Source organism: Ranitomeya variabilis, chromosome 3 (assembly GCF_051348905.1).
Source record: "Ranitomeya variabilis isolate aRanVar5 chromosome 3, aRanVar5.hap1, whole genome shotgun sequence".
NCBI classification, from domain to species: Eukaryota; Metazoa; Chordata; class Amphibia; order Anura; family Dendrobatidae; genus Ranitomeya; species Ranitomeya variabilis.
Window position 1 is genome coordinate 236,443,045 of NC_135234.1, and position 72,089 is coordinate 236,515,133.

Consider the following 72,089-nt stretch of genomic DNA (forward strand, 5'->3'; position numbering starts at 1 on the left):
TTTAATATACTAAAAAAAAAATAAACTGATGTATGGGAAATGTTATTTAGTAAGTATTTTGTACAGCATGACTAACTGGTTTAAGGATACAAAAATGAAAAGTTAGAAAATTGTGAATTTTTAAAAATTTCTCAAAATTCCGATATTTTCTCAAAGAAACGCAAAACATATCAACGTTAATTTACCAGTACCAAAGTACAATGTATCACGATAAAAAAACAAGCTCAGAATCACTGGGATATGTTGAATTGTTCTAATAACCACAAAGTGACACTGGTGAGATTTGAAAAATTTGGCTTGGGCATTAACCCCTTTAACCCCAAAGGTGATTTGCACGTTAATGACCAGGCCAATTTTAACAATTCTGAACACTTAACTTAAGAGGTTATAACTCTGGAACACTTCAACAGATCCCAGTGATCCGGAGATTGTTATTTTGTGACATATTGTACTTCATGTAGTGTTAAAATTTATTCGGTATGACTTGCGTTTGAGAAAAAAACCAAAATTTTTCAATTTTCCAACTTTGAATTTTCATGCTGTTAAAGGGCCACTGTCACCCCCCCCCCCCCCAGCCGTTATAAACTAAAAGAGCCACCTTGTGCAGCAGTAATGCTGCAGTCTAACAAGGTGGCTCTTTTAGTTTTTGATTCATTTATTACCTCAATAAAGCGTTTTAAAAATTGGCCACAAATACCGGATATTGTATCTGGAGGCGGTCCGAATCATCCTCTATCAATCTTCCAACTGCCGTCACTCTTCTCTTCAGGGCCGATGGTACCCGCCCCCTTCGCGTTGTTGCTTCTTAAATCCGGCGCCTGCGCTGTGCGTGCCTGCCTGGGGCCTGCGCAGTGTTCTTTGTCAGTCACATCTCAGATGCCGGGTGCCTGACTGCGCCCTGTTACTGAATCCCCGCCCCGCACTGTGTTATTCATTATGCACAGTGCGGGGCTGGGGTTCCTGGGAAGGCGGGGGAGCGTCAGAGATGGGAGAGCGTCCGAGATGGGGGAGTGCCTGAACAGCGCAGTGCGCATGCCCAGGAATGCCAGCCCCGCACTGTGCATAATGAATAACAGTGCGGGGCGGGGATTCAGTAACAGGGCGGCCGCACTGACCGCACAGGCGCAGTCAGGCACCTGGCATCTGAGATGTGACTGACAAAGAACACTGCGCAGGCCCCAGGCAGGCACGCACAGCGCAGGCGCCGGATTTAAGAAGCAACAACGCGAAGGGGGCGGGTACCATCGGCCCTGAAGAGAAGAGTGACGGCAGTTGGGGGATTCATACAGGACGCTTCGGACTGCCTCCAGGTACAATATCTGGTATGTGTGGCCAATTTTTAAAACGCTTTATTGAGGTAATAAATGAATCAAAAACTAAAAGAGCCACCTTGTTAGAATGCAGCATTACTGCTGCACAAGGTGGCTCTTTTAGTTTATAACGGCTGGAGGGGGTGACAGTGGCCCTTTAAATCACAAAAAATAGTTAATAAGTAACATTTCCCACATGTCTACTTTACATCAGCACAATTTTGGAACCATTTTTTTTCTGTTAGGTAGTTATAAGGGTTAAAAAATGACCAGCGATTTTTCATTTTTCCAAAATTTACAAAACCATATTTTTTTCTTTTAGGGACCACATCATATTTGAAGTCACTTTGAAGGGTCTATATGATAAAATATACCCAAAAGTGACACCATTCTAAAAACTTTATGAACCCTTCAGGTGCTTCACAGGAATATTTGGAACGTGGAAAATAGATGTAACATTTAACTTTTTTCACAAAAAGTTTACATCAGATCTAAAAAACAAAAAATTATTTTGACAAGCGTAGCAAGAAAAAAATGGATGCCAAAATTTGGTGTGCAATTTCTCCTGAAAATGCAGATACCCCATATTAGGGAGAAAACTGTTCTGGGCGCACGGCAGAGCTCGAAAGGGAAAGGAGCGCCATTTGACTGCAAAATTTGCTAGAACAATTGGCGAACACCATGTCCCATTTGGAGAGCCCCTGATGATCCTAAACAGTGGAAATCCACACAAGTGACCCCATTTTGAAAACCAGACCCCTCACGGAATGTATTTAGATGTGTTGTGAGCACCTTGAACCACCACGTGCTTTACAGAAGTTTATAACGTTGAGCCGTGAAAATAAAATAAGATCACATTTTCCCCACAAAAATTTTATTTTGGCCCAAAATTTTACATTTTCATAAAGGGAATAGGAGAAATTGCACCATACAATTTGTTGTGCAATTTCTCCTGAATACACCAATACCCCATATGTAGGGGAATACTACTTTTCAGGCACAGTGCAAAGCTCAGAAGGGAAGAGGCGCCATATTAGACTTCAGGTTTTGCTGGAATGGTTTGAGGGTGCCATGTCACATTGGCAGAGCCCTTGAGGTGCCAGAACAGAAACCCCCTACATGTGAGATCATTTCACAAACTACACTCCCCAATGAATTCATCTAGGGGTGCAGTGATCATATTGACACCACATGTGTGTCACAGAATTTTATATCACTGAGTGGTGAAGAAAGAATAAATTACATTTTTACCACTAAAATGTTGTTTTAGCTCCAAGTTTTTAATTTTTCAAAGGACTAATAGGACATTTTTTTTTTTTTTACAACAAACGGAGGTCCATTTTTTCTTGAGTGTGCCAATACCTTACATGTAAATAGGGAAACATTTTTCAGGCACAGTGCAAAGCCCAGAAGGCAAGGAGCGCCAGATTTTACTGTTATGGTTTCCCGATGCCATGACCCACTGGGAGAGCCCATGAGGAGCCAGAACCCACCATAAGTGACCCCATTCTACAAACTACACCTCAATTAATTCATCTAGGGGCGGAGTGATCATATTGACACCACATGTGTGTCACACAATTTTATACCATTGGGCAGCGAAGAAAATATAATTACATTAACAGCAAAACATAGTTTTAGGCCCAGATTTTACATTTTCACACAAGAAGTGGGTAAAAATGGCATCAAAATTTGTCCCACAATTTCTACTGAATGTAGCAATACCCCATATGTGGCTGTACAGTACTACTTAGCCATACGGAGAGACTCGAGAGGAATGGAGCGCTATTTGCCTCCTGGAGCGCAGATGTTCCTAGAAGTTTGAAGAATTGGTTTTATTTATCTTTTACGCCGTTCCTCGTGCGGTATAAGTGATTAGGCGACTTTATGCTTCATGTCAGTGTGATTACAGCGATATCAGATTTATATTGGGTTTTTATGTTTGGCTGCTGTCACACACTAAAAGACGGTTTTTATTGCAAAAATAGTTTTTGCATCACCACATTTTGATGTATAATTTTTCCATATTTTGGCCAAGAGTCATGCGAGTCATGAGTTGACTTTCATTGGTACCATTTTTGGGCACATGACATTTTTTCATAGTTTTCTATTCTGATTTTTGGGAGACAAAATGAACAAATAAACAGCAATTCAGGACTTGGTTTTTTTTTTTGAGGGGGGCTATGCCATTCCTTGTGTGGTAAAATTGATTGTTTTATTCTTCGGATCAGTCCGATTACAGTGATACCACGTTTTGTTATTTTTTTATATTTTGGCATTTTTACACAATAAAAACTATTTCATAGAAAAAAATGATGTTTTCATCGCTTTATTATGAGACCTATAACTTTTTTATTTGTCCGCTGATGCGGCTGTATCGTGGCTTGTTTTTTGCAGGACAAGATGAAGTTTTAAGTTCTACCATGGTTATTTATAATCTTTTTGATTGAGTTTTATTCCACTTTTTGTTTAGCGGTATGATGATGAAGTATTGTTTTTTTGCCAAATAATTATTAATGGATATATCTTTGATTTTTTTTTTTTATTATTTTAGTTTAAATATTTTTGCAATTATGTAACCCCTTAACGACCAGAGGTCTTTTTGGTTTTGCATCTTAATCTTAATTTGCATCTTTTATTTTTTTGGCCAAAATGGCCAAGTGAGGGCTTGTTTTTTGCGGGACGAGTTGTACTCTTGAACAACACCATTGTTTTGAACATGTCGCATACTAGAAAATGGGAAAACAAATTCCAAGTGTGGTGAAATTGCAATCCTACAGTTTTTTGTTTGGCTTTTTTACTAGGTTCACTAAGTGCTAAAACTGACCTGCCATTATGATTCTCCAGGTCATTACGAGTTCATAAACATAAGGGTGAATGACCTCGGGGAGATCAAAACATCCAACACCACGGAGACACCATCACGTGTTTCTCAACGCAGTGATCCAGAACACTGCCCCATCCCTAATGGGAAATATGCAAATGCATGTAGAAAAGCCGCGGAGACACCATCACGTGTTTCTCAACGCAAGCAATGAATAGCCAGGTCTTTCACCGGGAAGGAACCACCACGGGAAGGGCAGCATCCAATAAAGGAAAACCACCTATGCCAAAACATGGTATCCATCCACAGACAGCTGTTTCGGGGTATTTGCCCCTCATCAGTGTGGTGTAGGAAACTGGCTATTAGGAGCAGTGCCTAGTGAAAAGACTATAAACATAAGGGTGAATGACCTCGGGGAGATCAAAACATCCAACACCACGGAGACACCATCACATGTTTCTCAACGCAGTGAACCAGAACACTGCCCCATCCCTAATGGGAAATATGCAAATGCATGTAGAAAAGCTGCGGAGACACCATCACGTGTTTCTCAATGCAAGCAATGAATAGCCAGGTCTTTCACCGGTAAGGAACCACCACGGGAAGGGCAGCATCCAATAAAGGAAAACCACCTATGCCAAAACATGGTATCCATCCACAGACAGCTGTTTCGGGGTATTTGCCCCTCATCAGTGTGGAGTAGGAAACTGGCTATTAGGAGCAGTGCCTAGTGAAAAGACTATAAACATAAGGGTGAATGACCTCGGGGAGATCAAAACATCCAACACCGCGGAGACACCATCACGTGTTTCTCAACGCAGTGATCCGGAACAGATGCTGCCCTTCCCATGGTTGTTCATTCCCGGTGAAAGACCTGGCTATTCATTGCTTGCGTTGAGAAACACATGATGGTGTCTCCGTGGCTTTTCTACATGCATTTGCATATTTCACATTAGGGATGGGGCAGTGTTCTGGATCACTGCGTTGAGAAACACGTGATTTTTTGGATTAGGACAAAAGGAGGGAAGAGATATCTTTTGAGATCTGTGGAATCGGGATGCCACTTTCGGGAGGTATGCTGGGTCTATTTTGAGAATAACTATCCTCTAAAAACTGTGTGTATGGAGGGTTAGCAGATAGTGCCTGTATGTCGCTAATTCTACGAGCAGATGTGAGGGCGACTAGCAGGGATGTTTTGAGGGATAGGAGTTTTAACGGGACATCCTCCAAGGGTTCGAAGGGTGGTTTAGTCAGTGCTTTACGGACCAAATTTAAATCCCATTGAGGGGCAGTTTTTATTGGAAGTGGCCTCGATCTACCTGCTGCCCTGATGAACCTTGAAACCCATCGATTACCTGCCAAATCATAATTAAACAGGGCTCCCAATGCTGCCACATGGACTTTCAGGGTACTCGTGGCTAAACCGATCTCCAACCCGTTTTGTAAAAATTCTAATATGGTTTTAAGGGGGACTTCTTCCCCTATTTTGGTGCCTGATGATGACAGGAATTTTTTCCATATCTTCCCATATTGCTTTGTTGTTACCGATTTCCTACTTTGTAAAAGAGTGGATACTAGTCCTGGCGAAAACCCTCTATCTTCTAGTAGCTTCCTCTCAAATGCCAGGCTGTCAAGTGTAAGCTCGTAACTTGTGGATGGTTGACCGGGCCTTGGGAGAGTAAGCCTGGAAGGTCTGGGAGTACCCACGGGTCGGATATTGACATTCTCTTCATCCAAGAGAACCAAGGTCTCTTCGGCCAGAACGGGGCTATTAAGATTACATGAGCCCCGTCCTCCCGAATCTTCCTCAGCACTGCCGGAATCAGAGCAAATGGGGGAAATGCGTAGGCCAGCTGATGCAGCCATGGGATCAGGAACGCATCCAGAGCTACTGGATTCCCCCGAGGAGTTATGGAGCTGGTTACTTTTTTGTTTGTGTTGTTGGCAAAGAGGTCTATGTCGGGAACCCCCCATTTTTCTGTAATCTGGGTGAATACTGTCTGATTTAGCTCCCATTCTCCTTGCTTTAGACTGGAGCGGCTCAGAAAGTCCGCTTTGTAGTTGTCCACTCCCCTTATATGCAGACTTGTCAGGGATAGAAGGTTGCCCTCGGCTATCTGAAAGATTTCCTCGGTTACTTCCATCAGATTTTTGGAGCGAGTCCCCCCTTGGTGATTCAGGTATGCTACTACCACCCTGTTGTCTGACATGACTCTGACGTGGTGAGAGTGAAGGGCCCCCAAGAATTCCTGCAGGGAGAACTTGACCGCTAGGAGCTCTTTCATATTGGAAGATTCTTTCCACAGGGATGTCGACCAGGTGCCTTGAGCTACTAGGTCGCCCAAATGAGCCCCCCACCCGCTGGGGCTTGCATCTGTTGTCAGTATTTTTGAGATTGGGATTACCCACGGGACTCCCTGGGAAAGATTCTTTTGCGATGCCCACCAGATTAGTGACTGAGTTGTGTTTGGCGATAATCTCAACTGACTTTCTAAACGCCCTCCCAGAGAGATCTCCTCTAACAAAATCTGCCATTGAAGGTGTCTCGAATGGAGCCCATTGGACTGCAGGTATGCATGAAGTCATGGACCCCAAGAGGGACTTAGCCTGACGTAGAGTTATAGAGGGGAGAGCTTGCATTTTGGACACTAGCCTTATTATTCTCTGTATTTTTTCCCCGGGAAGCCGGCATTCTTCCTTTATTGAGTCCAGAGTGAGACCTAGGTATTCCTGGACCTGGGAAGGCACCAATCTGGACTTTTTTAAGTTTATTAGCCAGCCCAGTTCCTCTAGAGACCTCGTTACTGTTTCCAGCTGATTGCTGCAGTGTTGGGGAGAGGAGCCTATCACCAAAAAGTCGTCCAGATATGGTACAATCAAGGTGTCTTGCTCTCTGAGATGAGCCATCACCTCCGCAATTAGTTTTGTGAATATTCTCGGGGCTATTGCTAGTCCGAAAGGTAGGGCTGAAAATTGAAAGTGCCATAATATCCCCCTGATATGAACTGCTATTCTGAGAAACCTCTGGTGATCTAGGTGGATAGGGACGTGATAGTAGGCATCCTTTAGGTCCAGGACTACCATGAAACACAGAGGAAACAGCATTTTTATAGATGACTTTATTGTCTCCATTTTGAACAGTTGAACCTCTAGGTATTTGTTTAAGCTTTTCAAGTTTATGATAGTCCTGTACGACCCATCCGTTTTTTTTCTCAGAAATAGAGGGGAATAGTAACCTTGCCCTCTTTCTTGTGGGGGAACTTCCAGAAGAACTCCCTTGTCCACTAGTCCCGTGACCTCGTTTTCCAAAACCAATTGCTCTTCCACTGAAGACCTTGGAGATGTTATCGAAAAAGAGGGGCGAGGTTTTTTTTAGAAATGTTAGTTTCAGCCCTGATTTTATTATGCCCAGGATCCATTGGCTGCAGGTAATCTTTTCCCAGGCCGGGAGAGTGACAATCTCCCCCCCCACCTGGGGCCAACCTTCATTGGGAAAGTTTCTTGTTGTCGCTGGGGTTTTTGTTAAACAGGTATCCTTTATTTCTGCTTTTCTTATCTTCCCATTTTCCCTGGTTTCTCCCTTGTTTTTTAAGGAAAAACCTCTTGCTCCGAAAGGGCCGTCTATAAGCGGGGAAGCCCAGGGAGGGAAAAGATTTCTTTTTTTCTCCTGCCTTCTCCAGGATGTCATCCAGGGTGGGACCAAACAAAAACTCCCCTTCACAAGGAATGGTACATAACTTAGATTTTGTCTGTTAAGTCCCCCGGCCAGCACTTAAACCAGAGGGCGCGCCTAGCCGCGTTAAAGACTGCTGATCTAGCAGCTAATCTAATAGAATCAGCAGAAGCATCTGCTAAAAATGCGGCCGCCCCTCTTAATACAGGCAAGGTGCTCAGTATGGAGTTACGGGATGTTTTCCCCTTTAGCTGGCTCTCCAGTTGGTCTAACCAAATCATTAGCGAACAGGACGTGCATGCGGCGGCGACTGCCGGTTTTAGACTTCCCCCCCAGTTGATTCCCAGGAACTTTTGAGAAAGGCATTCGCCTTTTTGTCCATAGGGTCCTTCAAGACCCCCATGTCCTCAAAAGGGAGGGCGAACTTCTTAGATGCCTTAGATATAGCTACATCTAGTTTGGGGGCTTTTTCCCAAAAGGAGCAGGATTCATCCTCAAAAGGGTACTTTCTCTTTGGTGTTAATAACGCCTTTCTTACAGGTTTTTTCCACTCTTTTTTGATTAGTGCGGAAATTGTCTCATTAAGCGGAAAAGCCCTCTTCTTCTTTTGCTCAAGACCCCGAACATAATGTCCTGGACAGACCTTTTGGGGTGAGAGTCTACTAACCCCATAGTGCTCCTGACTGCTTTTATGAGGCCATCGGTGTCTTCCAAGGGGAAACAGCTGTGACCCCCAGAGGAAGATGATGATGAAGAGGAATTAGATGAATCTGAGTCCGCATCATCACTGTCTATATTAGACACTGGAGACGGGAACCTGTGTCTAGACTTCCTCAATTTTTTCCCACTCTTAAGAGATCTAAAGGTGTCTTCTACCTGATTTTTAATCAGGGTTTTAAGATCGGCTGCAAACCCGGGAAGCCCCTCGGAAACGGTTTGCTGTATACATATAATACAAAGTCTCTTCTCCCAGGTAATTGGAAGGTCTTCTCTACAAAGCGCACAAATCCTATGTTTAGTTTTTCCTAAGCTTTTCTTCCCCTAGAGTAAAAGACAAAATAATACCCTTACGGTCTCTAACTTTCACGAAAATCACTTACCACCTCAAGGACCCATAAATACCGGTTGGGGATGCTTTGCATCTGTCTTTTTTCCCGACGCCGTACTGGACTCCTTGCTATGTTGGGACCTTTGGCGTTCTTTACCGGTGGTATCCTGGTGTCCCTTTTGTTGTCGCCGTTTTAGCTGCTGCGGCGATGCTGGTGGTGATTCTGGTAAGGGTGATGCCAGGTCGCTCATAGTTGACTGTAGGCTGTGCCTTACGTAGGCTGCTGTAAGGCTGTAGCTTGTACTGCAGCCGGCTAGTGCTGCGGCTTGTGCTGCGGCTGGCGCTGCGGCTTGTGCTGCGGTTATTGCTGTGGCTGGTGCTGCGGCTTTTTGCCCATGGATGGCTGGAGCAGCTTGCTTTTTATGCGGCACTGATTCCCGCCGCTTATTTTGAATTTGCGCCTGCGCAGAAGCACCTTGCCTGCCCGCCGGCGCCTGCGCAGAAGCGCCGACCGCCGGCGTCCGCGCAGTGACGTTATCGTCCCCTAAATCTCGCGCATGCGCAGTTGGCCCAAGATGGCGCTGCGCATGGCGCACATGAGACGCTGCCCACCGGAGCTCCCGGCCTCTTGCAGCCAGCTCTTAATGCGCGGTCCCTGCACGCCGGGCGCTATGCAGTGTGCAGGCTGACGCTTTGAAAGGGAGGGCCGCGCCGCTCCTCCCGCAACCACATTGGGACCCCCCTGGATGTTGCCGCTGCTGCACCTTACCTGGGGAGGTGACCGCGAACTCCATGTCACCTCCCCCGCACACCCTAGAGGCCCACTAGCCCCAGCGGTGGCGCCTCGGGTCACCACACCAGCCGAGGCAGGGGGACCCCCGCTGCCAGAGTCGGACTGATTGGCCCCGGAATCCCACGATGATCTTCTTCTGGTAAGTCTGTAGGTCTCCCATCAAGGACAGGAAACCAACTGATGCGGGAGAGTGGTACCGCCTTTTTATCTGTAGGTTTCCTGTCCTTGGTGGGCGGATCCCCTCTCTCCGTGGTGCCGTCATGGGCGACAGAGAAAACAACTTCCAACATATTTCATAAATATAATGTACAAACTGTATAAATACTTATTCTATTTCTATAGTTGGCTATACGTGTAATTTACAGAATCCCATGTATTTAATACACAGTATCTACTTATAAAACTAAGATCAATTGTAATCAGTGGGTTTATAAAGTTTTTATTATTAGCTGGGCAAGGTACACAGTACTTACAAATACAGCTAATTAAAAAAAGGAAACCAAAAAGAAGACCATCTGAAAAAAATATATAAAATAAAAAGATGATATGTACAAATATTTTGTTAATTAACAAATGCGTAATTTATGTCTTCCCTGATTCTCTAGACATGTCCAATGTCAGAAATATAACATCCCCACATGCAAAGTTTATAGTGACATCTTCACGCACAAAGAAAATCTGCTGGGTTTGACATAAGTCCCAGGTTTTGTTCGGAAAACAGAAAGTTCTTCGTGTCACATTTCATCAAAATTCATAACATTACTACTCTACTTGAGGGCCTTAAGATAAAACATGCAGAAATATATGATATATTATGTGATAATATATGTGTGATCAATGTCAACAGGAGCCAACACTGGCACAAGATTACCAATCAAGCTATTTGGGAAGCTATTAGAAGCACTTTTTAACAAAGCAGTAGGTGTAGATACAGCCTCTAATGGGTTAAATTCAGAAAAATTGTCAAAATTGAGACAACAGTCTTAACTATTTTTCTTCCTACTGGATAGCACAGTACAAAGATATATTTTTACAGTTACAAATTGAGAACATTTTTCAATTTCATGTTTTTACAGTGGATAAAAAAAATAAATAAACGATGTTGTGAAGAATATGATGGTAAAAATAGGTTGCCAAATGCAGAGTCAGCTTTATTAACAATAAGTGATAAAAGTGGACTGGGTAAAACCAAAGCCAGTAGACTTCCAAGCTTTGCTGTTTTTTAAATAAAGTCCTTGTAATTCCTTAGTTTTAACCCTATCCTCAATTGAAAGACCCAGCCCTTCGCTGATCAGAACAGAGGCTCATTTTCGGATTAGTACTGAAGGCTTGTTGACTGGTAACTGGGAGGAAAGACAACAAAAGCTGTTTAGCCATGAGTGGCTGTCACTTTCCCAGCTGCACATTTGCCCACTAGCGAGTGACAGACGTGGTCTTTTATCCACTGTGCTGAATTTCATCAGTGATCTTTTCGTGTTTTCTATACTTTCAGTCTGAAAAGATTTGTTTGCAATTTAAAAAGAAGAAATGTGTTTTGGAACTTAGAAAATTATATATAACTATGTTTCAGACAGCTCTCTAAACAAAATTAGGACACCCTTGCGGTGAACAATATCAATTCATTATATATATACATAAAAATAAAAACGTGGACTCATTAATTTAAAAAAAATGCTTACAACAAAAGTGATGTAGGTGACTAATATAAACTGACTTTCATAACATCAGTTAATAGCTTTACAAACATTTCCTTTTTGACAGCAAATCTGAAGCCCATTAAAGTATAAAAGTATATACAGTGCTTGCTGTAAAGCAGAAATAGAGAACAATCTAATCAAAGAAGCGATAGATTTGTAATGAATTTAGAAATTCTTAGGACTCATTCAGACATCTTTGATGCTCGGTCCAAGCACAAACTGCAATGCACTGTCAGTTCGAAGGGTCTCTGAGTTAGGGTCAGGAGACCCATGGACATGACAGTGCCATTGCAGTCCTTGCTTGGACAGAGTTTCACAGATGTCTGCATGAGTCCGTAAAGGGCAGCGATAATCAGAAAATGTCATTTTGTTTAAATCAGGGTTTTGTGTTTATGTACCGGGGCTTTTTTTTTTTTTACACCAACTTCCTGTTGGATCAGTAAATCCACAAACAAATAGCCACACTGAACAGACTCGGCAGACTCTGACCCTATTTTTGTATTGAAGCAGTTAATGAGTGTGTGAAAAGGTCAAGCCTTGAGAACGGTTCAATTTAACCCATGCACCACCATGCCATATGGGCTGATTAAAGCCCTTTCTATCTGTGTAAATACTTATGCGCTGTTTTTCTTTTATCTATACACTTATGCAAAATTGGATTCTTTGCATGGGAGGCGCTGCACCCATCACTTCTAATATACGTTAACTGCTGTTCTAATTTTCCATATACACACATATATACATATACACACGAAACACAAAAACCTGATTTAAATGGGATCGCAAAGAATGCAATCAAATGGCTCCATCACATCATTCAAATAGTAGCCGGTCCTAGTCACAGAGTCTAAAGAAACACAGCTCCCGAAACCTGTGTCTCAACTGACAGGTGTATCAATAGCACATATACCTCCATTAACCGAAGAGAAGTGTGACAGTGTGACAGGATATTTCTCTGGCCTCCGTGTGCAGTGAGTTGAAAAAAATTATTTCTTCTCCTGTCAAACACTTTTTGAGCAGTTCTGGTATCTTGCTTCTGTTAGTTGAGACACTGGACTTTGGAGCCGTTTTCATTTAGACAGCAGCCCATTCAAATGTGGCTAAGACAGACTGCCATATGAATTATGTGACAGGAGACATTTTATTACACTTTTGGAGAATTCTGATGCTAGCTTCCCTTCAAAAGGGGATTTGCATGTAGAGTTACTTACATTGCTGTGCTTCCTTCCACATGCTTCTGCCTGTATTTACAGGCTGCAGTGATCATGTTATCACTGCAGCCTGTCAACATAGACAGGAGCCATGGCAAAGGAGTGTCGCTGAAATAGAGGAAGGTGTGTTAAAGCTCCATTTATTATTTGTAACCTTGCGCATTGGCATAAGATGATTATACAACAAACCCACTCAATTAGACAGTTCTATCTTGCAAAACCTATGTTGAGGAAGGCTATAAATCTGACAGAGAGGAAGCTCTAATGTCACAACGTTCCAGCTTCATCTCTGATGCATTAAGGATGCTTCTAGAACGGTTGCATCATCTGTGTAAACTTCTCTTCCCTTCACTTCTTCCAGAAAGTTTTTACCGTTGTATCGGCTCCATCTTTTGTTTAATGAAACTCCACATCCTGAATTAAAAAAAAAAATAAAAAATAGATTATGTATTTTACTTAGTTCAGTTTCATCAGTTTGGTTAAGAAATTAAAACGGTTTAAATCACTTGCGCATTTAGAATATGCAGTCTCCTAAATTTTCACATGGGGTGCTGACGTTTTTGAAAAGGTTCAGTCAAGATAAATATTCTGTAGACCCCCTTTGCTATAAAATTATACAATTACTGATCACAATGAGGGATATTTATCAATGTACCAGAATAATGTTATTTCACAAAAAAAAAAAAAAATTTTACGACTTTCACCACATTTCTGATGTGATTAGGCACTTTTTACAACTTGCCCGACTAGGGAAAATATCCTCACTGAATATGTGTGTGGCTTATCTGAAAAGCGGTGTGGCTTTACATGCAACACTGTCAAAGCTGTGACACATTTCTGCTACAAAATAAGCCAACTAATGGGTGATGTAAGCTTAAAGACTGTGTAGTCTATCAAAACATCAAGAACCACGTTAATATATTTAGCACATTTTAACCCTTTAATGACTAGGTAAATGTGTACTCTTCCAACCCTACAATGATCCTAAACACACATCTGTTGCATTTCTGAAGAACAGACATCTGCAAGGAGTTTTTATACTCTCCCCGTGTTTGCATGGGTTTCCTCCGGGTTCTCTGGTTCCCTCCCACATTCCAAAGACATACTGATAGGGAATTTAGATTGTGAGCCCCAATGGAGACAGTGCCGATAAGGTCTTTAAAGCGCTTTGGAATTAATGGTGCTATATAAAGGAGTACATAAATAAAACACAGAGGGTGAACGTGATTCAGTAGCAGCTCGGTGTCAGAATGCTATTAACCCCTTCACGACATGCGCCGTGCTATTACAGCGCATGTCGTGTCTCCCCCTTTGATGTGGGCTCCGGCGGTGAGCCCACATCAAAGTCGCGACATGTCAGCTGTTTTGTACAGCTGACATGTGCGCGCAATAGCGGCAGGTGAAATCGCGATTCACCCGCCGCTATTAACCTGTTAAATGCCGCTGTCAAACGCTGACTGCGGCATTTAACTACCGCTTCCGGCCACGAGGCCGGAAATGAGCGCATCGCCGACCCCTGTCACATGATCGGGGGTCGGCGATGTGTCAGGACAGTAACCATAGAGGTCCTTGAGACCTCTATGGTTACTGATGCGGCCTGCTGTGAGCGCCCCCCTGTGGTCGGTGCTCATAGCAAGCCTGCATTTCAGCTACATAGCAGCGATCTGATGATCGCTGGTATGTAGCAGAGCCGATCGAGTTGTGCCAGCTTCTAGCCTCCCATGGAGGCTATTGAAGCATGGCACATGTTAAAAAAAAATGTTTTTAAAAATATGAAAAAAATAAAAAAAATATAAAAGTTTAAATCACCCCCCTTTCGCCCCATCCTAAATAAAACAATTAAAAAAATAAATAAATAAAACCTACACATATTTGGTATCGCCGCATTCAGAATTGCCTGATCTATCAATAAAAAAAAAGCATTAACCTGATCGCTAAACAGCGTAGCGAGAAAAAAATTCGAAACGCCAGAATTACGTTTTTTTGGTCGCCGCGACATAGCATTAAAATGCAATAACGGACGATCAAAAGAACGTATCTGCACAAAAGTGGTATTATTAAAAACATCAGCTCGGCACGCAAAAAATAAGCCCTCACCCGACCCCAGATCACGAAAAATGGAGTCGCTTCGGGTATCGGAAAATGGCGCATTTTTTTAAGCAAAGTTTTGAATTTTTTTTCACCACTTAGATAAAAAAATAACCTAGACATGTTAGGTGTCTATGAACTCGTAATGATCTAGAGAATCACAATGGCAGGTTAGTTTTAGCATTTAGTGAACCTAGCAAAAAAGCCAAACAAAAAACAAGTGTGGGACTGCACTTTTTTTGCAATTTCACCACACTTGGGAATTTTTTTTCACATTTTCTAGTACAAGACATGGTAAAACCAATGATGTCGTTCAAAAGTACAACTCGTCCCACAAAAAATAAGCCCTCACATGGCCATATTGACGGAAAAATAAAAAAGTTATGGCTCTGGGAAGGAGGGGAGCGAAAAACGAAAACGCAAAAAGGCCACGTCTTGAAGGGGTTAACCTGCAGATAAACCCCACATCTGCGGGTTAACAGTGTTATTTTACATGACAAGTTCCCTTTAAAGACAATGTTCTATGAAACAGTCTTGTCAACATTTTGGAAATTGCTTTGGTCTTCAGTGAGATATTGATTAAAATCTCACTTTTCAAAAGGGGCTGTTACATTACAGATGTCACAAAATGGCAGAACATCAAAATCAAGAAAAAAGTTTTGCCTTTATTATGCCATGTTAGAGCAATGTTTCAGTTCGTCCCAGAACCTTTTTTGCGCCGTTCCAAGAGGAATTGAAACTTTGCTGTAAACACATTGCTTAATAAAGGCACAAATTTAGTCTCAATTTGTTTTGCGTGTGCAGACAACTGATAAACTGATATTTTATCGATATGTGGATTTCATTGAAGTCCTTGGATCTGCAGCAGTTTTTAATATGGTCCTACTTAAATTTTTTGTATAATAGATTTTATAAATATCAAAACTTTTCTTCCATTGATCATTTTTTCCTATCCACAGGAGCTTCAGTTACAGTGGAAACTAGCAAAAATTCAGTAAAATGAGTCACTGGCAGGACTGATTTGGCAAAAAAAAAAAAAAAGAGAACATATAGCCCAATACGGTTCCAATAATCCAGGAGCGAGGAAATCAGTTTTCACCAAACGTGTATGTCCATAGGAAAAGAGAAAATATTGCTTACACCTCCCGGTAACAGATTGACTATTAGAAAATTTAAAAACTAGTTAACCCATTCACCCCTGGGCGATTTTCCATTGGGTTTTCTCCTCCCCTTCTTCCCAGAGCCACAACTTTTTTTATTTTTCTGTCAGTATGGCCATATGAGGGCTTGTTTTTTCTGCAGGACGAGTTGTACTTTTGAATGACATCATTTATTTTACCAAATAGTGTACTGCAAAATGGGAAAAAAAATTAAAGTGCGGTGAAATTGCAAAAAAAGAGAATTCCACAATTGTTTTTTGGCTTTATTTACCATGTTCACTACATGGTAATACTGACCTGGTAATATAATTATCCAGGTCATTATGAGTTTGCAGACACCAAACATGTATGGGTTCTTTTTTTAATTTAAGCGACGAAAAATCCAAAATTTGTAAGAAAAAATAATGTGCTGATGTGGCCATTTTCCTGGGACCCATAGCATCTCCATAACTCAGGATCTGGGGCTGGACGAGAGCATATTTTTGCCTGACACCTTCATTAGTAAGCCAGTAAGTAAACACAAACACATAACACATTGCCACCAGCCTATGTAGGAGCGTCAACAGAATGCATGTACATAGGCTGTAACCAAACAGCAACTGTTAATTTTAAAGAAAAAAAAAAATAAATAAATAAAAATTGTGTGGGCTACCACGTAATTTTAATAACCAGCAGAGGGAGAGCCGATGGCTTAAGGCTAATGTTAATATTCTGGGAAGGAGCCAATAGCCATAAACGTTCCCAGGCTATTAATATCAGCTCACAGCGGTTTGATTAGATTTTATTGGCTAGTTTACAAAGGGACCCCAGAAAATAATTGACTTAGGGTCCTCCCCCTACAAAATCTAACCAGCATCGGTTAGGCAGACAGGTGTGGGCTGATATTAATAGCCTAGGAAGGGGGCCATGGATATTGGCCCCTCCCAGACTAAAGACATCAGCTCTCAGCCACCCCAGAAAAGGCGCACCTATAAGATATGCCAATTCTGGAGCTTAGCCTCCCTCTTCCCACTTGTCCTGTAGCGGTGGCAAATGGGGTTCATAGTTGTGGGACTGATGTCACCTTTGTATTGTCAGGTAACATCAAGCCTGCAGGTTAGTAATGGAGATGTGTCTATAAGACACCTATCCATTAGTAACTCCATAGTGATATCGTATTATAAAAAAAAAAAAAAAAACACCCCCCCAGAATAAAGTCCTTTATTTACAATAATGACACAGACTCCTTTATTGAATCTTAAACCATACTCAACGAATGCCTAATCCGCTGACGCCGACTCCTGCAACAAAAATAAAGCACAGTAATCCTCAACTGTCCGCAGAGAAGATAATCCATAATGTCCCACGGCGATCCTAATGACTTTGAGAGCAGTCACTGATGTGACTGCTCTCAAAGACAGCCGGCGATACACTGACAGGAGGTAATCACTCCCACAGTGTATCACTGAGCTGCCGTGAGCAAGTTCTCACGCAGCGGTGCCGTAAGCAAAAGCACCGGAGCGGATTAACTTAGGTGAACTCTCTCACGGCAGCTCAGTGATACAGTGACAAGAGGTAATCGCTCCTACAGTGTATCGTTGGCAGCCAGTTAGAGCAGTCACATCTCCCAATGTGACTGTTCTACATGCAAGATCGCCGTGGGACACTTGGGATTACGTGGACTACGGAAGAAAGGTGAGTATATGGTGGTTTATTATCTTTAATTTTTTCTAGGAGACAAGGGCATCAGGGATTTGGTGTTAGGCGAGTATATATATATATATATATATATATATATATATATATATATATATATATATATATATATATATATATATATATATATATATATATATATATATACACACATACAGTATATATTTATTTATATTTATTTATTTGAATATGTATGTAATTATTCTCCTTTTTTTTTCTCTTTCTTAACTGTGAGCACAGGTGCCGGCACCGTTATCAGTGACAGCAGACGTAGCCCGATGGGAGCAGTAGTCTCATCAGCCCATGCCTGCTGACCAGCGGTAAGCTTTTTACCCCAGATCTCCGCTGTGGGTCAAGGTGACATCTGACAGCATGACCTCCCAGCGCTCTGGCCGACTGCCTTACTGGCAGTAGCAATACTGAGATCAGAACCATTGCGCCGGTGTCGCTGTCACACAGATGACAGCGTGGGAAACGCCATAGGAAAACTGTAAAAACGCAAACAAAAAATCTGCTGCGGATTTGAATGACTCAGTTGGCGTCAATGGGTAAAAACCGCTGCAGAAACGCACAAAGAATTGACATGCTGCAGAAAAAAATGCACTTCAAATACTCAAAAGGAAATTTACTGATCATGTGCACAACACTTCAGATTGTCATTGAATTAGTTGCACAAGGTTGCCATAGCCTTTTTGCCCATTTACGAGTGGAAAACCCGGACGCAAAAACGCATCAAAAGCACACCATATGCACACAGCCTTAGATGGTATTACCGGTTATATGTTTTTTACATGTTGCAGTAGAACTAATATGGTTATGTGTACCTGTAAGATGTGGTGCTCTGCTTAGGTATTCATCAGTATGGCTTCTGACAGGTCACGGATTCCTAATCAGAGCACCACATAAAAACCCCTCACAGGCCGCCCCGGAGCATGAGCATATCATTAACTCAAAACTGAAAATAAAGATTAAAAAACAACCACAAGACGGATTTCATCAACCCAGGTATCATTTTACTCAGTATAACAGCGCCGACCTTACACTGTCTGTAGGTTACTCAGCACAATCCTGCTGACAGGTTCTCTTTCACAAGTTTGAACTTTCTAATAAAGTCAAGTTTTTACAGGGAGCAGGAAGCAACTTTTTCTCTTTTCCTAAGAACTGATCTTGGTCTGCTACGAATGTGCAGCCATACACCAGGTGATGGTGATGCTTTGGTACACTGCATTAAGCTGTGTAACTGGTAAAATTAAGACAGAAGGAGTCAAACTTCAAGCTTCTGTCTTCTCGCAAGCGCGAAGGGCTAAGGAAATGCTTAAAATACACCACTCATTTACTTATGTATTAAAATGTGTCTTTTTCATTTATGGAGGGATGCATTTCATAAATAAGGTGGAGGTTTGATCACAATGACAGATTCCCTTAACCCCTTCATGACCGTGGGATTTTTCGTTTTTCCGTGTTTGTTTTTCACTCCCCTCCTTCCCAGAGCCATAACGTTTTTATTTTTCCGTCAATTTGGCCATGTGAGTGCTTACTTTTTGCGGGACAAGTTGTACTTTTGAACTACATCATTGGTTTTACCATGTCGTGTACTAGAAAACGGGAAAAAAATTCCAATTGCGGTGAAATTGCAAAAAAGTGCAATCCCACACTTGTTTTTTGCTTGGCTTTTTTGCTAGGTTCATTAAATGCTAAAACTGACCTGCCATTATGATTCTCCAGGTCATTACGAGTTCATAGACACCTAACATGACTAGGTTATTTTTTACCTAAGTGGTGAAAAAAATTCCAAACTTTGCTAAAAAAAAAAAAAAAAAAAAAAAATTTGTGCCATTTTCCGATACTTGTAGCGTCTCCATTTTTCATGATCTGGGGTCGGTTGAGGGCTTATTTTTTGCGTGCCGAGCTGACGTTCTTAATGATATCATTTCGGTGCAGATACGTTCTTTTGATTGCCCGTTATTGCATTTTAATGCAATGTCGCGGCGACCAAAAAAACGTAATTCTGGCGTTTCGATTTTTTTTCTCGTTACGCCGTTTAGCGATCAGGTTAATGCTTTTTTTTAATTGATAGATCGAGCGATTCTGAACGTGGCGATACCAAATATGTGTAGATTTGATTTTTTTTCTTATTGATTTATTTTGATTGGTGCGAAAGGGGGGTGATTTAAACTTTTATATTTTTTTTATTTTTTTCACATTTTTTTTAACTTTTTTTTTTTTAACTTTTGCCATGCTTCAATAGCCTCCATGGGAGGCTAGAAGCTGGCACAACACGATCGGCTATGCTACGTAGCAGCGATCTGATGTTTGCTGCTATGTAGCAGAAATGCAAGTGTGCTATGAGCGCTGACCACAGGGTGGCGCTCACAGCTACCGGCGATCAGTAACCATAGAGGTCTCAAGGACCTCTATGGTTACTGTCCTGACACATCGCCGACCCCCGATCATGTGACGGCGATGACGTCATTTCCGGCCACCCGGCCGGATGCGGTAGTTAAATGCCGCTGTCTGCGTTTGACAGCGGCATTTAACTAGTTAATAGCGGCGGGTGAATTAGGCAAGTTGTTTTTTGGATCACATGATACTTTTTATACATGTTGTCCTACTCCAAGCTGTTCAGGCTTGAGAGCCAACTACAAATTAAGTAAATCAGGAGATTTTAATCTCTGTAATGAGGAGGGGTGTTGTCTAATGACATCAATACCCTATATAAGGTGTGCTTAATTATTAGGCAACTTCCTTTCCTTTGGCAAAATGGGTCAGAAGAGAGATTTGACGGGCTCTGAAAAGTCCAAAATTGTGAGATGTCTTGCAAAGGGATGCAGCAGTCTTGAAATTGCCAAACTTTTGAAGCGTGATCACCGAACAATCAAGCGTTTCATGGCAAATAGCCAACAGGGTCGCAAGAAGCATGTTGGGCAAAAAAGGTGCAAAATAACTGCCCATGAATTGAGGAAAATCAAGCGTGAAGCTGCCAAGATGCCATTTGCCACCAGTTGTGCCATATTTCAGAGCTGCAACCTTACAGGAGTAACAAAAAGCACAAGGTGTGCGATACTCATGGACATGACCAAGGTAAGGAAGGCTGAAAAACAACCACCTTTGAACAAGAAACATAAGATAAAATGTCAAGACTGGGCCAAGAAATATCTTAAGACTGACTTTTCAAAGGTTTTATGGACTGATGAAATGAGAGTGACTCTTGATGGACCAGAGGCTGGATCAGTAAAGGGCAGAGTTCCACTCTGACTCAGATGCCAGCAAGGTGGAGGTAGGGTACTAGTATGGGCTGGTATCATCAAAGATGAACTTGTGGGACCTTTTTGGGTTGAGGATGGAGTGAAGCTCAACTCCCAGACCTACTGCCAGTTTCCGAAAGACAACTTCTTCAAGCAGTGGTACAGGAAGAAGTCAGTATCGTTCAATAAAAACATGATTTTCATGCAGGACAATGCTCCATCACATGCCTCCAACTACTCCACAGCGTGGCTGACCAGTAAAGGTCTCAAAGAAGAAAAAATAATGAGATGGCCCCCTTGTTCACCTGATCTGAACCCCATAGAGAACCTGTGGTCCCTCATAAAATGTGAGATCTACAGGGAGGGAAAACGGTACACCTCTCGGAACAGTGTCTGGGAGGCTGTGGTGGCTGCTGCACACAATGTTGATCGTAAAGAGATCAAGCAACTGACAGAATCTATGGATGGAAGGCTGTTGAGTGTCATCATAAAGAAAGGTGGCTATATTGGTCACTAATTTTTTGGGGTTTTGTTTTTGTACGTTAGAAATGTTTATTTCTAAATTTTGTGCAGTTATATTGGTTTACCTGGTGAAAATAAACAAGTGAGATGGGAATATATTTGGTTTTTATTAAAGTTGCCTAATAATTCTGCACAGTAATAGTTACCTGCACAAACAGATATCCTCCTAAGATAGCCAAATCTAAAAACCCCACTCCAACTTCCAAAAATATTAAGCTTTGATATTTACGAGTCTTTTGGGTTGATTAAGAACATAGTTGTTCATCAATGATAAAAATAATCCTCTAAAATACAACTTGCCTAATTCTGCACGCAGTGTATATCGATAACAGAGAGATTTCCTATCTAAGACCTCTCTGTCTGTTAGCCAGAAGGGATATAAAGAAAGGAGCTTTTAACATTCCAGTTTCAAGCTTTTACATTCACACAGCATTTACCTGCAAATGATGACCCTCTTTTTCTTTTGGAGAAAAGAAGCGTCCTCCATCTCCTCTCTTTCTAGCCATAGCATGACGATGACGTGATTCATGCAAATATTTCTAGAAACCAAAAATAAAATATGATTGAAGAAAAAGAAAAAAAAGATTAGTAAAAAAAAACCCAAAAAACTCATAACTCATTATAGAGATACAAACACAAAGAGATTATATAGATACAGTACAGACCAAAAGTTTGGACACACCTTCTCATTTAAAGATTTTTCTGTATTTTCATGACTATGAAAATTGCACATTTACACTGAAGGCATCAAAACTATGAATTAACACATGTGGAATTATATACGTAACAAAAAAGTGTGAAACAACTGAAATTATGTCTTATATTCTAGGTTCTTCAAAGTAGCCACCTTTTGCTTTGATGACTGCTTTGCACACTCTTGGCATTCTCTTGATGAGCTTCAAGAGGTAGTCACCGGGAATGGTTTTCACTTCACAGGTGTGCCCTGTCAGGTTTAACAAGTGGGATTTCTTGCCTTATAAATGGGGTTGGGACCATCAGTTGTGTTGTGCAGAAGTCTGGTGGATACACAGCTGATAGTCTTACTGAATGGACTGTTAGAATTTGTATTATGGCAAGAAAAAAAGCAGCTAAGTAAAGAAAAACGAGTGGCCATCATTACCTGAAGAAATGAAGGTCAGTCCGAATAATTGGGAAAACTTTGAAAGTGTCCCCAAGTGCAGTGGCAAAAACCATCAAGCGCTACAAAGAAACTGGCTCACATGAGGACCGCCCCAGGAAAGGAAAACCAAGATTCACCTCTGCTTCTGAGGATACGTTTATCCGAGTCACCAGCCTCAGAAATCGCAGGTTAACAGCACATCAGATTAGAGACCAGGTCAATGCCACACAGAGTTCTAGCAGCAGACGCATCTCTACAACAACTGTTAAGAGGAGACTTTGTGCAGCAGGCCTTCATGGTAAAATAGCTGCTAGGAAACCACTGCTAAGGACAGGCAACAAGCAGAGGAGACTTTTTTGGGCAAAAGAACACAAGGAATGGACATTAGACCAGTGGAAATCTGTGCTTTGGTCTGATGAGTACAAATTTGAGATCTTTGGTTCCAACCACCGTGTCTTTGTGCGACACAAAAAAGTTGAACGGATGGACTCTACATGCCAGGTTCCCACCGTGAAGCATGGAGGATGAGGTGTGATTGTGTGGGGGTGCTTTGCTGGTGACACTGTTGGGGATTTATTCAAAATTGAAGGCATACTGAACCAGCATGGCTACCACAGCATCTTGCAGCGGCATGCTATTCCATCCGGTTTGCGTTTAGTAGGACCATCGTTTATTTTTCAACAGGACAATGACCCCAAACACACCTCCAGGCTGTGTAAGGGCTATTTGACCAAGAAGGAGAGTGATGGGGTGCTATGCCAGATGACCTGGCCTCCACAGTCACCAGACCTGAACCCAATCGATATGGTTTGGGGTGAGCTGGACCGCAGAGTGAAGGCAAAAGGGTCAACAAGTGCTAAGCATCTCTGGGAACTCCTTCAAGATTGTTGGAAGACCATTTCCGGTGACTACCTATTGAAGCTCATCAAGAGAATGCCAAGAGTGTGCAAAGCAGTCATCAAAGCAAAAGGTGGCTACTTTGAAGAACCTAGAATACAAGACAATTTCGGTTGTTTCACACTTTTTTGTGAAGCATATAATTCCACGTGTTAATTCATAGTTTTGATGCCTTCAGTGTGAATGTACAATTTTCATAGTCATGAAAATACAGAAAAATCTTTAAATGAGAAGGTGCGTCCAAACTTTTGGTCTGTACTGTATATATTATCTATCTTATGGTCCTGCCCAAAATTGTTCCAGAAAATGAACGGAGTCTCCCAGAAAGTTATTGCAACTACACGTTTTGTTATATTGGAACACCACAAAGAAAACAGAAAGAAAATGGCAACTTGGACATCACTTCACACAAAACCCCAAAAATGGGTAAGACAAAATTGTTGGTACCATTCCAACTTTGTTTCAAACATATGATGCCATTTCAAACTCACCTATTGCAAATAACACATTTGGGCAATATGAAATTCACAGTCGAAACCAGAGAAAAAAAAAGGGAAGAGGTTGATGCAATCTTTGCATTGTGTGTCTGTGTGCGCCACACTAAGCATGGAGAAGAGAAAGAGAAGAAAATTGTCTGAGGACTTCAGAACCAAAATTGTTGAAAAATATCAACAATCTCAAATCCATCTCCAGAGGTCTTTATGTTCCTTTCTCCACAGAGTGCAACATAATCAAGAAGTTTACATCCCATGTCGCTGTAGCTAATTGAAGAGGATGGAGGAGAAAAATTTGTCAAAAGTAACAATGCAAAATAGTTCGGATGGTGGATAAGCAGCCCCAATCAAGTTCCAAAGAAATTCAATCTGTCCTGCAGGCTCAAGGTGCGTCAGCATCAGCGAGAACTAGTGCTGGTGTATTGCAATGCATTATACCAATGATTAAAGTAATAAATGTCCGGTAAAAAAAAAAAAAAAATAAAAAAAAAAAATTGTAAAACTATTAAAAAACAAAACTAAAAGAAAATCTTTTTATAAAAGTTGACATATTTGGTATAGCAGAGTCCAGAAAGACCCAGCCTATAAGACTGTCACAATAGATATCCCCTTCAGTGAATGTTTTTTCATCATACTGCCGAACACACGTGATCAAAGTTTTGAATGTAAATAAAAATAGCATAGCTGAAAATGTCATCTTGTCCCGCAAAAAAATAAACCGTCATCCAGCTCTGTAAGCAGAGAAACACAAAAATCTGTAGCTCTCAGAATACAGCGATACAAAATTCTTTTTATCTAAAAAAAAATTGTTATTATTGTGTAAAAGCGACAAAAAGTAAAAAAAAAAAAATATATCGCTGTAATAGTACTGACCTAAAGACTAAAGCGGTCTCATCAATTTTACCACACGGTAAACAGCGTAAAAAAAATAAATACCGGTAAATAAAATTCTGAGTTGTTGGTTTTTGTTTATTCTGCCTCCCCCAAAAAATCACAATAGAAATCAATCAAAAATGTCATGTGCCCGAAAATGGTGCCAATAAAAACGTCAACTCGGCTCCTAAAGAACAAGCCTTTACGTGACTATCAGCAGAAATATGGAAAAATTATAGCTCTCAGAATACAGTGAGCTGAAAACGCTTTTGTAAAATACGTTTTTTGGGGGGGTTTTAGTGTGTTATAGAAACCAAAAAACTATATAGATATGATATCACTGTAAATCACATCAACCCAAAGAATAAAGTGATCTAATCACTTAGCAATGGTGTAGAGAAAAAAAAAAATCAAAATTAATTCTTCACCCACTATTGATTTTTTCATTCTTCCTTCCAAAGATCGCAGTAAGGCTCAGGGCACATTTATCCTGTGCTCTGCGCTGAGCGCTTACACCGGGGTTTCCATGTAAATCTCTGAAATCTAAAATTTCCTGTAATGAGGCATATGGAGTCACTGTGGACTGTCTGACCTTTGATCCGGCTGTGTCCGTCTTTCTAGGCATTTATAAAAGTGTCACAGTTTTGTGCACCTCTGAAAAGAAGGACAACACTGAAGTTGGAGTCCAGAGTAACTCCGCTGCCTTATTATGGTGAATGGATCCCTCGGGTGTTTTTTTCTGAATCACGTCATTCGGAGATTTAGATGGAAACCATTATGTAAGTACTCAGTGTAGAGCGCAGGATAAATGTAGTCCCAAATGTTATGTAAAATGTTCCCAATAAAAGCTTCAACCCAATCCACAAAAAAGGTCCTCACTCAGGTCTGTCATCTGTCAATGGAAATACAGGGGCTTCCACGTTACTGGTGGAACAAAGGCTCTGGAAAAGAACTGTGGCCCCTCAAAAGAAATTAAGCAAATTCTGAGCTTCCAAATCCAAATGCCCCTCTCCCTGCTGAGCTCCACAGTATGCTTAAACAGCAGTTAGCATACACAAGCTTGGCATTTCTGTAGCGATTAGAGCAAGCCTAATATACAGATGCTTCTGGAGCCATGCATGAGCTTTGCACACTGTACGGGCACTACAATAGCAGATTTGCAATTTTCACTCTGCAAAATCTATTCTGCTTGTTTCTAGAAAACACCCATGGAGTCAAAATCGTCACTACACCTGTAGATAAACTCCCCAAGGGGTATAATTTCCAAAATGGGGTCACTTCAGGGGACATTCCGCTCAGGGGACATTCTGCTCTTCTGGCACTTAAAGGATCTGTATATGGAGTCTGCTAACTATTGTAGGAAAATTTCTTCCCCAAGAGGCAAACAGCGCTCCATCCCTCCCGAGTCTCTCCGTATGGCTAAGCAGTACTGTACAGCTATATACGAGGTATTTCTACAGTCAGCAGAAATGGTGGGACAAATTTGGTGCCATTTTTAACCATCTCCTAGTGTGAAAATGTAAAATCTGGGATTAAAACAAAATTGTGGTAAAAATGTAATTATTTTTTCTTCACTGCCCAATGATATAAAATTCTGTGCCCACCTATGGTGTCAATATGATCACTGTACAACTGGATGAATTCATTGAGAGGTGTAGTTTGTAAAATGGGGTCACTTATGGGGAGGGGGTTCTGCTGTTCTGGAACTCCAGGGGCTCACCCAATGGGTCATGGCACATACAAACCATAGCAGTACAATCTGAACTATAATATGAATTCCCCTTCCCTTCTGAGTTTTGCACTGCGCCTCAAAAGTATATCCTGTTTACATGTAGGGCTTTGGCGCACTCAGTAGAAATTGAACAACCTGTGAGGTCCATTTTTTCCCCATTAGCCCTGATAAAAATTAAAAACCTGGGGCTAATACAACATTTTAGTGGTAAAAATGTAACTATTCTTTCTTCATAAGCCAATGGTATAAAATTATGTGAGGAACATGTGGTGTCAATATGCATGACTGCACCCTGAGCTGTCTTTATGTACACCACTTTTGGGTAGATACGATGTTTTGATTGACCTTCTATTGCAATGTTGCTGCTGCTGCTGCAAAAAATTTGATTTTGGAATTTTAATTACGCCATTTACCTAACAAATTAGTTTATTTTATATTTTGATAGACTGGACTTTTAGGAATGCAGCAATCCTAAATCATTTGTGTTTGTTTTTTAATGGTTTTATTTTTAACGGGGCAAAAAGAGGGGCGATTTGAATCTGTTTTTTTTATTTTAAATACTTTCTTCACCCACTTTCTCCCAATTTAATAGTCCCCTTAGGGGACTTGAAGCTGTGATCATCTGATCGCTTGTGCTATAGATTGCATATACATTCCTCTGCTATGTATAGCCAAAATCACAATCTTCTATGAATGCCAGCCACGACTGGCTTTCACAGAAGAATCATGACAGGCACGGAAGTCTACAGCAGATCCTCGGCTGTCATGACAACCCTTCAACGCCCCGCAATCACGTCACGAGTGCGCCGATGGCAGCAAGGAATGACGCGCCTCCTGTCGGAGCGTGTTAAATGGATTTAACAGGATAACAGCGCCACCTGCGGCAATTAGAGTCAGATTATGGCTGACTAAATCAGTGGTCACGTGTGAGGGCAGATGCGAACTCTGCTAGTTAGCCTGCATCAAAAGTAGGGACACTACTTTTGACCTAAAAGTATGTCAAAGGTCGTAAAGAGATTAATCATGTGGGTTAATTTATAAAAAAAAAGGGGTTGATTAGATCTGGACATCATGGATGTGGCAATAGAAACAGTGTGACATTATATATATATATATATATATATATATATATATATATATATATATATATATATATATATATATATATATATATATATATACATATACATACACATACACACACACACACACACACACTATAAGTATTTTCCTAATGGTGTAAGGCACATTGTGGGTTTTTTTCACTCCTTGATAAGCAGCTTGCTGTCAACAGGCAATGAATTGAGAGACTGGCGTGGGCGGTTGCAGCTTTCTCAGCTCTCTTACATGCTACATCTAAAAACTGATTGTGTCACAACTGCTGAACTCAGTAGGCTAAGTAACACATCTCTGGAATCAGGGTCTCTATCCCTACATAATGGTGCTCTTCGAGGAGGTAGCAACAACCTGCCGACAGATTCCCTTTAAACCAGTTTCTCCATTTTAGACATTAAAGGGACCACTGTTGTCTGCAGAATTGGAGAAAGCTTGGTACGAAAATTTCTAAACTCCCCCAGATTTCAATGTAGAGAGAAAGGTACATATGCATCCAATCTGCACCTGGATATGGCTGGCCACCTACCACTTTTGGAAAATGGAACTTGCTTTGTCTCAAAAGGTAGGATTGCCAGAGTTTGGAACAACAATTCTCAAATATTTATGTATCCTGTAGAGGTGAAAATGCAGCATTGGAATATTTGGCCCGATTCATCCAGATCTGGTTGAGGGGGCATGCTGAAGTCAGACACTCCTGACTCATAAAGAGGCATGAATCAGGAGCGTATGACGAGTTGCTTGCACAGTATTTATACAGTCATTAACAGCCTCCTACATATAGCTACTCACTCTCCTCTCTTTGGGGATTTTGCCTTCGGCCTCCAATTTGGCACGTGCCTGGCGCCTCTTCAAAATTCGATGATATTGCTTGGCATTTACATATAATGGTTCCTCCTCCAGCATCTCAGCGCCTGGTAGCGGGATTCTTTGCAGAGCTGGCACAGAACCTGCACCAGGAACCATCTAAATAGGCAAAAAATTATTTAGTAAGACAGACACCAGCAATAGGAAACAAATTTAATTAAATCCTAATACATACCATAACCATGCCCCCCGAGTTCATCACATTTCCCGTTACTGGCAGAGTAACCGTCACAGTTCCCTGGTTGCTATTTGTTGTATTGGTGTTTCCTCCGGCTTGCACAATCTGGGCCCCTGCCAGGCTGGCGGCTGGTATGGTAATCATTCCTGTAACAGGGACTGTCACTTTAGGAAATAACACAACAGGAAACAGAGGAACAGAGAAAGGGAGGTCACATAATTAATTCCTGGGAACCTCTAGTGTTCACCATGGACATGACGACTAGAATAGATGGCACATTTTGCAGACACACGGAAACAGCCACAGGAAACGCAAGTGGTAATTTGCATGGTTAAGGAAGTAAATGTGCACAATCACGGGTGAAAGTGAAAAATACTGAAGTGGGCACCTGGCTGACAATTTTTTTTATTACAAATGAAATAAGCACTTACCTTGTTGCAGAATTGTGCCATCAGCATTTACAGGCTGGTAAACAATGGTTTGTCCTTCCGCTGTTTGTGCGACCTGCTGACCCTGGACCGCTATCTGCTGCTGAGTCTGGGCGGAAACCAGAATAATTGTAGATGACGTTACAGTTCTAAGACAATGCTTACATCAGTCTCCCCAATTCCATAGCTCTCTTCAGTTACAGGAACAGAACAACAAGATTAGTGTTGTTAGAACCCTTTCATGCCGGACACCAGTGCCTGATGAACCCCACTGACTTAATGGGGTCCATAGGGTTTTTAACCCCTTCATGACCTTAGCTTTTTTTGGTTTTGCATTTTCGTTTTTCGCTCCCTTCCTTCCCAGAGTCATAACTTTTCATTTTTCCGTCAATATGGCCATGTGAGAGCTTATTTTGTGCGGGACAAGTTGTACTTTTGAACAACATCATTGGATTTAGCATGTCATATACTAGAAAACAGGAAAAAAAAAATCCAAGTGCGGTGAAATTGCGAAAAAAAAGTGCAATCACACACTTGTTTTTTGGTTTGTTTGTTTTTTGCTAGGTTCATTAAATGCTAAAACTGACCTGCCATTTTGATTCTCCAGGTCATTACGAGTTCATAGACACCAAACATGTCTAGGTTATTTTTTTTATCTAAGTGGTAAAAAAAAAAAATCCAAACTTTGCTAAATAAAAAAGATTTTTAAAAAAATTGTGCAATTTTCCGATACCCATAGCGTCTCCATTTTTCATGATCTGGGGTCGGTTGAGGGCTTATTTTTTGCGTGCCGAGCTGACATTTTTAATTATACCATTTTGGTGCAGATACGTTCTTTTGATCGCTCGTTATTGTATTTTAATATAATGTCGCGGCAACCAAAAAAATTCTGATGTTTCAAATTTTTTTCTGGCTACGCCGTGTAGCGATCAGGTTAATCCTTTTTTTATTGATAGATCGGGCGATTCTAAATGGGGCAATACCAAATGTGTGTATATTTGATTTTTTTAATTGTTTTATTTTGAATGGGGTAAAAGGGGGCTGATTTAAACTTTTATATTTTTTGTTATTTTTTTCAAAACATTATTTTTTTTTTTTTTACTTTTGCCATGCTTCAATAGCCTTCAATTGCCATGTTTCAATAGAAGCTGGCATAGCCTGATTGGCTCTGCTCATAGGAGCGATGCTCAGATCGCTCCTATGTAGTAGAATTGCTGCATTGTTATGAACACCAACCACAGAGTGGCGCTCATAGCAATCCGGCATCAGCAACCATAGAGTTCTCAAGGAGACCTCTGGTTGTCATGCCGACGCATCGCTAACCCCCAATTAAATGACGGGGGTCAGTGATGCGAGCATTTACGGCCCGATGGCCGGAAACGCTAGTTAAATGCCGCTGTCAGCGTTTGACAGCGGGATTTAACTAGTTAATAGCAGCAGGTGGATCGCGATTCCACCCGCCGCTATTGCGGGCACATGTCAGCTGTACAAAACAGCTGACATGTCCTGGCTTTGATGCGGGCTCAAAGCCGGAGCCCGCATCAAAGCGGGGGTTCTGACCTCGGACGTACTATCCCGCCCGAGGTTAGAAAGGGGTTAAGCAGAGCACCAGACAAAATTGCACACAATAATGCAATATTTTGTCTGGATCTGCAATAAAAGAACCTCTAATGTAGTGCTGGACACAGAAGAGGATCCCTGAGTAAGAACAGTATATGGGCTCTTTGCAGTGCTAATTGCACAATTCCATGGGCCCCCTTTTGTCTTGGAACCTTGTAAAACTGCACATGTCCACCCCTGCTCCAACACGTATGTGAACAGAGCTCTAGCATAAAAGCCAAACTTCAAAATGAAATCTGATAGACAGTAGTATTAATACATATCAAAATTTCCAGATTCATGTTTTGTGACTACCATCAGTCACATCCAATATTTACTCCCAAATGCAACTATTATGAAAATAAGGAGAACGAAGAGGGAGTATTTTAAGACAACTTTAAGAACAAACTTTATTAACCATATGCATACGTAAAAACACACAAGTCACTGTCAATAAGTGGCAGTGCTGTAAACATACAAAGTGCAGATAAAAAAGGACACCGGACATGCAAGTCCACCAAGAGTAGGATATAATATATATAGCTCCGTTGCGTATATACTTAAAGTGCAGGCAGTATGTATATAGTATTAGACCATCTACCCTAAAGGACATAACTCCCCTAGGGGTTAACCCCTATGTATAGCCAACAAAATACATGTGTGTAACGGCCATGTGCCCCAATAAGACACAGTTGGCTAATAATAATTTACTGCATGGATATACAATCTCCCTAGGGAGGGGGCCAGGACCAACCTGGTACCCCTTTTGTGAAATGCCAAAGTTCTAAAAAGTGAGAGGGTACAGCATACTTCACCTGAACGTTTGGAGGACCGTTTGCACAAACCCCGACGCGCGTTTCGCCGCTATTCGCCGTGCTTTCTCAAGGGGAGTCAGTATTAATACAGTCCATACCTGACTCTGTCCTGCTGTAACTGCAGTCTGTGGTTGTTGAATGATTATTTGTTGGGGCTGACCCTGCTGAGCTTGCAACTGAAGAGCTTGTCCTCCTTGGATCTGAATCTGCCCCGGCTGGACCAATTGTATCTATTAGAATAATAATTGTCACAGTGAGAACCCCTTTACACCAGATATTTGGCATAGAATTGAGGAATATTTTTTCCAAAGAAAAAAAAATATTTCTAAGTATCCTTTGTAAATCTTAAATTTGCACAACTTTTTTATGGTATACAAAGATATCCTCATAAATAGCCTATAAATGGAGAGTTCAAACGGCTTAATAATAATGGAACTGTGTTGACAGCGTCTTTTAGTCGTCAGATTTTTGTGCTGCGTAAGTAATAAATTCCACTAAACCTACCTGCTGTAGTCCTTGGGATCCAGACACAGGAACTTGCATAAGAGTTTGACCTTGCCCACCCATAGCCTGAACCATAATTGGCTGACCAGTAGACGTAATGAGTTGTCCACCACTGACTTGGACCATCAGTGGCTGTCCTTGTACCTGCATGGAGGAAGTAAACAAGGGTTAGGAAAGGATAACAGTGCAAATCAATGAGTATAATGCAAAGATAAGGAAATACATAATCAAAGAAGGCATTTTGCTATCTTCATTAGCATAAATATTAGATATTTGACATCATAAGGTAACCTAATATTACAGATGTTTTCAGAGACAAATAAATAATTGCCATCTACCAATTTTTTATAAAAACAAAAAAATAACAAAAGAAAGGCTAGTGGTATTGCTAGTTTCTGTAACATATCGATGTACATAAAAAAGAAGCTGTACTGTGTCTGGACAAATTAGTGTCTTTATGGAAATAAATACATTGAAACACTACAAAGCATTGTACAATGGTAGAAATGAACAGAGCAGAGCGAGTCATGCAAGATCCGAAAGCAAGAGTCTCATAATCCATGCTGCCTGCCGTGTACAAGTCCATGCATGAGACGTAGTATACGTAGACTGGATAATATGAAGACAATATGGCCATGCTTCTGCACAAGACCGTGAAGGCAATGACAATTTGCATGAAGCGCTCATGCATTCGTCAGACACAACTACCTGGAGGGTCTGTACTTGCTGTCCAGAGGCTGCTCCCACCTGAGCCTCGGTCTGTAACTGGACAGCAGTAACTGCACCAGGCTGAGAAAAAGGAGAGGAACAAGAAGAGACAGCCTGACCATGAGAGCTTACCAGAGGTCAAGTGTGGAGAGAAACATTTACAACCATACTGGCATTTGTCCCACAGGTTTTACACCTCTTTTAACAAATGACAATGTTCTGCTGGCCTGATTGACATTGCATTCTGCTATTTAGTCTATGATCTACAAGTACACTCAGATCCTTCTCTACAAGTGACTCTCCTAGATTTTCTCCCCTTAGAACATATGGTGACAGCAGGTTAACTTCATGCAAAACTTCACATTTCTCCAGATTGAACCCCATCGATTTGACCAAGTCAGCTTGTAACTAGTGATGAGCGAATAAACTCGTTACTCGAGATTTCTCGAGCATGCTCAGGGGTCCTCCGAGATTTAGTTTTTCTTGCCGCAGCTGGATGATTTACATCTGTTAGCCAGCATAAGTACATGTGGGGGTTGCTAGGGAATCCCCACATGTACTTATGCTGGCTAACCGATGTAAATCATTCAGCTACGGCAAGAAAAACTAAATCTCCGAGCACTAAAAAATACTCGGAGGACCCCCGAGCGTGCTCTGGAAATCTCGAGTAACGAGTATATTCGCTCATCACTACTTGTAACATATGAACATTTTTAATATGGGACTGCACTATACTACATAGCATGGTGACATCTGTAAAAATAGAAATGACACTATTAATCACATCTTTTATATATTAAGTTGAAAATTAGCAAACCCAGCCCTGAACCTTGGAGGACACCACTTACAACCAGAGACTACTCATGAGTAGCAATCATTAACCACAACTCTCAGGTTTTGGTGTTTGAGCCTTTTCGATCAAATTATGAACCCTTAATTTCTAAACCTATAGACCGTAGACTAAAGTGGACAGTTTTTGCTCTTATCTTATCCCTGCTGCTCAACAGAGTATTCTCCCATTTTACAAATGCCGCCATACAAGTAAAGCGCTATTGGCCATTTTATGTAATGTACCCAATCTTCGCTTTTATGGTCCTCACAAGGTAATAATTTAGTGGTGCCTAAAGACACTTCCCCAGAGACTACTATGAGTAATGCCTCCTTAAAGGGAACCTGTCACAAAAGTCGTTTCAAACTAAAAGAGCCACCTTGTGCAGCAGTAATGATGCACTCTGACAAGGTGGCTCTTTTAGTTCTGGGTGCTGTAACTAGAGAAATAATCCGTTTTATAATTTGTCCGAAATACCTGCTCCTCAGTCAAGTAAGCAGGCGTTTCCCCCCTGCTTCAGATGCCACACAGCCGTCACCCACATCTTCTTGGCGTCGGGCGCCGCCTCCTCCTCACCGCTGTTTTGAAAATAGCTGGCGCCTGTGCTCTTTTCTCCTGCCTTGGGCAGGCGCAGTGAGCGCTGCCCGTCTTTCCTCATATACAGTCCAGCTGACTGCGCCTGTGCGGCCGCCCTGCCTGTGAATCCCAGCCCCGCAATGTGAATAAATCATAAGTCACTGCGGGGCTGGGAATCACAAGCAGGGCGGCCGCGCAGGCGCAGTCAGCTGGGCTGCATATGAGGAAAGACGGGCAGCGCTCACTGCGCCTGCACCAGGCAGGGGAAAAGAGTGCAGGCGCCGGCTATTTTCACAACAGCGGTGAGGAGGCGGCGCCCGGCGCCAAGAAGATGTGAGCGATGGCTGTGTGGCATCTGCAGCAGGGCGGAAACGCTGGCCTACTTGACTGAAGACCAGGTATTTCTGACAAATTAAAAAACAGATTATTTCTCTAGTTACAGCACCCAGAACTAAAAGAGCCACCTTGTCAGAATGCAGCATTACTGCTGCACAAGGTGGCTCTTTTAGTTTGAAACGACTGGGGGGTGACAGGTTCCCTTCAATAAAGACCATAGGAATTTGATTATTGGGGAATCTAAACAAAAAAAGGCCCATATCTCTGGAAATGTATGACAGATTTAAAAAAAAAAAAAGAAGAAAAGCAGAATTATCAGGGGAGCAGGAGGAAGAAAAACGAAAGCGAAAATCTGGCCACTTTTTACCCGGTGACAGTTCTTTATTTTACACATTAGACACCGTGTATGACAGTAGCAAATGCCTTTGCAAAGTCCAAAAAACACTATCCACATCTACCCCTATGTCTAGGCTTCTGCTCACATCTTTATAAAAGGAAATCAGGCTAGTTTGACTACTTGTGTCCTTAGTAAAATGTGCTAACCATCACTTACCGTATATACTCGAGTATCAGCCGAAAATTTCAGCCCATTTTTTTAGGCTGAAATTGCCCCTCTCAGCTTATACTCGAGTCATACCCAGGGGTCGGCAGGGGAGGGGGAGAGCAGCAGCTGTCTAATTATATTCACCTGCTCCTGGCGCGGTCCCTGGTTCTCCGGATGCTGACAGCTTCTTCCTGTATTGAGAGGTCACATGGTACCGGTCATTACAGTAATGAATATGGACTCGCATAGCGGTGGAGCCACATATTCATTACTGTAATGAGCAGTACCATGTGACCGCTCACTACAGGAAGAAGCTGCCGGCGCCGGGGAACAGACGTGCAGGGACCGCGCCAGGAACATGTGAGTATAACACAGTGCGCGATATTCACCTGTTCCCCGTTCCACCAACGGCCGCCACTGCGTCTTCCCCGTCCTCTGCAGTGACGCTCAGGTCAGAGAGCGCGGTGACGCGCTAGTGTGCACGCCGCCCTCTGCCTGAACGTCAGTGCAGAAGACAAAGCGGCCGCCGTCGGTGGAATGCGGACCGGTGAATATAGCAAGTGCCGGGGGCCTGAGAGGCGAGTATCTTTTTTTTTTTTCTTTCTTTTTTTTTTTTTTATTGCAGCAACAGCATATGGGGCAAATGTCTGTATGGAGCATCTTATGGGGCCATGTGCAGCATTATATGGGGGCAAATATCTCTATGGAGCATCTTATGGGGCCATGTGCAGCATTATATGGGGCATATTTTGTATGGAGCATCTTATGGGGCCCATCATCAACTGTATGGAGCATTACGGTATATGGGGCTCCTGATTCAATATGGATTTTCAAAAACACTTAAACTACTGATGTCTCAATTAATTTTACTTTTATTGGTATCTATTTTTACATTTGACATTTACCAGTAGCTGCTGCATTTTCAACCCTAGGGTTATACTCGAGTCATTAAGTTTTCCCAGTTGTTTGTGGCAAAATTAGGGGGGTCAGCTTATACTCGAGTATATACAGTATATTATTTTGTACCATGATATACGCCTGTAAGTAAACATTTTTTCCTGTAATAAGTGTAAGACAGGCAGCAAGAATCAGAGCTTGAATGCGCGATTGCAGCTAAATATATTTTTCTCTGAAACACTCCAATATTTCAGAGAAAATATAGTTACAAGGGCCGACCAGGGACCATAGCCACAGATGAGACTAGTCCTGCGCTGACCCCAGACAGCTTCTCCCAGTGCCGCTAGAGGCAATTGACAGGTCTTTCCCATAGTGAGTGACCTGTCAATCACCTAGAGCTGCACTGGGAGAAACCAGCCAGGGGACATGACTGACTATTCTTGTCTCTGGCTATGATCTGGCCGGATTTTCTAAATATATTTATACCTGGCTGCAATCATGCAGTCAGGCTTCGATACAAGGGCAGCCTGAATCTTGACAGAGGTCCCCTACAAGCATACTATTCTATAATTATCTTTAAGCCAGCCATATGACACTGTACCAATCACTAGAGAGTCTCTAAATATTATGTACAGGGCACAGAAATAACCGAGCTGAGTACTTGAAGAACCCCTTGATGTAATGTAATTCATATGTACCCAGTGCCTTGTTCACATTGATTTTACTTGAATGGTTTTCTTAAGTTCTTAGATAGTCCGATATAATTAGGCAATAAACAAATGTACAATTCACTTCCTTTTTCTATCTGCTGTCAGTCTCCTGCAGTGAGATCTTGTATCTTTCATAGTGTACAGCTGGTTTCCATGGAGCTTGACAACTTTTGCCCACCGAAACCCTGGCCAAGAGTGCAGCAGTAGTTACATGCCAGGAGGGAAGTTAACTCCTAACATACCAGCTACCACTCTCCAGATGATTGATTTCTATTCAGCAGTTAGCTGCTCACCTCCCTTCCCATATCTCTCTGCTCCTGACGACCTGCTCTTCTCAATGCTGTAGAATCATATTCCCAATATCACAGCTCTCACTGTCCTGAGTTGTGCGCTTATTCTAATGACCTGTTATTGTATATACAAATATATTGCTAACAATGTAGACTCAGAAGAAACCATTGATAGCTAAATGTGTTACAGCAGATCTTGTGCCAAGGTTTATAGTTCTACTAATACAGCTCTGCTGTTCACCAGTACTGTCGCTCAAGGAGGTGAGCTCGCCCTTCCAGAAACCAGAAGAGACTGTTAAGCTGAATGCTACTCAAGTGACAACTTCATAATAACCATTTAACTTTGGTGACAAAATGTAAACTGGTCCAAGGAGACTATATTGGTTGATACATTAAAGAGGCTTTTTCAAGTTCTGTCTTCAGCTCTTCACCCACCAGCCTCCTGTTTGCAGCAGCCATGAGTCTTTTGTCAGGCCCCAGGCAGATTCCCGTGGACCGCACAGTGCTCGGGCCAACAAAACGCCGACCATTTAATTGCTCTTGATACTGAGTGTATATGCATGCAGCGTTCACTACTGAACACTGCAGCATGTGCAATGAAGTCTTAAGTCCTGACTTGTACCAGCATCAGAAGATCCTATGTGGGTGAGGTCAACGCACACTGTGATCCCACAGACGGCTACACCACCATTTGTGTCAGCCACGGCCTTCATGCAATGCATGTGTACCCAGCGTCTCAGGTCTAATGTATATCATTCAGCCCCAGTGTCTCCTGTGTAATATATATGCTCCAGCATCTCCTGTGAAATGTATAATCTCCAGCCCCATCGTCTCCTATGTGATGTACAGGTCCTTCTCAAAAAATTAGCATATAGTGTTAAATTTCATTATTTACCATAATGTAATGATTACAATTAAACTTTCATATATTATAGATTCATTATCCACCAACTGAAATTTGTCAGGTCTTTTATTGTTTTAATACTGATGATTTTGGCATACAACTCCTGATAACCCAAAAAAACCTGTCTCAATAAATTAGCATATCAAGAAAAGGTTCTCTAAACGACCTATTACCCTAATCTTCTGAATCAACTAATTAACTCTAAACACATGCAAAAGATACCTGAGGCTTTTAAAAACTCCCTGCCTGGTTCATTACTCAAAACCCCCATCATGGGTAAGACTAGCGACCTGACAGATGTCAAGAAGGCCATCATTGACACCCTCAAGCAAGAGGGTAAGACCCAGAAAGAAATTTCTCAACAAATAGGCTGTTCCCAGAGTGCTGTATCAAGGCACCTCAATGGTAAGTCTGTTGGAAGGAAACAATGTGGCAGAAAACGCTGTACAACGAGAAGAGGTGACCGGACCCTGAGGAAGATTGTGGAGAAGGACCGATTCCAGACCTTGGGGAACCTGAGGAAGCAGTGGACTGAGTCTGGTGTGGAAACATCCAGAGCCACCGTGCACAGGCGTGTGCAGGAAATGGGCTACAGGTGCCGCATTCCCCAGGTAAAGCCACTTTTGAACCATAAACAGTGGCAGAAGCGCCTGACCTGGGCTACAGAGAAGCGGCACTGGACTGTTGCTAAGTGGTCCCAAGTACTTTTTTCTGATGAAAGCAAATTTTGCATGTCATTCGGAAATCAAGGTGCCAGAGTCTGGAGGAAGACTGGGGAGAAGGAAATGCCAAAATGCCTGAAGTCCAGTGTCAAGTACCCACAGTCAGTGATGGTGTGGGGTGCCATGTCAGCTGCTGGTGTTGGTCCACTGTGTTTCATCAAGGGCAGGGTCAATGCAGCTAGCTATCAGGAGATTTTGGAGCACTTCATGCTTCCATCGGCTGAAATGCTTTATGGAGATGAAGATTTCATTTTTCAGCACGACCTGGCACCTGCTCACAGTGCCAAAACCACTGGTAAATGGTTTACTGACCATGGTATTACTGTGCTCAATTGGCCTGCCAACTCTCCTGACCTGAACCCCATAGAGAATCTGTGGGATATTGTGAAGAGAAAGTTGAGAGACGCAAGACCCAACACTCTGGATGAGCTTAAGGCCGCTATTGAAGCATCCTGGGCCTCCATAACATCTCAGCAGTGTCACAGGCTGATTGCCTCCATGCCACGCCGCATTGAAGCAGTCATTTCTGCCAAAGGATTCCCGACCAAGTATTGAGTGCATAACTGAACATTATTATTTGATGGTTTTTTTGTTTGTTATTAAAAAACACTTTTATTTGATTGGACGAGTGAAATATGCTAATTTATTGAGACAGGTTTTTTGGGTTATCAGGAGTTGTATGCCAAAATCATCAGTATTAAAACAATAAAAGACCTGACAAATTTCAGTTGGTGGATAATGAATCTATAATATATGAAAGTTTAATTGTAATCATTACATTATGGTAAATAATGAAATTTAACACTATATGCTAATTTTTTGAGAAGGACCTGTATATGCTGCAGACCCCCCACTGCTTGAGTTCTAGAAAGCAGAGCAGAGATGAATTTCACACAGTGAAGAGACCTACAGTGTAACATACGTCTGTGTTCTGAAATTACTGCTACAAGTCCTTTTCAAAATTCATCGCAAAGAGTACACTGCACTCCAGATTGACGAAAATCTAGAAAAGCAGTTGCAAGTAGCAACATCATTAATAACCTCTAACATTGTGGCACTAAAGAGTCGTCCCAGCCATCACATTAGGGGTGAGTTAATTAAATGTTTGACCAAATATAGCAGGATAAATTTCAAGTTGATCAATTTTTATGGCCCCAGAGTGATGGTATAAATATCCAAATTGCCCTTAGCAGAAAAAGGTTCCCAACCCTGGCATAGACCTTTGCCCTTTGGATCATTCTACAAATGTTTATACTGTTAGAGCAGTGTTAACTTAAAAAGTTTCTGGGGTTCATTATGCGGCCAGTGAGAATACAAGAAAATATACAGGCATGTAATTGATAAAGAAATGATGAAGAGTCTGTTTATCTACACCCTTCATGAATAAAAGCATACCATGCATACATCTGGGCTTTTCTTACATGATAGCAATTAGCAACATCCAAAGCTTTATAATACCGTATTTTTCAAACTATAAGACACACTTTTCACCTCCAAAATTTTGGAGAAAAGTGGGGGATGCATCTAATAATAATCTTTATTTTTACATAGCGCTAACATATTCCGCAGCGCTTTACCATTTGCACACATTATCATCGCTGTCCCCAATGGGGCTCACAATCTAAATTCCCTATAGTCTGGATGAATCTTATGTGGCTGTGGATGAAGGGGGTCCATAGCGGCAGAGGAGCAGGTCACAGGAGCCAGCGGTTGCAGCCAACACGTGTGCCAGCTGTGAATGATAACATTCACTGCTCCCCACGCCCATAGCCCCTACCTCCTCTATGCACTGAAGCCTGTGCCGAGGTGGGAGGGACTATGGGAGTGGAGAGGAGTTAATATTTTCTTTAATAGAAGGTGCACTGTTAGCAGCAGCTGTCCACTTCCTGCAGCGGTTGGTAGTGATGAGCGAATGTGCTAGGATAACTTGTTATCCGAGTATCGTGGGCGTGCTCAGATAATATGTTTGAATCCCTGCAGCTGCATGTTTTGCGGCGGTAGACAGTCACAATAAATGCGGGCATTGCCTAACAGGCAATCACTGCATGTGTTGCGGCTGTCTACCACTGCAAATCATGCAGCTGCAGGGACTCAAACACATTATCCGAGCACGCCCAAGATACTCGGATTTTATTCAAGCAAGTCTGCGCATCACTGGCTGGGTGATCACATGTGCCGCTATTATGGATATTCACTGCTCCCCACAGCAATAGTCTCGGACATGGGGAACAGTGAATATTCCGGCAGCTGACCTCGGCGTGTGGAAACACCTGGTACTGACATCATGCGCTGCTTAAATGCTGAAATTTGCTGCTGTCATCAGAACAGGACGCCGCACTGCTAGAGAGCGGAGGGAAGGTAACAGAATTGTTTATTTTTTTATGGGTGCAGCGTGATATGGGCCATGTATACCTGTTTGGGGGTGGGGAGCTTGCCAATAAGTGTCAGCAGCAGATCCCCTCCCCCCATTACAGTGCATCATGACCACATTTTTTGTTTCACTTTTTTCTATTTTCCTCCTCTAAAACCTTATAGTACAAAAAATACGGTATGTACAGACACTCCCAGTAGTCACACACCTCAGAAAGTGTTTTAGTGAGTTCAGTGGGAATTACCACATTAGGGAGATTTGGCCTGAAGCTATTAACCCCGTTCTTACACTAATACCACAATTATACATCCATAAACAAGTTCCAAATCTCACCTGTTGCTGCTGGATCTGCCCAGTCTGGACCACAATCTGTTCTGGTGATCCATTGCTACTTGTCGTGTATTGTTCCATATGCAGGCCTGCAGTCTATCAGTATCTATAGGAAAGTGGGAAAAAAGCACAACAGAAAATATAACAGTAAAAGTATTAATCTGTGTGGACATGATTAACCCCTTCCCATCATGGACAATTTTTGCTTTTTCCCCCTCTTACAAAAGCTAGACCTTTTATATTTCCGTTCACAGACATATGAGGGCTTGGTTTCTGCGGAATGAGTTGTAGTTTTGAATGACTCCATCCATTTTACCAAAAAGGATAAAAAAAATAAAAATCCAGCTATAGTAAAACTACAACAACAAAAAAAAAACCTAACAATTAAAAAACACAATACTAACATTGTTTTTGGGGGCTTTGTTTTTAAAGCGCTCAATGTATAGTAAAAATGAACGGATGTCAACATTATCCAGGTCAGTGCCATCACAAAGACTTTGGCATTATCTTATTTTATGTTTTAGTTTTAAGGTCCTTGGCTCTGTGTGATGGATTGTTTTTGTGGAAAATGGTTTTGGATACCACTTTGACATTGATATAGCTTTCAATTGCTTATTTCATTTATTTGCGGCATTGCAGTGACCAAAAAAAAGCAGTGTTGATCTCTTGATTTTTTTTTTCTATGTATAGTGTTTACCAATGGGAAGAATTAATTTTATAATTTGATAGATCGGACTTTTATTGATGCAGTGATACCAAACGTGTATCTTTTTAATACTTTTATTTGTAATGGGGGGAGTGAAGCAATTCAATTTTTCTTTCTTTTACACTGGTATTTGTTATTCCCCCAGCAGACTTGAACCTGTGATCGTCTGATCACCTATGCTATATACAGCATTACTACAGTACTGCTATATATGATTAAAATCATCTCCTTTAAAGCCCAGCTACAAGCTGAGCATCAACAAAGCGCCGCTGTGGCAGATTGCTGAAGGCCCCCCTAACTACCCCGGCTGTCATAGGAATCCATCAGCATCCTGAGATAGAATTTCGGTGCGGCAATGAGAAAATGAAACAGTGTACTCCCATGTTGGCACACTGTAAATGCTGCTGTAATAGATTGACAGCGGTCTTTCAACAGGTTAGGCTACTTTCACACTAGTCCGTCGGTATGGGCCGTCGCAAACCGTCGGCCCGACGGACAGTGTGAATGTAGCACAATGTGGGCAGCAGATGCAGTTTTACAACGCATCCGCTCCCCATTGTGAGTTCCGGGGAGGTGTGGGCGGAGTTTCGGCCGTGCATGCGTGGTCGAAAATGGCGGACGCGACGCACAAAAAAAGTTACATGGAACGTTTTTTGTGCCGACGGTCCACCAAAACACGACACATCCATCGCACGACGGATGGCAATCCGTCGCAAATGCAAGTCTATGGAGAAAAAACGCATCCTGCGGGCAACTTTGCAGGATGCGTTTTTTTTTCTCCAAAAAGACGCATTGCGAAGGACAGCAAACAACGCTAGTGTGAAAGTAGCCTTAGGCTACTTTCACACTTGCGTCGTTTTGGGAAAAAAAGGCATCCTGCAAATGTGCCCGCAGGATGCGTTTTTTTCCCCATAGACTTGTATTGCCGACGGATTGCGACATATGGCCATACGTTGCGTCCGTCGTGTAATGGATACGTCGTGTTTTGGCGGATCGTCGTCACGAAAAAACGTTCAAGGCAACGTTTTTTCGTACGCCGGGTCCTGCATTTCCTACTGCGCATGCGCGGACGGAACTCCACCCCCTCCTCCCCGGGACTTTAGAATGGGCAGCGGATGCGCTGAAAAACTGCATCCGCTGTCAAATTTTCACAACGTCCGTCGGTACGTCGCGCCGACGCTTAGCGACGGCCCCGTACCGACGGAAGTGTGAAAGTAGCCTTAACGGTAGCAGTCAAAACTTCTTCGCACCCGCAACTGTTTGAAGCAGGTCGTGGCAGAGAAACACAACCTTTATCTGCTGGATATGTGGTCCTGAATATGCAGTTAAACTTCCTAAACACCAACACCTATTTTTTAGGGAATAGTCAGGAGAACCCCAAACAAGTTATATTACGTTTGCCCGAGTTTACCCCAAAATGGCATATTGGGGAAGTTGGGATGCAGCACCATTTTTCGAACTAACAAGTCACTTTACATAGCAATAAATTTGGGCTGCTTTTACAAGTCCTACTAGTTCTGAGACTGTTTTATCATGACACTGAACTATTATCTCTTCACTGAAAAAACAACGACTGTATTCCTTCCACAAATGTAATCAGTGTAATAGAGCCATTATGGCCATTCCTTTACTGTATAGTGCTAAATCCTGCTGACAGGTTTTCTTTAAAGGCATTGTCCACTACTTTGACAACCTCTACTTGATCTTAAGGTACCGTTACACTAAGCGACGCTCCAGCGATATAGACAACGATCCGACCTAAACTAGATCGCTGGAGCGTCGCTGTTAGGTCGCTGTAGAAAGGTCAAACACAGCAGCTTCAGAACGATGCAGGAGCAATCCAGTGACGTAACGGCGACTCACTTATCGTTCACGCTCCATGGGAAAACATTGCTGACATCGTTGCTTTTGCTGTCAAACATGACGATACACGCCGATCTAGCGACCAAATAAAGTTCTGGACTTCTAGCTCCGACCAGCGATATAACAGCGGGATCCAGATAGCTGCTGCGTGTCAAACTCAACGAGATCGCTATCCAGGACGCTGCAACGTCACGGATCGTTGTCGTTCTCGTTGGAAAGTTGTTTAGTGTGAAGGTACCTTAAATGTTTGGCCCCAATAAAATAAAAAAACTACTCATCTCCCATGCTGGCGCCATTCCAGCGGTGTCAGCACTCACGGTCCTGTGGCTCCCGTGCGGTTGTTGTGACATGTGACCCAGGCATCACTGTCCAAGACTTCATATAAATCGAGCATGAAGAGGATATCCGTGCTGCAGCTGATCTCTGACTTCCTTTTCATGTTCAATTCGATAAGAGGCGGGGACAGTGACGCCAGCGCTGATTGGGCGCAGGGCTCACGTGTCACTACAACAGCTTGGGAGCCTCAGGGAGAGCGAGTGCGGACACCGTGGGAAAGGCGCCAGCACAGGAGGAGAGTATAAGCTTTATTATTTTACCAGAGCCAAGCGAGGCGTATGAGATGAAGTTGTCCAGAGAGTGGACAACTTCTTTATTCACTGCAGCAAATTACTGAATCAGATAAAACACCAGAATATGAATGGTCCGCTGTGAGCTGGGCTGTGGAGACACCTGGGTAGGGGAGGGTGGGGAAGCTCATAGCACCGAAATCATGTACATTTATGTATATTGTTTGTAAAGCCCTCCATTACATGTTAAACTGAAGTCAGCAAACCTGATGACATTGTCAGGATAGATAAAAAAAAATTGATGTGCATCAAGTTAGATGGGGAGGTGCTACTTGAGCGGGTGCTGTGCCAAAACGCAACAAATAGCACAAGCCACCGCACGCTGAGGTTTTGGAAGTTGCTTATTGTGAAGCAAGTACAAAAATAAGCAGTATGGAGTATAAGAACATAGGGCGACCAAAGAAGACGTTTCCAGTGTCTTTATCGTGGAGTTGCTGTGCCCAGTTTGTGGAGAAGCGCTGCCAGCAATAATGCCCATCTGCTACCTCCAGCATTCTGCCACTTATTGTTGTGTTTACTTCACAATAACCAACTCTCACCATTGCCGATATTTACAGGATAGATCGACACCAATGTGTATGGGGAACCTGGACTTAATGATTATTGAGAGCATTAAAAACCAGGCAAAAAATGCCCAGTATTTACTCTTTAAAGAATTTTATTTCTATAGCGCCAACATATTCCGTAGCAATATACATTTGAACAGGGATGTGTACAAAGACAACATTACAAAGTAACATGTAGTTTAATATTCCCACTGCATACAAGGTAATTATTCATTGCAGACTAAATACATCCCCCAGAGAATCCAGTGACCACACCGCTTTGGTAAAGACCATAAATATTTTCAATAAAAATATCTCATATTTCAGAAACTACATTTTTTAACCCCTACACGCCACAGCCCATTTTCCTTTTTGAGTTTGTTTTTCGCCCCCCTTCTTCTCAGAGCCATAACTTTTTTATTTTTCAGTCAATTTGGCCATGTGAGGGATTATTTTTTGCCAGACGAGTTGTACTTTTGAACGACATCGTTGGTTTTACCATGTCGTATAGAAGAAAATGGGAAAAAAAATTCCAAGTGCGGTGAAATTGCAAAAAAAAAAAGTGCAATCCCACACTTGTTTTTTTATTTGGCTTTTTTGCTAAATGCTACAACTGACCTGCCATTATTATTCTCCAGGTCATTACAAGTTTGTAGACACCAAACATGTCTAGGTTCTTTTTTGTTTACGTTAAATGGTGGGAAAAAAATCCAGTTTCTAAAAAAAAAAAAAAATCAAAACAGCATCTTTGTCCTAGAACCAAAACGTCTCCATTTTTTGTGATCTGGGGTTGGGTGAGGGCTTATTTTTTGAGAGCCAACCTGATGTTTTTAATTATACCATTTTGGTGTGGATACGATCTTTGATCGCCCGATTTTGCTTTTTTTTTTGCAATGTTGCGGCGACCAAAAAACATCATTCTGGCGTTTTTACTTTTTTTTCGCTGCGCAGTTTACTGATCGGATTACCGTATATACTCGAGTATAAGCCGAGATTTTCAACCCACTTTTTTAGGCTGAAAGTAATCCTCTCGGCTTATACTCGAGTCATACGCAGGGGAGGGGGAGCAGAGCTCCTGGCGCGGTCCCTCCGCGTCTTTTCCCCGGCAGCTTGCTCCTGTAGTGAGCAGTCACATGGTACCGCTCATTACAGTAATGAATATGGACCCGACTCCCATAGGGGTGGAGCCGCATATTCATTACTGTAATGAGCGGTACCATGTGACCGCTCACAACAGGAAGAAGCTGCCGGCGCAGGGGAACAGACGTGCAGGGTCCGCGCCAGGAGCAGGTGAGTATAACTCAGTGCGCGATATTCACCTGCTCCCCGTTCCACCGTCGGCGCCGCTGTGTCTTCCGCGTCCTCTGCAGTGACGCCAGATCAGAGGGCACGATGACGCGATTGGTGCGCACCGCCCTCTGCCTGAGCGACAGTGCAAAGGACGGAGAAGACACAACGGTGGTCAGCGATGGAACGGGGAGCAGGTGAATATAGCAAGTGCTGGGGGCCTGAGAGGTGATTTTGTGATTTTTTATTTTTTTTAATAGCAGCAACAGCATATGGGGCAAATATCTGTATGGAGCATCTTATGGGGCCATGTGCAGCATTATATGGGGCAAATATCTGTATGGAGCATCTTATGGGGCCATGTGCAGCATTATATGGGGCAAATATCTGTATGGGGCCATGTGCAGCATTATATGGGGCAAATATCTGTATGGAGCATCTTATGGGGCCATGTGCAGCATTATATGGGGGCAAATATCTCTATGGAGCATCTTATGGGGCCATGTGCAGCATTATATGGGGCAAATATCTGTATGGGGCCATGTGCAGAATTATATGGGGCAAATATCTGTATGGGGCAAATATCTGTATGGAGCATCTTATTGGGCCATGTGCAGCGTTATATGGGGCAAATATCTGTATGGAGCATCTTATGGGGCCATAATCAGCATTTGTGCAGCATTATATGGGGCAATTATCTGTATGGAGCATCTTATGGGGCCATGTGCAGCATTATATAGGGCAAATATCTGTATGGGGCCATGTGCAGCATTATATGGGGCAATCATCTGTATGGAGCATCTTATGGGGCCATGTGCAGCATTATATGGGGCAAATATCTGTATGGGGCCGTGTGCAGCATTATATGGGGCAAATATCTGTATGGAGCATCTTATGGGGCCATGTGCAGCGTTATATGGGGCAAATATCTGTATGGAGCATCTTAGGGTATGTGTCCACGTTCAGGAAACGCTGCGTTTTTGACGCAGCATTGAGCAGCATGCATAAAAAACGCAGCGTCCAGATGTTACAGCATAGTGGAGGGGATTTCATGAAATCCTGTCTCCACTATGCAGTAAAAGACGCATGCGGCACACCCGAGAAAACTCACATGCGGCGCGTCTTTTAAGAACGCAGCATGTCCTTACATTGCAGAAAAAACTCAAGGACAACGCAGGTGACCTGCCAGTGACCTCGGGTGCAGATTTGGTCAGGATTTTACCTGCATAAAATCCTGAAGCAATCCTGAACGTGGACACATACCCTTATGGGGCCATAATCAGCATTTGTGCAGCACTATATGGGGCAATTATCTGTATGGAGCATCTAAGGGTATGTTTCCACGGTCAGTAAACGCTGCTTGTTTGACGCTGCAGCGTCAAACAAGCAGCGTCCAGATGTTCCAGCATAGTGGAGGGGATTTTATGAAATCCCGTCTCCACTATGCGTGCAAACCCGCACGCGGCGGCCCTGCGACTCCGGACATGCTGCGCGTCTTTTCAGAACGCAGCATGTCCGTACACCTTGCGGGGACGCAGCGTCCCCGCAAGGCATATCACAGGGCCCTATGGCGAGGGGTGCAATGATCCCGGATGTGTACTGTACACATCCGGCACCATCGCGTCCCAGAAAGGGGGCGGGGCTTAGCGCCGAGCGGCTTCGCCGCTGCGGCGATACCGCCGCCCCTCCGGACCGTGGAGCCATACCCTTATGGAGCCATGTGCAGCATTATAATTATATAGGGTAAATATTTGTATGGGGCCATGTAGAGCACTATATGGGGCAAATATCTGTATGGAGCATCTTATGGGGCTATGTGCAGAATTATATGGGGGCAAATATCTGTATGGGGCCATGTGCAGCATTATATGGGCAAATATCTCTGGAGCATCTTATGGGGCCATAATCAGCATTTGTGCAGCATTATATGGGGCATATTTTAATATGGAGCATCTTATGGAGCCCATCATAAACTGTATGGAGCATTATATGGGGCGTATTTTGTATGGAGCATCTTATGGGGCCATCATGAAGTGTACGGAGCATTATATGGGGCTCCTGATTCAATATGGATATTCAAAAACACTTAAACTACTGAAGTCTCAATTAATTTTACTTTTATTGCCACCTATTTTTATTTTTGAAATTTACCAGTAGCTGCTGCATTTTCCACCCTAGGCTTATACTCGAGTCATTAAGTTTTCCCAGTTGTTTGTGGCAAAATTAGGGGGGTCGGCTTATACTCGAGTATATACGGTAATCATTTTTAGATCTTGACAGATCAGGCGATTCTGAAAGCGGTGATACCAAATGTATTTTTTTTTTACTTGTTTTATTTTAAATGGAGCGATTGGGGGGTGATATGAACTTTTACTTTTCTAAAAAAAAAAAAACACTTTTTTTTAATATTACATGTACGGAGCATGTCGTGCAGGGGTTAAAAAACTGAGCGATCAGGAGCAGTGGGAATAAAAGAAAACACTGGCCAGTTTTCACTTGGTGACGGGTCCTCGCTTGGTGAGGGGGTGTTTGATCTAGTATGTGCACACGATGCAGATTTAGTGCAGAATTGGTGCAGAACTGCAGCAGATTTTTCTGCTGCAGAAACGCTGCAGAACTGCACTGTGATTTATAGTACAATGTAAATCAATGGGGAAAAAAAAAAAGCTGTGCACATGGTGCAGAAAAATCTGCGCAGAAACGCTGCAGATTTCAAAGAAGTGCACGTCGCTTCTTTTGTGCAGTTCTGCAGCGTTTCTGCTGCAGATTTTTCTGCACCATGTGCACAGCTTTTTTTTTTTCACATTGATTTACATTGTACCGCACAGAAACTGCACAGAAACTGCATAGAAACTGCACAGAAACTGCATAGAATCTGCGCAGAAACTGCATAGAATCTGCATAGAAACTGCACAGAATCTGCATAGAAACTGCACAGAAACTGCACAGAAACTGCATCAAATCTGCAGATGCAGATTTAGTGCAGAAAATTCTGCACCACATTTCCTACGTGTGCACATAGCCTAATAAGAGCCACTCCAGCATTTTTATCACCGCTGGAGTGGTGCTTTAAGGGCGCAGATAGATGACCATCATACTCATGCAATGATGGCATCGCACTGTAGTGACTGGCCCCGCACCCCTCCTGACCTGAACATGACGTACTTCTGAGCAGCTGTCTGCAGTCACTATGTGAATCATGGGCGCTGCACGTTGTGAGGACCCTGGGGCTGGGAGCAGGCGATGGTGCCATGCATACTACCGGCTATAGTCCAACTAGATGGGCGCAGCCTCGCTCACTGCAAGTGTATTGAACACGGCCAGACACGTCTAGTCAGGATGTGGCCGGAGTAAGCATGGCGCATTAGTGATGTGTCGTTCGTGAACGAGCCCAAAGAGCCGGCTCCCTGCTGTGAATGAAAGGAGTCGGCTCTGCACTGTGAGTGAGCCTAGTCTTTTTTTTCCCCTTTCTTTGCTGGTGCCTGCAGCTTATCAGACTGTGACTCCTGTGGGAGGAGAGAAGTAGCTGTGGACTGTTGTGAGCACTGGAGAAATGGTGTAGACAAGCACAGGACAGGGTGGATGGGAAAAGAAAATAAAGGGCTTCCTATTGTTAACCCTTCAGTGCCCCCAGACTGCAAGCATTAAGGCCCCGTCTCACATAGCGATTTACCAACGATCACGACCAGCGATACGACCTGGCCGTGATCGTTGGTAAGTCGCTGTGTGGTCGCTGGGGAGCTGTCACACAGACCGCTCTCCAGCAACCAACGATCAGGGGAACGACTTCGGCATCGTTGAAACTGTTTTCAACGATGCTGAAGTCCCCCTGCAGCACCCGGGTAACCAGGGTAAACATCGGGTTACTAAGTGCAGGGCCGCGCTTAGTAACCCGATGTTTACCCTGGTTACCAAAAAAAAAAAACAGTACATATTCGCCTTTCGGTGTCCGTTGGCGTCTGCTTCCTGCTCTGACTGAGCCGCCGTACAGTGAGAGCAGATCACAGCAGTGACGTCACCGCTGCGCGCCTCTCACTGTACGGCGGCTCAGTCAGAGCAGGAAGCAGACGGCAAGGGACCTGACGGGCAACAGATGGTGAGTATGTAGTGTTTGTTTTTTTTGGTAACCAGGGTAAACATCGGGTTACTAAGCGCGGCCCTGCGCTTAGTAACCCGATGTTTACCCTGGTTACCAGTGAAGACATCGCTGGATCGGTGTCACACACACCGATTCAGCGATGTCAGCGGGACCTCAACGACCAAAAAAAGGTCCAGGCCATTCCGACACGACCAGCGATCTCGCAGCAGGGGCCTGATCGCTGGTACGTGTCACACATAGTGAGATCGCTACTGAGGTCGCTGTTGCGTCACAAAACTAGTGACTCAGCAGCGATCTCGCTATGTGAGACGGGGCCTTTAGTGTTACACCATCCTTCAGTGCTGGAGTCAGGATGTGAGTTACCTTAGTCCCAAATAAAGATACACTGGCCTCATCCACGGCATATACTGCATATAGTGTGTATAGGAGGAGGACTCCGCAGATTGTTTGGTATCATAGTATTAGTCAGGACTGAGGAGGATTCAGGACAGGAACATACAGGGAGGAGGATGAACGGCGTCACTTGTTGCTTCTGAGGGTAATAAGCAATATAAAGTGATTTTAGGTAGACCCTGTGGTAAGATCTAGTACAGCTCCAATCATATAGAGTTACGCTGGTTTCACACTTGCATATTTTGCAATCTGTGTGATAATGGCTGCATACGGATCTGTTTTCCTCTCCATTGACTTTCAGTGGTGACAGATGGGTCCTGCGTCTGCATCCAGTTGTCACCGTTTTCCCACGGATCCATGTGTCTGCATATTTTAACAGACGCACAAAAACGCAACTTGTTGCAGTTTTGTGTCGTCTGAAAAACACGCAGGCACAGGGACACGGACGGATCAGGGGCTACACGTCTGGAATTACCATGGAGCACAGATCCAGGACACGCACGGATCCATATGATTCCGTGTGCAGGGATCCGTTATGCGGAACTGAGCATGCTCAGAAGCAAGGGATGTGCTGTATGGGAAAGTGATGAAACTGTATGGGAACAGGATGCGGACATAATGTAGACTATACATGCTGTGCAGTCAGTGAGCGGCCTCACTAGCTTGTGCCCTATGTTATAGTGTGCTAATGCTAATAAAATGTATTGGGAGCCTCTATATAACATGGGGGCTCCTGGTTAGAGGCTGCACGGGTGGGGCTGCTTTCACACTAGCGCTTTGGTACGGTGCGTTGTGATGTGTAGCAATCCTGATGCATCCCAATCCTGATGTATCCCCATACTTCACATAGGGACGCATGGGCCTGCATTTGCATCAGGATCAGTATGCGTCAGGATTTTTCATGTGCTCCCAAAACGCAGCTTGTTGCGAATTTTGGGTGTTAAAAAAAATCTTCAGACATCCTGGTACGTGGCAGCGCATCCAAAAAACATATGATTGTCAATGTAGACGCCCCTGGATCAGGATGCCTGCGTCCAGTCTGCACGTGGATGTCATACTGGCTCGGAGAACCATTTTTTTCCTTTCACTAATCTCCCCCCTCTCCTCTCTGCCCCAGAAGTCAGAATTTGACATTTCCAACCAAATCCTGATCAGGATGCAGTTCCATGCGTTTGCTTCCGTTTGCAGAAAAAATACAGATGCAGATAAATTGTGTCCAAGACTAAAGGTACCTTCACACGAAACGACATTATAACGATATCGCTAGCAATCCGTGACGTTGCAGCGTCCTCGCTAGCGATATCGTTTCGTTTGACACGCAGCAGCGATCAGGATCCTGCTGTGATGTCGCTGGTCGCTGAATAAAGTCCAGAACTTTATTTGGTCGTCCGATCGCTGTGTATCGTTGTGTTTGAAAGCAAAAGCAACGATACCAGCGATATTTTACACTGGTAACCAGGGTAAACATCGGGTTACTAAGCGCAGGGCCGCGCTTAGTTACCCGATGTTTACCCTGGTTACTAGCGTAAAATGTAAAAAAAACAAACAGCACATACTCACATTGCGTCCCCTGCAGTCTGCTTCCTCCTCTGACTCAGCGCCGCAAAGTGAAAGTGAAAGCAGCACAGCGGTGACGTCACCGCTCTGCTCTCACTGTACGGCGCTCAGTCAGTCAGGAAGTGGACGCAGGGGGACGTGAATGTAAGTATGTGCTGTTTGTTTTTTTTAGATTTTACGCTGGTAACCAGGGTAAACATCGGGTTACTAAGCGCGGCCCTGCGCTTAGTTACCCGATGTTTACCCTGGTTACCAGGGGACCTCGGCATAGTTGATCGCTGGAGAGCGGTCTGTGTGACAGCTCTCCAGCGACCAAACAGCGACGCTGCAGCGATCGACATCGTTGTCGCTATCGCTGCAGCGTCGCTTCGTGTGAAGGTACCTTAAGTAGCAGAGGGGCCTGTTCACAAGAGCGAACAATCTGGGGAAACAGCAATGCTGAACACAGTCTGTACTGCTTCACTAGATACTTATACAGGTGTATAATGAGGCTGTCACTGTACAGGCAAAGACCTGGAACAATGACTGTGGAAAACGCATTTTTATTTTAAAAAGAGCCGGCTTTTTATGGTGAGCGGAGCCAAACGAACCGGATCACCAAAAAGAACCGGACTGCCCATCACTATGGCGCATACATGAAGTCACATGCCCGTCGGCACCGAGAATCCTCACAGTGCACGCGATGTGGGGCTTCACAGGTCTGCAGTCACATAGAGACTGCAGACTTGTAGGGGAAGACCAGACATCCCCTTTAACGATCCGGCACATGAGATTTCAGACTGGCGGTGCTTCTGGGACAGGCCCAGCATTGGCTCTCTCATGTGTATGGAGGGCTTACAGGGAGCTGGCCTGACTACAGCCCTGGACTAGATCACACAGGGTGTCATGGCCGCCCCAGACACGTCCCCACAGGCTGCACCTACCCAGGGCTCCGGGAGGCCTGCGGGTAACTGCCCAAGGCCAGCAGAGAGCGCCACAGAGCAGGCGAGGCTCAGGGAGGACTAGCCCCAGCCTACGAGGCAGCACAGCATGGCGGCCCGGCTCCCTGCGGCCCAGCACTCAGCGCCGCCCTGCCTGTCCTCTCCACCTCAGCATGGCGCCAGCCTCCGCACACTGCAGCCTGACTCCTAGGTAATGGCGCTTCTTCTCCGGGAGACATCGGCTTTGTCTTCCCGGATTGGCTATTTATGTTACTGCCTGATACATTGGTGTTATTGGCTGTGCGGCTTAGGTCATGTTTCTCCCTCCCCGTGGTGTTATTGGCTCTCTCCCCCGGTCCTACTCACCACCTCTCCCGGTCTCGGTTCTCCTCTCCGCTCTGATTGGTTCCAGAACCGGAGCACTGAGCCCAATCAGCGCTTTGGTTACGCAAAATGGCGGAAGGACAAAGACTTCGGAGAGCTACACTTCATGCGCCTGCGCAGTAGACCACGCCCTCCACATCACGCATGCGCTCGGTGAGAACAGCCAGAGCCAGCCTTACAGTATGACGTATTTGAGCATGCGCATTGCATATCAAGGACCGTCTCCTAAGCGCTAGTGGAATCGTATAGCCGCCATGGAGGCGGGGCTTATAGGTGCCTACCTCTTAGATACCGTCGCTAAGCGCGGTGTAGTAAAAAAGCGGGAAAACTATTCTGCCAAAATCGAATGATGTGACAGTGTGTAGGACGTAGTAGTCTATCTCGGCTTCATAGTACAAGTGTGCAGCGCGCACAAGATGGTTCCTTCACAGCCTCCCTAGGGAATAAGTGCGTGCACAGTGCAGCAGATAGTGCGGTAGTGTTATGGAGGAAGGCTGCATTGTGCTGGGTTACAATAAGGAGCCTACAACCATAACGTGGTCCAATCAGAGAAGACGCGGGCGGGTCGTAACACACTGGCCACGCCCATGGACACACCCCAATCACGTCCATTTACCATTCCTTCCTTCTCTGGCAGGAGGAGACGTCAGAGGGGCGGTGGGGATGGGCGGGCCGGCTCGTTTGGGATCCTAAATGGAACCAGGCTATGTGCAGTGCACACGTTTTTGATGCGCTTTTGCGCGGTTTTGTATGCGTTTTTGAAAGCTAAATAAAGATGTATTATTGAACAAAAAAAAAAGATTTGTGATGTCATGCCTTGTCCAACCTCCTCTTTTACATTTGTCCAACCCACACTCCATTCATTACACACATAGCTAGACAGACAGATAATAGATGGAATGAGATAGATGTAGATAGATGTATCTATCTGGCTACTTTCACATATCAGGTTTTTGCCGTCAGGCATAATCTGGCGAGTTTTGAAAAAAACGGATGCGTTTTTTTTTCGCCGGATCCGTTTTTTTCTCATAGAGTTGTATTAGCGCCGGATTGCGCCTGATGGCCTCACGGTTCATGCATTTTTTGCCGGATTCATCAAAAGAAACTGTTTCCGGCGGACGGAGAAAACGTACAGAGGAAAGTTTTTCTGTCCGGCGAAAAAACGCACAGCGACGGATCCAGCGAAAAACGTATGAAACTGAGATGTGAAATGATGAATCCAGCCTCCGAATCCGTTTTCTCATGCATTTTTTCTATTTAAATCATGCAGATGTCTACAGTCATGCCCCCAGTGTCTCCAGTCATGCCCCTGCAGCGCCCCAGAGTCCTGGTCGTTGCAGTACTGACGCTCCGCCGCTAAGGGGAGTGATGGTACGTCTGATGGCACTTAAGTTCACCTGACCAGGTATCACAGTCACACTTTACACTTCACATTCTGGCCACCAGGGGGAGCTAAGGGTGCTATGTATTAGGCCACTCCTCACAATCTGGTAAAACTGGGGGCTGGATAGGAAGTTAGAAGCTGACTGGGTTGGATCCAGGCAACATCCTGTGGCAGGGGGTGTTGCAGGGGAAGATTCAGGGGGGTCTCTGTCAGGGGTGGGATCCTGACAGTGGCCTAGCGAACAGAACGTTACGGAGCCGCGCCTGCACCCATTGCGGCGGCATCCTGCGGGTATGTTTCCACGGTCAGGAAACGCTGCTTTTTTGATGCTGCGCAGAGCTGCAGCGTCAAAAAAGCAGCGTCCAGATGTTCCAGCATAGTGGAGGGGATTTTATGAAATCCCGTCTCCACTATGCGTGGAAACCCGCACGCGGCGGCCCTGCGACTCCGGACATGCTGCGCGTCTTTTCAGATCGCAGCATGTCCGTACACCTTGCGGGGACGCAGCGTCCCCGCAAGGCATATCACAGGGCGCTATGGGAGAGAGCGATCATCCCGGATGTGAAGAGTTAACACATCCGGCATGATCGCGTCCCAGAAATGATCGCCGGCCATCCTGAACGTGGAGACATAGCCTGCGAAAGGAAACGAAGCGAGGTTTATTGTGGAGAAGTGAGAAACGAGATCGCAGCAAAAAGGAGATAAAGCCAGTAGGAGTCGTGCCATAAGATCAAGGCAACATCCTACTGAACAAGAAAGGATTGGGCGCACTACATATACAATGTAAAGAAGTTTCTGCGGGTGCGGTGGCAGTGATAAAAAGACTATATCAAAGAAAAAGAAAAAGCATCACTGCAGTGAATCGCACACCTACAAACAGTAAACGACAATATATATAAAATACAAACTTTTATTAATAGCTCAAAAAACACATCACAAACAATAAAAACATAATTAAAAACATAAGCACCATCAGAGACACACAGGAAAAATGGACCATAGCACAGTGTAATAACGTGACCCAAAACCTGATGGCTCATGGGGTGTAGCGCAGACCTGTATATATAGTATAGAGACAGTGCCCAGAAAAAGGTACGATAAATTATGCCTAAGCAAACAAAAATATATATATTAGGCACAATGGATAGTCCCACAAAGAAATAGTACCTGAGGGTGAGCCAAAGAAAAAAAAAAAAAAGCCAATGGGTCACAAATATGCATTAGTACCACTAGGTCACAGCAGATATCACAGGAAATAAATTCCCATAAACATACAACCTGGTGAGGTGATGCCCCACGCGTATCGCCCGGCGAACCAGGCTTCGTCAGGGAAGATGTGTACTTGAGCCCTAACACAGTCTTAGGGCTGTCCCACACGTCCAGATAATTCCGGTACCGGAATAAATCGGTACCGGAGTTATCCGTGTCCGTGTGCCTGGGAACTCACGGAGGCCATACGTGCGGCACACGTGTGCCGCCCGTATGGCGAGTGGGTACCACACGGAGCGTGTGGTACCCACTCTGCATGGTGCTGAAGCTGCGATTCATATCTTCCCTGCAGCAACGTTTGCTGTAGAGAAAATATGAAGAATAGTGTTTAAAATAAAGATCCATGTGTCCGCCGCCCCCCCCACCCCCTGTGCGCTCCCCCGCTGGTCAGAAAATACTTACCCGCTCCCTCGCTGCTTCCTGGTCTGGCCGCGGCTTCTCCTGCATGCGGTCACGTGGGGCCGATCATTTACAGTCATGAATATGTGGCTCCATCTCCCATAGGGGCGGAGCCGACTATTCATGATTGTAAATGATCGGCCCCACGTGACCGCATACAGTAGGAGGCGCGGCCAGACCAGGAAGGAGCGAGGGAGCGGGTAAGTATTTTCTGACCAGCGGGGGGGCGCACAGGGGGTGGGGGGGCGGCGGACACATGGATCTTTATTTTTAACACTATTCTTCATATTTTCTCTATAGCAAACGCTGCTACAGGGAAGATATGAATACCGGCTTCAGCACCATGTGGGGGGGACAGCGCTTACTGTAGCGCTGTCTCCTGCACGCACACGGACCCCAGACGGAGAATGTCCGTGTGAGGTCCGTGTTTTACGCTGACCCATTGACTCTATTGGGTCCGTGTAAAACGTGCGCTCCCACGAACACTGACATGTCTCCGTGTTTGGCACACGGAGACACGGTCCGCAAAAAATCAATGACATCTGCACAGATGCATTGATTTTTATGTGTCTACGTGTGTCAGTGTCTCCGGTACGTGAGGAAACTGTCACCTCACGTACCGGAGCCACTGACGTGTGAAACCGGCCTTAAATAGAGAAAAGCAAAATAGCTTAATTAGATACCGGTGTGTGCAGCCAGCAATGGACCGGAAGGCGGTGCAAGAGAATAGTGATTCCGCAGGCGGCAGCTGTGCAACCAGAAAAACAAACCATCATGGAAAATGGGCAACGGCAAGCCGAGAGGTACAAAAATAAATTATCAACATACGTAAATTGCCGTGCCCGTGAGCGCACGCATGCGCAGGGGAGCACAAGTGGTAATGTTCAGGCACAGCATACAGCGGCGAACCGGAAGTACCAGTACCCGCAACCAAAAGTATCCGGAGTGTACAATCCGTACAAGCGCGCAAGCGCATGGAGAAGCCGGCAGAATAGGCACTTGCAGGACCAGAGGGGGAGATGTTAGTACAACAACAACAACAACAACAACAACAACAAAAAAAAGGTGTGCTTGACTGATTGGAGCGGGGGTGAAGGAGCATACGAAACTGGATGATAAACCCAGTACCTAATGATAAATAGAACGATTCCTGTGTGTCTCTGATGGTGCTTATATGTTGTTAATTATGTTTTTATTGTTTGTGATGTGTTTTTTGAGCTATTAATAAAAGTTTGTATTTTATATATATTGTCGTTTACTGTTTGTAGGTGTGCGATTCACTGCAGTGATGCTTTTTCTTTTTCTTTGGCAACATCCTACTGAGGCGCGTGGCCGGAACGCCGAGGAAGTATTAGGCTCCAAGCAATACTTCAAACAGCGGCAGGACAGTTAATTTTAGGTTGGCTGTCTCACCTAAATCACCTAAGCAGACATAGGGGGCAATTGTGGGAGAGGGGCGACACTAGGGTCCCGGAAGAACTCCAGGCCTACCCGTCATACGGGTGCGTCCTAGCCATATCATCTGGGGGACGGAGAAGAACATCAGAACAGATACGAGTTGTGAGAGAGAAAAACATCAGAAACAGACACAACAGTTGTGAGGACTATCCCGTGGTGCTCAGCAGGGAGGTACTACAACACACAGGCGCTAGAAGGTAGGCACTGATTTCCACCTGCAAAGGAAACTCTGGATGTGCCTTCGGACCGGCCGGTCTCAGACAGCCCTGTTAGCAGTACTCTGGATTGAGGATCCTGAAGCCTTCAGTAAAGAGACTGCAACCCTGTGTCCTCGTTATTCATCGCGACCTGCACCACGCACCATCATCACATCTTTCATTGGACACCCCTTAGCAGGGTCACGGACCGGGTTTAGCCACCATGACAACCCCAGAACTGAGACAGAGAGGCCCGGTACCGAGTGCCCCTGCGTCTGGGGGCGCTCCACCCCCATGTCTTTCATCATGCCCTGTGTCCAGCATTCTGCCCCCCAGTGTCCAGCATTCTGCCCCCCGTGTCCAGCATTCTGCCCCCGTGTCTCACATTCGGCCCCGGGCCCCCCGGATCGCCACTCTCAATATAAAAGAAAAAGTTCTTCTTACCTTGCCACGCTCCTGCGGCGAACCTCCCTCCATGCAGCTGAAGCGCGCACTTGCACGCTGTGGCTGATGTCAGCTGCCAGCCTCCGATTGGCTGCTGTTAACTATTGACGTGCGGGCGCGCACGTCAATAGCGGTAAACTGCCACAGGGCTGCTAAGGGCCCAGTTTAGCCTGCCGGTAGGGGCCCGGTGAGCACATGAGACGAGGCCCGATGCGGGCTCCCTCTGCCCACCGGGCTCCATACTCCAGTCAGGGCAGTAAGCCCTAATGGCGGCCCTGGTCTCAAGCACAAACAATAATCATCAAGCACATTATGTAATCAAAGGCCAAGGGTATACTACCATGAAAACCCTCCCACTATATCCAAAATATCCCATACCTGAGGTCTGTCCGGGGGGCATGTCTTTTCCCCCACAGACACAAACGCCTCCCAGCCGTCACTCCTAGCCTCTGTGCGCCGGGCGCTGCCTCCTCTGCCTTCATGAACGTCCCCGGTGCCTGCGCTGTAAGTTCCCATCATGTGATAGGAGTCGAAGGGCAGCGCAAACTGCACATGCCCGAAAAAGGAACTTACAGCACAGGCGCCGGGGACGTAAATAAAGGCAGAGGAGGCGGCGCACGGAGGATATGAGTGATCAGAGGCGTTTGTTTCCGGGGGGGGGGAAGACGTGCCCCCCTGACGAACTACAGGTATGAGGGGCAAATTAAAAAAAACAAATATTGCAGCGTTAGAAGGGACCCCAAATAAAAAGAGCCACCTTCACAGAATGCAGCATTAGCGCTGCGCAAGAAGGCTCTTTTAGTTAAAAACGCCAGGGGGGGTGACAGCTTCTCTTTAGGGTAAGTTCACACAGGGCGTTTTTGCTGTTTTTTTATGCTAATTTTCAGCTGCTTTGTACAGTACCAGCAAAACCTTTGAGATTTCTGAAATCTCATGCACACACATTGTTTTTTTGTGTTATCAGTATTTTGTGCTTTGCTGCGTTTTTTGGACATAGAGCATGTCACTTCTTTCAGCGTTTTTGCTGCATTTTTTCACCCATTGACTTGAATGGGTGTTGAAAAAAAATGCAGCAAAAACGCAGGTATCATTATTTGCTGTGTTTTTGCTGCTGAAAATCCAAAGACATTAGCATGGACAAAGAGGGAAAAAAACACACCGAAAAAAACGCACAAAAAAATGCACCAAATACGCAACAAAAATGCACCTAAACCTGCGTTTTTGACACAGCTTCTTTCCTGCCAAGGAGATCTAGTTTTGCTGCAGAAAAAAAAGCAACAAAAACATCCGGTGTGAACTTACCCTAAGTATGGATTTTAAAAAAGTGAATGTGGCCAAAACTCTGCCCACCCATGTCTTAAACCCCGCCCACTTGCAGATAGCCAATTAAATTAATGAATGGGCGCAGTTACATCCGCCTTTGGCAGTGAGGGACATTCAGCAGACGCCTGAGACTGCAGGGCATAGACCCAAATCCAGGCCCGTCCGCTGTATCTGGGCCAGGTGGGACAAGAGATGAGTGGGTGGATTCATCACTGAGAGCTGGCGGTACATCATCTGTGCATCCTCATCTATGGTTGGGACGTGTGGATTATTTTTTGTTCATTCACAGTCGGAGCCACCAGAACTTTCTCATCTTTATGTAGCGTTACTATAGGACACCTGGCTTTTCTATATCTGTAAGGCCGTGTTCACAAATAGCAGAATTAGGCCGGCGTCACACTGGCGAGTTTTACGGACGTAAGAGAGCAGAAACTACGTCCGTAAAACTCGCATTACATACGGCACAATTATTCTCAATGGGGCTGCTCCTATTAGCCGTATATTACGGTTCAGTATTATACGGCTTTCTACGGCCGTACAAAATCGCAGCATGCTGCGTTTGTCAGCGTATTGCGCAAATAATACGCCAATGAAAGTCTATGGGGGCGAGAAAAATAGGGATTCCACACGGACCTGCAGTGTGACTTGCGAGAAATACGCAGCGGTGTTAGTGAAAAGTCGGTAATTCAATTGCCGGCTTTTTCCTTCTCCTTCACAAACCCGACATGATATGAGACATGGTTTACATACAGTAAACCATCTCATATCCCCATTTTTTTTGCATATTCCACACTACTAATGTTAGTAGTGTGTGTATGCAAAATTTGGGCGCTGTAGCTGCTAAAATAAAGGGTTAAATGGCGGAAAAAATTGGCGTGGGCTCCCGCGCAATTTTCTCCGCCAGAGTGGTAAAGCCAGTGACTGAGGGCAGATATTAATAGCCTAGAGAGGGTCCATGGTTATTGGCCCCCCCTGGCTACAAACATCTGCCCCCAGCCACCCCAGAAAAGGCACATCTGGAAGATGCGCCTATTCTGGCACTTGGCCACTCTCTTCCCACTCCCGTGTAGCGGTGGGATATGGGGTAATGAAGGGTTAATGCCACCTTGCTATTGTAAGGTGACATTAAGCCAGATTAATAATGGAGAGGCGTCAATTATGTCACCTATCCATTATTAATCCAATTGTAGGAAAGGGTTAAAAAACACACACACACATGATTAAAAAGGATTTTAATGAAATAAACACAGCGGTTGTTGTAATAATTTATTGTTCTCGCAATCCATTTGCAGACCCTCGCTTGGAAAAATAATAAACGCACAAGATACATACCTTCTGGTGAACCGTCTCGTCCCACGAGGTAATCCATCTGAAGGGGTTAACTAATATTACAGGCAGGAGCCCTGCAAATGCAGCGGTGCTCCGTGCCTGTAATCCCCGGCGAATGAATGAAATGTAGGTCATTGACCTACATTTCCTTCAGTCGCGGTGATGCGCCCCCTGGTGGATGTCCTCATATGACCTGGAGCGTGGGAAAAAGTTCCCAGGCTGCAGTTCATGAGAACATCCAGCAGGGGCGCATCACCGCGACTCAATGTAAGTACAGATCACTGCTTTCCTTTCAGCACCCGGGGATTACAGGCACGAGCGAGTGGTTTATCGCAGCTCGTGCCTGTAATATTAGTTAACCCCTTCAGATGGATTACTTCGTGGGACGTGATCTGACATCAGAAGGTATGTATATTGTGCGTTAATTATTTTGCCAAGTGAGGGCCTGCAAATGGATTGCGAGAACAATAAATTATTACAACAACCGCTGTGTTTATTTCATTAAAATCCTTTTTAATCATGTGTGTGTGTCTCCTGGCTATTAATATCTGCCCTCAGTCACTGGCTTTACCATTCTGGCGGAGAAAATTGCGCGGGAGCCCACGCCAATTTTTTCCGCGATTTAACCCTTTATTTTAGCAGCTACAGCGCTGAAATTTTGCACATACACACTACTAACATTAGTAGTGTGGAATATGCAAAAAAAAAGGGGATATGAGATGGTTTACTGTATGTAATCATGTCTCATATCCTGTCGGGTTTGTGCAGGAGAAATGAAAAGCCGGCAATTGAATTACCGACTGTTCACAGATATCGCGCTGAATGAAATCTAAATACAGAATATATATATGTGTCTCAATGACATATATATATATACATACTGTATGTTTTAATGAACATTTGAGCACATAAATCCATTAGATGTCGGTTTTGCAAGCCTGCGCGAAAATCTCGCAGTACGGATGCCATACGGATTACATACGGAGGATGCCATGCGCAAAATACGCTGACACACCCTGACTACGGATCACTATTTTGGGAACATTTCACTGTATTTCGGCCGTATTACGGCCGTAAAATACGGACCGTATTGTCTTACGCCGAGTGTGACGCCGGCCTTACTGTGTTTTTTGTTTTCTGCAGGATCTGCACCAGACTACACAATAACAATCTTCTCCTCCTTATTTGATGAGTTTTTGGTGCAGATGTGAAGCCGCGTTTTTAATGTGATTTTTATAGCACGGAATAGCTTTGATCCTACACTTACAAAAATAACTGCAGTTTTTACATGTGTATTTTTAGGCTCCACATAGAAGACAAGAAAAAAAAGCATCACAATCATAGTCTGTAGACCACTGGGGTTTCAGTTTTCATTTGCTTTTTTTTTTTGCAGAAAAAGCTGCCAAAAATACAGAGCAATTACGCTACATGCGAAGGTCTAAATTTTGAAGCAAAGTGGATGTGATTCCATGAAATCTCTTCCTCCTGTGGTCTGAAGACGCTGCTGAACTCTGCAGTGTTGGTGCCTTTTTTTTCTCTATAGGGTTCTTCTGAAAAAAAAAAAACCGCTGCTTCACATCTGCCCCAACATCGCATCAAATAAGTGGGAAAATGTATAAAAGAAATGCAGCAAACATGTAATATTCAAACAAGATTGTTATGGTGTCGTCTGGTGCGGCCATCTGCAGAAAGAACGCAGCATTTACGCTACGTGTGGACATGGATTCAGCTTTACAGTTGTATTACATTTTTTATGTGTTTAACCCCTTAAGCCCCGAGGGTGGTTTGCACGTTAATGACCGGGCCAATTTTTACAATTCTGACCACTGTCCCTTTATGAGGTTATAACTCTGGAACGCTTCATCGGATCCTGGTGAATCTGACACTATTTTCTCGTGACATATTGTACTTCATGATAGTGGTAAAATTTCTTCAATATAATTTGCGTTTATTTGTGAAAAAAACGAAGATTTGGCGAAAATTTTGAAAATTTCGCAATTTTCCAACTTTGAATTTTTATGCCCTTAAATCAGAGATATGTCATGCAAACTACTTAATAAGTAACATTTCCCACATGTCTACTTTACATCAGCACAATTTTGGAACCAAAATTTTTTTTTGTTAGGGAGTTATAAGGGTTAAAAGTTGACCAGAAATTTCTCATTTTTACAACATTTTTTTTTAGGGACCACATCTCATTTGAAGTCATTTTGAGGGGTCTATATGATAGAAAATACCCAAGTGTGACACCATTCTAAAAACTGCACCCCCCAAGGTGCTCAAAACCACATTTAAGAAGTTTATTAACCTATTAACCCTTCAGGTGTTTCACAGGAATTTTTGGAATGTTTAAATAAAAATGAAAATTTAACTTTTTTTCACACAAAATTTATTTCAGCTCCAGTTTGTTTTATTTTACCAAGGGTAACAGGAGAAAACGGACCCCAAAAGTTGTACAATTTGTCCTGAGTACGCTGATACCCCATATGTGGGGGTAAACCACTGTTTGGGCGCATGGCAGAGCTCGGAAGGAAAGGAGTGCCATTTTACTTTTCAATGCAAAATTGACTGGAATTGAGATGGGACGCCATGTTGCGTTTGGAGAGCCCCTGATGTGCGTAAACATTGAAACCCCCCACAAGTGACACCATTTTGGAAAGTAGGCCCCTTAAGGAACTTATCTAGGTGTGTGGTGAGCACTTTGACCCAACAAGTGCTTTACAGAAGTTTATAATGCAGAGCCGTAAAAATAAAAAATCATATTTTTTCACAAAAATGATTTTTCGCCCCCAATTTTTTATTTTCCCGAGGGTAAGAGAAGAAATTGGACCCCAAAAGTTGTTGTGCAATTTGACCTGAGTACGCTGATACCCCATATGTGGGGGTAAACGACTGTTTGGGCGCATGGCAGAGCTCGGAAGGGAAGGAGCGCCGTTTGACTTTTCAATGCAAAATTGACTGGAATTGAGATGGGACACCATGTCGCGTTTGGAGAGCCCCTGATGTGCCTAAACATTAAAACCCCCCACAAGTGACACCATTTTAGAAAGTACACCCCCTAAGGAACTTATCTAGATGTGTTTTGAGAGCTTTGAACCCTCAAGTGTTTCACTACAGTTTATAACGCAGGGCCGTGAAAATATATATATTTTTTTCACAAAAATGATTTTTTAGCCCCCAGTTTTGTATTTTCACAAGGGTAACAGGAGAAATTGGACCCCAAAAGTTGTTGTCCAATTTGTCCTGAGTATGCTGATACCCCATATGTGGGAGGGAACCACTGTTTGGGCGCATGGCAGAGCTCGGAAGGGAAGGAGCGCCATTTGGAATGCAGACTTAGATGGATTGGTCTGCAGGCGTCACGTAGCATTTGCAGAGCCCCTGATGTACCCAAACAGTAGAAACCCCCAAAAGTGACCCCATATTGGAAACTAGACCTCCCAAGGAACTTATCTAGATGTGTTGTGAGAACTTTGAACCCCCAAGTGTTTCACTACAGTTTACAACGCAGAGCCGTGAAAATAGAAAATCTTTTTTTCCCACAAAAATGATTTTTAGCCCCCCAAATTTATATTTTCCCAAGGGTAACAAGAGAATTTGGACCCCAAAAGTTGTACAATTTGTCCCGAGTACGCTGATGCCCCATATGTTGGGGTAAACCCCTGTTTGGACACACGGGAAAGCTCGGAAGGGAAGGAGCACTGTTTTACTTTTTCAGTGCAGAATTGGCTGGAATTGAGATCGGACGCCATGTTGCGTTTGGAGAGCCCCTGATGTGCTTAAACAGTGGAAACTCCCCAATTCTAACTGAAACCCTAATCCAAACACACCCCTAACCCTAATCCCAACGATAACCCTAACCACACCCCTAACCCTGACACACCCCTAACTCTAATCCCAACCGTAAATGTAATCCAAACCCTAACCCTAACTTTAGCCCCAACCGTAACCCCAACCCTAATGTTAAACTTTAGCTCCAACCCTAGCCCCAACCCTAGCCCTAACCCTAGCCCTAACCCTAGCCCTAACCCTAACCCTAATGGGAAAATGGCAATAAATACATTTTATTAATTTTATTATTTTTCCCTAACTAAGGGGGTGATGAAGGGGGGTTTGATTTACTTTTGTAGCATTTTTTATAGCGGATTTTTATGATTGGCAGCCGTCACACACTAAAAGACGCTTTTTATAGCAAAAAAGTTTTTGCGTCTCCACATTTTGAGACCTATAATTTTTCCATATTTTGGTCCACAGAGTCATGTGAGGTCTTGTTTTTTGCGGGACGAGTTTACGTTTTTATTGGTAACATTTTCGGACACGTGACAGTTTTTGATCGCTTTTTATTCCGATTTTTGTGAGGCAGAATGACAAAAAAAACAGCTATTCATGAATTTATTTTGAGGGAGGCGTTTATACCGTTCCGCGTTGGTAAAATGGATAAAGTAGTTTTATTCATCGGGTCAGTACGATTACAGCGATACCTCATTGATATCATTTTTTTATGCTTTGGCGCTTTTATACGATGAAAACTATTTTATAGAATAAATAATTATTTTGGCATCGCTTTATTCTGAGGACTATAACTTTTTTCTTTTTTCTTTGATGACGCTGTATGTATGGTAGCTCGTTTTTTGCGGGAGAAGATGACGTTTTCAGCGGTACCATGGTTATTTATATCCGTCTTTTTGATCGCGTGTTATTCCACTTTTTGTTAGGCGGTATGATAATAAAGCGTTGTTTTTTGCCTCGGTTTTTTTTTTTTCCCTACGGTGTTCACTGAAGGGGTTATAGTTTTATAGGTGGGGTCGTTACGGACGCAGCGATTCTAAATATGTGTACTTTTATTTATTTTTTTTATTTAGATAAAGAAATGTATTTATGGGAATAATATATATATACAGTATTTTCTTTATTTAGGAATTTTTTTTTTTTTACACATATGGAAATTTTTTTTTTAACTTTTTTACTTTGTCCCAGGGGGGACATCACAGATCGCTGATCTGACAGTTTGCACAGCACTCTGTCAGATCACCGATCTGACTTACAGCACTGCAGGCTTACCAAGCGCCTGCTCTAAGCAGGCACTCGGTAAGCCACCTCCCTCCCTGCAGGACCCGGATGCCGCGGCCATCTTGGATCCGGGCACCTGCAGCGAGGAGGAGGTAAGAGACCCTCACAGCTACGCGTTGCTCCGGGGGTCTCAGGGAAGCATGCAGGGAGCCCCCTCCCTGCGCGATGCTTCCCTATACCGCCGGCACACCGCGATCATGTTTGATCGCGGTGTGCCGGGGGTTAATGTGCCGGGGGCGGTCCGTGACCGCTCCTGGCACATAGTGCCGGATGTCAGCTGCGATAGGCAGCTGACACCCGGCCGCGATTGGCCACACTCCCCCCGTGAGCGCGGCCGATCGTGCTGGACGTACTGTTCCGTCCTTGGGAATTAGGGCCCACCCCACATGGACGGAATAGTACGTCCAATTGCAGAAAGGGGTTAAGATACACTGCTGGAAGCTCCCTTTGCAACTGTTGACCACTGATGGACTCGATGGAAGACAAGTCTGGAGATACTGCAGACCATGGTAACACAATTACACTATGCACGCTGCTCACAGTAGTATGAGCAACATGCGACCAAGACACACAGTGGCCACTGGTGTTGGGGTGAATTATTCTTAATTCTGCCAGACATATTATTCTTTTGTTCAGTGGGTCAAGGGACATGTGCTATTGTTTCATGTGACTCTGTCCGTTGACCTTTGTTGTTTCTTAATTTGTGGAATGCCTACTGATGATGTATTGCATCAGCCCTCTGCGGTGTACTAGTCTGCACAACTTGGAGGAAAAAATGCAGGTTAATTGAACAATGAGGAATTACCTCCCCCACCTTCTCCCAATCCTGTGGGAGAATGCTCTGATTGAGAGCTGTGGATTATAAATGGGGGCTGCCTCTGTTTCCAGAGAGACTCTACAAGACATCAGCCCAAGAAACCACAGCTCCAACTGGTGGAATACAGATAAGTTCCACTCCCCACCACTGAACCCACAAAGATGTTTGGAGATCCCAGGTTGGAACAATCAGGTCACCTGGCCAAATACCGTACTGTCAGCTTTCTAAGCTTGCTGCTACCTTCTCTCTGTGGGTGCTCACCAAAAGTGAGGTGCTATTGGTTCTAGTAGTTGTCCCTGGATGCCCCCAGGTGGCAGAGGTTCTAATCCCCAACAAGCCCCAGAAGGTTATGACTCTGTCATTTGTACCATCATGTGTTTTTGCTGTGTACTATATAATGCATTACCGCAGTGTGTTACCCTCACCCTGTGTTGTTTGAGTAGTATTCTACCCATGGGAAAGGAGTACAGGCGAGCGTTCTGTGGGATGAGCCCTGGTCCATGCAGTCTTTCAAAAGACAGCAAGGCCAGTAGATAAGAGCACCTACTGACCCTTGTGTCTCCACACCTCCCCACCCCATAATCCCGGAAGTAGAACTGGTTTGATGTTCCGTCATGAAAGCCTCTTCATGACGTTGCCCACATTTTCTCCAGAGCAATCTCCAGCTGTCATTGTGTCCAAAACAACTAATGATTAATTGCTGATGAGGACATAACTCCATTCCAGCCTATGATCTCCATCTGATGACCACATGAGGAACACCATGAAGAGGCCTCTGCGAAGGAATGCCACATTGGTTCTACCCCAATATCATGATATGCACAAAAACATAATAACTAGGGTGCAGAAAATGGCAGCAGGTGATCTGGATTGATGAGTCAAAATATGAAATATTTGGCTGTGATATAAGAGGAAGTTTGTTTGCTAATGGGCTGGAGATAAGCACAATAATGAGTGTCTGCAGGATGCAATGAAGCATGGTGGAGGTTCCTTGCAAATATGAGACTGCATTGCAAGAAATTGACTTCGGAATTTGGTCAGGACTAATGGTGTCCTCAATGTTGAGAAATACAGGCAGATACTTTTCCATTATGCAATATCATTAGGGAGACATCTAATTGGTCCCAAATATATTCTTCAGATGGACTTTGACCCGAAGCATACAGTCAATTTTATCAAAAACTTGTCACGAGATTGTCACGTCCTCCTGGGAGATCTGGGGTTAGAATATCATTACGTATTGTTAATCGCAGATCTTCCATTTAACCTGTGTGTTTGTGTCCCACATTAAATGGATTTGGTTTCCTTTGGTGCTGCAGAGGTAAACGACCCTTTCTTTACTGATCAGAAACTTGTAGGTCCATTTTCAGCTGTTTCTGATCTGATCATAACCTCTCCCTATAAAACCTGGCCAGTCCCTCTCTGCATTGCCAGTGAAAAGATTTGCTTCCTAGCTTCTTGGAGACACTGTGCTGAATAGGAGTTTGTTGTTAGTGCTGGAGATTCGTCTTCCTATGTTGAGTGCAAAAGCTAACTAGCTGGAGTGGAGTTGTAGTAGTGATCTTTAGTTTGCTGTAGTACGTGTGTGTTTATCTCCTCGTCCCTATTCATATTTGGTTGGTACATTCCTATCCTTCCCTATATACTTCTCTACCTTTCTGGTGAGTGTTTGTATGTTTGTTGCTTTCTGTTATCCTTGTTTCGGCTTTGTGTCTTGTTTGCCTTATATTTCTGTCCAGGCCTCATGAGGTGGGGGAGGGGACAGATCAGGAGTAGTGATGAGCGAATATACTCTTTACTTGAGATTTCCCGAGCACACTCGGGTGACCGAGTATTTTTTAGTGCTCGGAAATCTAGTTTTTATTGCCGCAGCGGAATGATTTACATCTGATAGCCAGCATAAGTACATGTGGGGGTTGCCTGGTTGCTAAGGAATCCCCACATGTACTTATGCTGGCTAACAGATGTAAATCATTCAGCTGCGGCAAAAAAAACTAAATCTCTGAGCACTAAAAAATACTCTGAGGACACCCGAGCATGCTCGGGAAATCTCAAGTAACGAGTATATTCGCTCATCACTATTCAGGAGATAACAGGAGCACAGTTAGGTCAGAAACCTTCGGGCCTCTCTTCCTTCAAGAGTACCACCGAGACAGGGATAGTAAGGGTCTCAGTTCCTGTGACAGTTTGAGGCCCCCTTCCTTACTGAATACCGTCACAGCATGACAGAAATATCTTCATTGTAGAAAGGAACAAGAAGTCCTGGAAGTGATGATATGGCCTCATCATCATCATCGTGTCTGTCTGGGATTACATGAAGAGGCAGAATGATTTGCTCAAGTTTTCATCCATAAACGATCAGGGGTTAGTTCTCCAAGATGTTTGGAACAACGTCCCAATCAAATTCCTTAAAAAAACCTGTGTGTGCAAGTGTACATTGAGGAATTGATGTTTTGATGCTATATAAAAGTTGCTCACACCAAATATTGATTTCAGATTTTTCATCTGTCCATTCACTTTGCATTTTGTTAATGAATAAAAAATACACTATTAACACTTCTATTTTTAAAAACATTCTTACTTTGTAACATTTTTCCACACCTTCCTAAAAGTTTTGCATAGTTTTTTGTGTACATAATGTATATAGAAAGATATTAGAATGAATCACTTTACGATATTACCATACACAGAGATATTTGAATAAACATTTATTAAACGTTTTATTTGCAGTCATTGATTTTGTAGACTAGGGGATTCATGTAATGCTACAGTGTTGTAGGAAAAAAATATAAATAAACTGAGTCACAGGCAATAGTTTATTTGCTAGTTAATTCTCCTTTATATTACTTTCTCTTCAATTTACTGGTACCGCCGCACCAGTATGTAACCAGTATTTAATAACCATCAGAATTCGCCTATTTTTTTTAATTGAAAAGGGTATATGCTGACAGTCTTCAGAACTGCAGATTTTTATGCTGATTGCGCAAATCCAACTCTGTTGTTGCCCATATCATAAACAGAGTAGTACTGACGGAGGAAGACATCACCCAGAATCCAGAAGGGTTGACCATTTTGAGAAGGCAGATAGGTCACTTCTACTCCAACTGTACAGTAGCCATTATTCTACAAAGAAAGAATAATGTAATGAGAATGGTGAATTGACAAAGATTAATACATTATTGTTTATGAATGTGATATAGACCAGATACCTGGAGAATATAGGCAGAAGGAGGAATGGGGAACTGTACGCCATTGATTGTGAAGCTGATGGTCGGCAGGTTCTGCACATTGTTACAGTTCACCAGATACTGTGATTTAAAAAGCATAATGTTGTTATTGTTTAAATGTCTATGTATGAATGTAATGCAACAGACTGTAAAAACAATCATTTTTATGACCATAATAGCATGCATTAGGGTACTTATTATTACGATTACTGTTAAATTAAGGAAGGGGTTAATGGCTTCAGGCATGCCAAAACTCATGGAGTGTGGTAGTTCTCACTAGAACTCTCTGAAAGGCAAGGGTCACACAACCACCTGAGAAATTCTGACACTGATCAGAGTTTGATCAGAGTGGGATCCGATTTTCTCAAGGTGGAGAGAAAATAATTTCTCCTCCTTATCCATTCAGTCTGTGAAAATTGGACTGCATAGAGATGTCCTCCAATGTCCGACCAATAGACTTGAATAGATGAGTGAAATACGATTCTCAGAGGCAAATTGGACATGGGTACGAATGCTAATGGTGAAAACCATGGATAGCCCTTGTTCAGTTAGCACAGTCATCTGCACGAGCCCAAAGAAAGTCTTGCTAAGGAGTATTAATAAGCTGGGTGGATACAGAAATTATCTTTCCTTATTATTCAGCCATGTATTCTGCTGTTTGCTATTTTGTAAGAAATTAATAAAATGTATGCAATGTTCATTTATATTCATGAATGGTATAAATAAATAGACACTTCAGATATTCTTCAGAGAATCTTGGAAATCACGTCTGTGTATTTCTTGGTCCTCACCGGCACTGAGTGAATCCCAGAAAATGTAAAGTTGAAGTTAGAACTGCTCTAATATTGCACATGTTAAATGAAGAAAATATTTTGCTACATAAAAAGGTTTGTGTTTTTTAACCCCTTTATAAGGTGTAACTAATATTATTTAACTGTAGAACGAAATCTTATTTCTAATCTCTAATCTTTCTTTAAGCTAGTGTATGAGTCTAGGCTCTTATGTGAACTTTCTCACCGCTCCATTCTGGCTTTCTTGGGCTCCCACAGACTGAAGGAATGTTCCCAAAAACTGTTGTGGTATGGTAAGAAGGGCGGTTCCAGTATCCACCATGGCTTGGCAACCCTGACTACACCATCCTGTTGCTTGTCCATTAATGGAAAACCTGTAATATATTAGTTTTGTAATTGCAATACAAGTACAAGAATACATTTGGCTTGAGCAACATACATTTGTCGAAAGACTACTCACGCGTCAACTGCAATCTGCCAGTATAGCTCCTGGGTGACAGGTGCCCAGTATATTTCACCAGAATACAAGTTGTTGTCAACACCACCAAAAACAACCATCCCAGACTGACTGCTAAAAGATTGTAAAGTCATATCAATGTTAAGTCATATCAATGTTCTAATTTCTCGGTTTGGAAGTAATATCAATAATCGAGAGTCAAGACTAAAAATAAATGAGTACACATTTACTAAAACTTACCTACTCATGTAGACACTAAAGATTGGGTAAGTGAGAAGGTTTTGTTGCAGCATGCCCTGCATAGCAGTGGTGGCACCTCCAGAAGAAAGAGAAGGGTAGGCCATTCCAAAAATCCCTTCAAAGCTGGCATACACAAAATTGGTGCCTGGTTCATTCACACTTAGTCCAATCTCTTGGTTTGTGATAGTCAGGCCTTGTACC

The 72,089-nt window shown here is 43.6% G+C and overlaps 2 protein-coding genes across 15 annotated transcripts in view; both read right to left on the bottom strand.

The window, feature by feature from the left end:
• Positions 1-10,070: 10,070 nt before the first annotated feature.
• Positions 10,071-53,782, bottom strand: NFYA (nuclear transcription factor Y subunit alpha). Of its 12 annotated transcripts, none has more exons than XM_077295276.1 (10): positions 53,765-53,782; positions 41,107-41,209; positions 32,592-32,675; positions 31,887-32,030; positions 31,481-31,612; positions 28,972-29,077; positions 28,538-28,704; positions 28,288-28,461; positions 21,704-21,805; positions 10,071-12,970 (listed from the first exon to the last, which is right to left on the bottom strand). In XM_077295276.1, exons 2-10 carry the CDS (start codon positions 41,182-41,184, stop codon positions 12,953-12,955), a joined length of 1,005 nt encoding a protein of 334 aa, XP_077151391.1. In that variant the 5' UTR covers positions 41,185-41,209; positions 53,765-53,782; the 3' UTR covers positions 10,071-12,952. The 12 variants fall into 12 exon arrangements, with proteins under 12 accessions (XP_077151391.1, XP_077151397.1, XP_077151392.1 ...); XM_077295282.1 differs by lacking the exon at positions 53,765-53,782 and adding an exon at positions 53,466-53,603 and having other exon boundaries at positions 28,538-28,686; positions 32,595-32,675; XM_077295277.1 differs by lacking the exon at positions 53,765-53,782 and adding an exon at positions 53,466-53,603 and having other exon boundaries at positions 32,595-32,675.
• Positions 53,783-69,780: 15,998 nt separating this feature from the next.
• LOC143818112 (gastricsin-like) overlaps positions 69,781-72,089 on the bottom strand; it is a 13,656-nt gene continuing 11,347 nt past the window's right edge. For 2 of the 3 annotated variants that reach the window (XM_077299532.1, XM_077299530.1), the window contains exons 5-9: positions 71,889-72,088; positions 71,652-71,762; positions 71,418-71,565; positions 70,383-70,481; positions 69,781-70,296 (exon numbers count right to left, since the gene is read on the bottom strand). In XM_077299532.1, the coding sequence (XP_077155647.1) occupies positions 70,144-70,296; positions 70,383-70,481; positions 71,418-71,565; positions 71,652-71,762; positions 71,889-72,088 (711 nt within the window). In that variant the 3' untranslated portion in view covers positions 69,781-70,143. The remainder of the gene's footprint in view (positions 70,297-70,382; positions 70,482-71,417; positions 71,566-71,651; positions 71,763-71,888; position 72,089) is intronic. The other variant, XM_077299531.1, reaches the window with a different exon arrangement.

What these genes read in the sequence shown, in the direction of transcription:
- NFYA (XM_077295276.1), bottom strand. Translation starts at nt 41,184, where the DNA reads ATGGAACAATACACGACAAGTAGCAATGGATCACCAGAACAGATTGTG. An exon ending in GGCAGATCCAGCAGCAACAG is followed by an intron (nt 32,676 to 41,106) that starts GTGAGATTTGGA and finishes CCTTTTTCTCAG; the next exon opens with CCTGGTGCAGTTACTGCTGT. An exon ending in TTACAGCAGGACAGAGTCAG is followed by an intron (nt 29,078 to 31,480) that starts GTATGGACTGTA and finishes GTTTCCGCCCAG; the next exon opens with ACTCAGCAGCAGATAGCGGT.